General features: G+C 47.9%; 2 pseudogenes; both read right to left on the bottom strand.

Moving 5' to 3' along the window:
• Nucleotides 1-30,351: 30,351 nt before the first annotated feature.
• LOC149355907 (uncharacterized) lies at nucleotides 30,352-60,807 on the bottom strand (annotated as a pseudogene).
• Nucleotides 60,808-71,795: 10,988 nt separating this feature from the next.
• Nucleotides 71,796-72,089, bottom strand: part of LOC149355906 (uncharacterized) — a 4,841-nt pseudogene continuing 4,547 nt past the window's right edge.

The raw sequence follows: 72,089 nt of genomic DNA, 5'->3' as shown, positions 1-72,089 counted from the left end.
TGATGACGCCGAATTTTTGTGACGCAAGTGCACCTTTGGTCAAAGAGCGCTGTGACACAAAGTGTATTGGTCTACTTAAGGTACGGTGAAAAACATATTTTCGAATACTTTCAGTCCACAAAAGAGACCAGGCCAGGGAAAGGTACTACCCATTCCAAACTGCGGAATACGCGGCGGCACTCCGGATCGAACCCGGCACCTCCCACATGCGAGGCACACGTGGGAGGTGCCTTTCTGGGGCAGTCTTATCAATACTGCTCACCTAGACGGCTGGATGATGGTAGGTCGGGGCTGAACAGGTAACTGGAAGCGAGAACAATGTCTTAAGGGAAGCGCCCAAGGTGTAGTAGGCTTCAAGGTAATAATTACCCGTTCAGATACCGAGCACAGTCATACGGCCAAAAGTTAAGCTATTTTTTCTTTTGTAATCATACGTCTGCACTCAGATGGATGTACATGAGTAATTACTCGTTTTCTTGATGAGCATTCATAAGCAATATAGACAAATGTTTTCTTTTTACATGTAGTTGTCTGGACCTTTACTCAGTTGCCTTCCTCATTTTATTTAAGTAAGCAAACAAGGGAAGGGGAATGAGGGGCTCGTTATAAACATGAAAGAAGCCAACAGCCACAGACACCAAGGGGCACAGGGGATATTTAATTGATTTATTTATTTTGTGGTGTTGATCAATTTAGAATATTAGTGAATATGTTATCGCTTAAAGCTAATTGATTAGAAAAGCAGAAGAAAAAACAACCACTGCCGCCGGTGGGATCCGAACCCACGACCTCCGAATTACGCGTCCGGTGCTGATTCGGAGGTCGTGGGTTCGGATCCCACCGGCGGCAGTGGTTGTTTTTTCTTCTGCTTTTCTAATCAATTAGCTTTAAGCGATAACATATTCACTAATATTCTAAATTGATCAACACCACAAAATAAATAAATCAATTAAATATCCCCTGTGCCCCTTGGTGTCTGTGGCTGTTGGCTTCTTTCATTTTATTTAAGGGATATGGAACTTTCTTCTGTTCATTGCGGTGCAGTCTGCTGAAATAAACAGTCGGCATCCTTCTTTAGAATGTTTTTTGGGGCTCTGTTTTTTGCAAACCCCCCATGCAGAAAAATGACCTGATTCTTGTTTGGGGTATTTCTCGGCACGTGATGTCATACGAATCTTCATGACCCAGGTTATCGCCAATAAGCCATATCTTGTTCAAATTGCATTGGAGTTGTAGCGCAAAACTTCCTAGTCTAATATTCATCCCGACTATTTGCGACTCTCAAACACGGTTTGCTTTTCTTAACACCCACTCCTTTACTCGAGCAGTTTTTCTACACATTATTCCGAAGCCAGTTTCCAGTTTTTTCTTTAGCTCGATCATTAAATCGTCATTAAATAGTTTTCCCTTTGAAGTTCGCGCATTGTCCGTATTCTGAATTCCACGTTTTATTCGACCTCTGCCGCCCAAATTTTCACATTACTTTTTGTTTGCTTCTGGGTTAATTCTTTGCGTATAAAAGCTCCCGCACTTTAAGCAGTCATCTCCTTGTCGGCTGCATTCAAGGTGACGAAATGGCAGAAGATCAGTGGGCCTGCTAGCGATAATATTTTATGCCGACATTCGCCATTATATACGCATTCGCGGCGTACAGATTACAGAGTCTGGCAGCACCCGCAAAGCCCTTCGTACCGCCTGAGAAGGGCTCCAAGATGTGAGCAAACAAAAGTAAAACATCTGGGGAAAGTTAGGAGTGAGGAACAAGAAAAGAAGGAACGGCGTTCCCTTACCACGCGGCGACCACGTCGTGAATGCCAAAGTGGCGAAGGTGTGCGAAGGGTGGGCGGGTAACGTGAAGAAACGCGGAGCAAGTTTAGTAGAGAACAGGACGAAGCGAAGGCACCGTGTGCTTATCACGCGAAGACCCCTTGAGCAAACGCGAGAGGTGAGAACCGGTCGTAATTGCGCCAGTGCAGTATCTCGTGGTAAGGGCCAGGGTGACGAACTCCGAGCAATGTTCCTCTCATCGTTTCTGTGAGGTTGAGTGTGCATGCTTGTTCGCGTACAACCTGCAACCAGTCATCCAAGAATAGAGTATACAGCTTTAACAATACGTGAAGACCTATACAAAAGATAGCAGCGCATTCGTGGATGTGACACAAAACATGTCCTTGCTGTGCTGCGGAATAAGTAAGCAGCCGAGAAATTTCTGAGGCATAATTTAACCCCTCTAACAGAGATCGGAGCATTACAAACCCCTGACTTCCATCAACCGCTAAAGAGTTTACGCTTATACAGATAAGACCCCGCTGAATAGAAAAAATGCGGTCACATGCGTGTTTGCAATGCTGTCGCCACTTTGCCTTTGTATACACCAGTCTTCAAAAAAAATAACTTGACAGCTGCGTCATCTCTCTTTGTATTGAAGAAAGTTGTGCGCCCATGTGACGGCGGCAGAGGAGAGAACAGAAGCAGTGAGAAAGTCGGGCAACTTCAAACTTCAATCATTTATCTTTTATGAACTTTAAAAAGTAAAGGCGTGCTTTATTCATTATTAAAGAAAGTAATTTACGGACATTGAAGCATGCAAAGTTGGGTCTTTCGTGCCTTCAGAACTGGAGGAAAGAAAAGTTAACAGTACTTCCTTTGGTTGCCCCTCTCGCTAGCAGGCGTATTTGACTCGCACGCAATTTTTCATTACCGCCAATTCTTGCAAGCACAAATAAGCATGCAGCCTCTTAATTGTTTGTCCAGAGCAGTAAAATATTAGCGCTCCTTTGAACGTGGTATATCACGTCAAATGAGTCTCCCAAATGGCAGCAGAGGTAATGTTTTATTCGTTACATCTATTTGAGGTATTTAGCCTTTGTAATTTAGTAGCAGTATTGAATTTTGAAGATGTCAGGATAATCTGGACACCCTGCGCTCGATAATACACTTGTAGTTCCATTTTCTTGCACTTTCAACTTCTCTTAACACTGTCTGTGTTCAGTTCATCCATCAATTTTTGAAGGGGTCAGTTGGCCAGGTATCATGTTTGAACGCAGAACGTAGCATTGAGAATATATACAGCAATAACGCTCGTGCTGTCCCCTCCTTTTCTGAGTGCTGACTGAACGCTAAGTTCTTCGTCGTTCAAATGTTACTTAAATACATTATCCCGGTGACATTTTTCTCTTCATGCAATCTCTTCTGCTTGGGCTATAATGCGGGCTACAGTATGCTTTAATAAGTCTCGTCAAGCCAGGAGAGCCTAACTAGATATTGCTCTTTTTCGACTTTTTCGCTAGCGAGGCACTTAGTGCGCTTAGTGCTAGCGCACGAAAAGGCTACAGCATGTCACTGCCCCGCTTCCCGCAGCAGGTCAGTAGTTATGGCGTCCGACTGCACAACCCGAGCTCGCGAAATTAAAGCCCACCCGCGACTGCTGCATTTTACTGGAGGTGAAAAGCAAAAACGCCTGCGTTCTCTAAGATGTGCGCGCATGTTAAAGAACCGCAGGTTATCGAAATGAATTCTGCGCCAACTACTAAGACGTCTTAAAGGTACAGCGCACGTGCAGCCCTGTAACATTAAACATCACTTACCACGTTAGTGCCTTCTGTGGAAGATGAATATTATCTACGTCTTCCAACTTTTTGACGTAGCATTTCGTTCTCGAGTACGAAGCCAGTAGCCTCGAAAAATAAACCATATCCCCAGCATTTATTGTCGTCCTGTGCAGTGGTAACATCGGTTTACCTTCCATTTCTTATCGGCGGTGTGCATCGAGCCAGTTTTCGCTATCATGAATCCCCACATAAGCGTATCTTTTGAACACCTTTCTAGAATCTAGTGTGCCCCTGTTCGGAAGTCGCGGGGCCGCAGTGGAGCGTCAGGAGAAGTAGTCGAGCTTAGCAGGCTTCCACAGCAAACCTGTCTGTGAAGTGCTTGCGCGCACTGGCCGCGCCGCCCATCTATCTTTTACTCCTATCAACGTTTCACAGGCGGCACAAAGGCGACGACTGGGAGCGCCGATCCGAGCGCCTCTGGGGTAAGGCGTAGATGGGCGCTTCACCTCGGAGAAATAGCATCGTGCTCACGTAGCTTTGACTCCCGATTTCAAGGCGCATATACAGTAAGCGATTCGGAGCAACTCTCTGTACCCCCGAAACAGCAAAGTATTCAAGCACTCAGGATATGAATTCAAAGAGCGCCATGGCACAATATATTTGTCTACAACACGCGGGTTCCATCTTAGCCGCCGCCGGTCCCGTTTCGATGGAGGCCAAATGCTGGAGTCCCGTACTGTGTACTGTACGAGGTCACTGCGCGTTAAAAAACCTCAGGTAGTCGAAATTACCCGGAGCCTTCTAATACGGCGTCCCCCATAGCCTGAGTCGCTTTCGAAGGTTAAACCGCATAAAACTATAAAACCAAATTATTTTGTCTACAGAGGTCGGGGGAAAGAGCCAGCTCCCAATTACCCCAGATAAGCCAAGCACTAGGCCAGGCGGAAGCTTGTACCCGTCGTATCACTGGTGAGAAGCCCGCCGCACTGGCGACAGAACCCTGCACCCCCTCCTGCGAGCCGGTTGCTCAAAGCACTAGGCAAACGCCGCGGTAGTAAGAAAACTTGCTTCGGATGATAAGCCAATATTGTTGAACCGCAGCAAGAGTCGAGATGGAAATACAGGCTCAATGACTGGCTACTCATGCTGACGCGGCATCAAAGGAAAGAGGCGCTTACTAGAAAGAGAGCACAGAGTTGTGTTGGGAGCACGATAAGGAAACGCGGGACAGAAGCCGCCGTCATGTGCCCACCCAAATCACCGGTTGCAGATCAGTGTGCGGCCGCAGTTTTAACGCACGATTCAAATGATGGTGCGAAGTTCGAGCACATCACGAGCATTCTCGGTTGGTTAGACAAACGGCAGCGTGGCGTTGAGCGAAGCGCGATGGGCCTAATTTATTTGGTGTTTGTCCTTGAAGGAACAAGATATTGTAGAATGGCGCTGGCGAGGAAGTGTAGCGCTGGCGAGGAAGATTTAGTAATCAAGAGCCGAGTGCACTATCTCATGCCGTGGCTTTTCACAGAGTTCGTGACAGGGTTCTTCTCGTGCCTTTTGTGGACCACACCGCTTACGAATTGCGCGCATGATGAGTCCTGTTCAGCGGAAACTTTGAAAGCGGCTAAACATGCCTGGTCTCAGACGCGCGGGCAGGCCGAAGGGCTGTCGTGTGGAAGCAATTTTTCACCTGTTCCGTCGTCTGAACACATAATTGCAGTCACCGTTTGCGCTGTCTCGAGTTACGCGCAGGCGCTGCTCTCGCCAAGTGGGTCGCACATCATAGCCGCGGTCGGCGCAGCAGTTAGGCGGCAGATCCTGCACCTCGTTTATGCTTATCTCAGCGCGCGGCGGCATTGCGACAGCGCCCCCGGTATGTGTACCGCCGCGGTGCCATTCGCTCGCAACCTCCTTCACAGCCAGGCTGCAGCTGCCACGCAAGCAATTTCTTCCTTGTATAACCCCAGGAAACATGCAGCGTCTTATGTAACCGGTCGTGCATCGCCGAGCGCGGCTTGCGACGCGGAATTCCTTCCGTGTTCTTTCTGGATTCGCTCCGCCGCCTAACGTGTCGGTCGCAGGGCAACGCGGCCGAGTGCTTTCTCTGTCGCCGTTATCGAAAGCATTTACACGCGCTGCATTGAAAACTAGCGACCTTCGGAAGGGACCTAGTGACGTAGTGGCAGGTGTAGCAGCGAGTGAAACGTGGAAAACAGGAGCACGCCAACCAATAAATGTAATTCGAATTTGTGCCCGCATCAGTGTGCGGGGCAAGAACACTCCGATATCTCCGAAAAAAAAAATAGAAGGCAGTCCTGCTTCCCCAGAACCTCACCGATCATAATAAGGGAAGGAAGTATTTTTTTTTGGGCAATGATGTTCGTAAGTGTAGACGGTGCGGTTCACAAGGGCCTAAATAAGCCAAAAAAAAAAACCAAGACACTGCAAGAATAAATATAGCGCAGTGCTTACGTGCCTGCGAATGCTGTCGGCGAGATTCAAAACCACTTTTTTTCTTCGTATAGATCTTATTGGCTTACTCGCGCTTCTGCATTCAGTTCAGCAGTACCCATACGCGGAACTCAAACATGGCATCTGCGAAATTTTTACATCCGCTAGCAAGGGGCCAACGCCAGCAATAATCTGTACAATGGTTATGGACTGAGCTCAGCCCTCAACCACGAAAGGGAGCGCAGAAAAGAGAACTAAATTTTCGCCTCTCTCTGGCATTCCTCTCGGCGTGCCGCGATGGCTGGTCGAGACAGCCAATGATTTCTCAACAGTGGAAATCAAGGCGCCCCCTTGTGCACGCAGACAGAGGCTGTCGAGAGAAGGACTCGCAGGCATCCCCTCGTCGCGCCCGCAGTGTATGACAACCGCCGCAGAAAAGCAAGCGCCAAACAGCGGTTCCTCAAAACACGGACTCCTTTTGCTGAGGCCACCAGAGTCGCACAATGGCGTGCCCAATCGTTCCCTGCAGCGGGACAGCCGACGACGCGCGCGTGTCGCCCGCTAAGGAGTGACACAGCTACGCTCTTCTCGAGTTGCGCATTACCGGCTGCCCCCTGAACGGGCACAGCGCCGACGGCCAAGAGGTTTTGCTGTTCCTTACGCCGTGACCGCCTTGTGGAAAGCGCCGGGACAAGACACGATGCCGCCATCAGTTTTCGGGCGGCTGTTGAAAGGCGGAGCAGAGGCTTCCTCGTTTTTTTTGCAGTCCGCCATTAGGGAGCCTACTCACCTGCAATCGAAGTACAGTAAACCATTAGCATAAAATGCAACAAAGCTGGACTTTCTCTTCTTTTTTCAACGTCTTCCCAGCTTTTTTCTTGCTTCCTAGGATGCTTTACAATTGGTACGTGGAGTGTTTTTCCTACCCTCTTCTGTGAAACGCGCGCTGTCATGTCAGTAATGGCCACGATGACGGCGGAGCTGAAAAGAGCGGTGCAAGGAAGTCCATCGTCTTACAAAAATGCTTCTTGAGACAGTGTTGAAGTTCTCATGAGCAGACTCAACATGCCATGTTGAATTTGTGTTGGGATCAGGATGGCCTAGTATTGGCGAATCATTGAGGCCTAGTTGAAGCTCAACGGAAAAGTGGCCACCGTGCCAGAGTTGAGCATTCTCAATGCCAATTCGAAGTGTTTCTATGTTGAATTCATGTTGAAGTTACTGGGCAGATTCAACATGTCATGTTGAATTTATGTTGGGCACATGGAGGTTCCCTGTAGAAAAGTCACCATTGTGTCTGGGCTCACAGAGCTCAACACTGATGCTGTGTTACCTTGCTGAACTCCAGAAAACCGGCCGGTAAACAATGCCATTCTGCAATGAAACTTCCCCGCCACAGAATTGAATGCTTACAAAGCAATGCGAGAAAGCCAAGCACTTTTTATGCTGTCCTCGAGTAGTTTTTAAAGTGAGTGTTAAAGGCACAGTTCTCCAGAAAATCCAGCGTCGTCGTTAATTGCGAGTGATAACTTACGAGCATGCCTCTGGTAGGTAGCAGTTAACAAGCGACATGGCCATGTCGCTTGTTAACTGCCACCTGCCACGCATGACATGTTTGACGTCCCGAGACCACATGACATAGTCAAATAGCTACTTTGAGATGGGAGGGAGAGATGCGCATCCAACCGCCACTCTTGTATCCCGAGTCGAACACGCTACCCCTACCCCTAGCCCATGCAGGAACGTTCCTATGGCTTGGTTAAAAGCAGGGCTTACCTATATCGGGTGGTCTTACACATCATTCGGTGGGTTACGACTGTATGGTAATGAGCATGTATGACATAACAGAGGCACAAATCAAGGGAGTAATGATTAAGAGCGTTGCAATCTGCATGTATGCAAATGAGGATCCACAAGCGGAGCAGCAGACAGGAGCTATTAACGCCGTCGGTGCTTGTGAATTATGACCAGAAGATGCGCAGCGGAAAATTTAATGGTCTATATTTAATTTATTTCTCGGGCGAGCATAGATGGAAGGCTGTTCTTGACACAACTCAAGCCAACAGCCGGGAACTTGACGCTGACAACCTGTAGAAAAAAATGAAAACAGAAAACAAAGAAATCAGTGTTCGCAGTAATAAAATATTACATGTGCAACAAGTGCGTCATAAAATTTACCAAGAGTGGCTATAAAATGCAGTCTGCACTGAAACCTTACCATATGGTAAATAATTTTTTTTTTTCCTAAATACGTATGAGAAATATAAGGCTCTCCATTTTAGGCAGCTGACAAATGGGTGTGATGCACACGAAATAGATTATATCACTCAGCACAAATTTAACAATCTGGCAAAAAACCATTAATCAGAAATAAGAGACACCACAGAACGCATTAGATGCTGGAAGACGAATGGGTGTCCTCTTATTTCTTATTGAGTTTTGTTTAAACCAATTTATATTTTCTTCACACTGGTCTTTTATTTAAGACCCCCCCCCCCCTCGAAACTGAAGTACAGTGCAGCTCTTTACCATGAGTGTGACAAGACTCTATCAAAACAGTTTAATGGGGTTGTTGCGAAGCAACTGCAAATGAACTCGCCGCGGTGGCTGCCATTTCAACTTCAGAAATGGCTGCCATGCCATTTCAGCTTCAACCGCTAAACGACCGCCATGACGGCACAGACGAGTTGAGGTCATGCGAGTCTGAACTGCGATAGAATTGCTGCTTTTCATTTTTTGAGATCAACTCTTCAGCAGCCTTGCATAAAAGTTGGTGTGAATTAAAATATACAAAGCAGTGAGCACACTGCAGATTTTTTATGCCTCACACAAACTCAAAAATAGTCTGAAACGTCACAGCCGTCATTCGGCAGTTCAAACCGAAACGCACACTTTCTCTGATGAGCTGCGCATCATTCAATAGAAAGAGCACACAACTAAAATTTGGTGTCTCAACTCCTTTAACGTTACACCTATCATTTTTCCATGGCTTGCTGCACTGTCCTCAAATCAAGTGCAACCCAGTTAGCTAACCTCCATGTTTCTGCCCGATAGGCAAGTACTTGTTTGTTTGTTTAATGAAGCTGCCTAACAGCTGATTACACATGTCTGACAAGAGCTTATTGTTGACCCAAACGGTAAAGAACCTGTTAGGATGGCCACTGATATCTTGGCAAAATTGACTTTTTAGATCATGATGCTTCCTAAAACAAGCAGTGTCACTATAGCCACATGAATATCTGTATAACTCAACGGGTACAGTTCGGGCTACTCATTTTTTAAGCAGGCTTTAAGGTACCAGCAACATAGCAGCAGTATATGCTAGCTATGTGGATTGAGCAGCCATACCAAGTGAACTGGGCACCCTTTAAGGTGTTGCTTCACTGAAGTCATACTAAATTTTCTGGACATGTTGTTCGAGACTGGACACTGCACCAAATGCCCTTGCAAGCATCAAAAGTAATCCACACAGTAAAAATTCACAGCAAAAAAATATTTCTTTTTGATTACATGGAAAGCAAGCATTCAGTAATCATGCAGCGGAAATTTTGCAAGACTGCACACTGAACACAAGTACATCTGCAGTGAAAAAGTTTATGGAATGCAATATTAACAGACCTAATTTCCCTACTGCGTCTGTGCACAATCCTGGCGAGTGCAGCCCTAAACCTGAAGCATTGTGCCCTAGCAAAAAAAAAACTGAAGAAAAAAAAACAAAACATCTTTGTCAATGTCAAACTCCATAAACTTATGGATGCCATGTATACATGGAGGCAATTTTTCACCAGTGGTGTCGCGGACTGGCAGTATAAAAAGTATGCATCAATTTGACCCACAAACAAGAGACAATTCGCAAGCAATAAAATGCATTAGAGGAGCTTAATTAGAACGCCTGTTAGCTGTTGCCAACAAAACCAGAATGAATGAAACTGGGCAGTTTGTACAAACGCCAATGACCACGTGTACTGAGGTGACACCTATACGCACATTCAAAGCTTTTGTCCCAGCAGATGAACTGCTGCCAGGGTCGAGTCCAGCAGCAGAAACAATTCGTGCCCTTTTTTTTTCAAGCGAGCTTGGTTTGCGTGTCAAAAACAATGCAAGGCACTGCAATATTACATGACACACGGAAAGGTCATCATTAAAAAACCTACGTGTACTATAGAACTCAGCAGGCAAGCCTAGAGCGCTCGACCAGTGTTCTGCGGAACAAATAACGTGAAATATTATCGCAGCGCTTTGTTGTGGTCACTGTCATGCTGATTTTATCAGTGTTGCAATGCTACACGCGCACTATGCGAAAGCTGCTTGTTAGGGGGGTCGCCGTGCTGTAAACGACGCGGATTTATAATTAATTCTGATGAAAGGAGGAAAGCACATCGTCCAAACTTGGTATAAAAAAAAGCGAGGCTGTCGTATGCTGTCTCGGTGTCCAATTGGAGCGCGAATAAGCGAGTGGCTTAACCGAGGGAAGCATTTTACGATGCGCGTTCAGCGTTCCAACAGCCTATATGTGGCGGCGCTTGAGCACTATAAGCGTGAAAATCGCTACATGCATTAAATATTTTGATCTTTTGCTCCGCCTGCCACAGGTTGAGCGGTCGAGACAAGCCTGCTCACGCCTGAACGCACGCATACATGCTCTCAGTTGTCATGCACAATTACGCAAAGGAAATAATTACCCATGAGAATCCGTTCTGGCGGCTCTGGTTGTGCGCCTTCTTTCCAAAACGCGTTGACAACCATATTGTTCAACTCTCGGAATGCAGATTCATCAGTTAAAAGTCTTAGGCCAATGGCCGGTTCCGCTCTACAACGTATAAGATAAATATCCCAATTAGGCTGTGAACACCACTTCACCAGAACATGTGTCATTTTTACACGCGGTCGAACGAGGCTGCTGTCCTTGTGGCTGTCCGTACAAGGCAAGAGCCGCGCCACGAATGCTGCTCGCAAAATCGGGGGTCGCACTTAACTAGCAGACGGCACATGCAATATTCCAGACGACAATTATAAGAGAAGTATAGCACAATGCACACAACAGCGACACATTAACTGTAAGTGGATATCGATTTAGCTAGAAACCTTGGTTCGAAGCCGCACGTAGACGTGAAAAATACCGCTGTTTGAAGCGCTTCAGAGGCTTTGTTATTTGCGTTTTCACTTTCGACTTATGAAACTTTTATGAGTACCGAATACTAAACTAATGCTAAATTAAACATGAAGTAATTCATAAATTTATAACTTATGGCCAAGTTACAAGCAGAAGTGGCTTGCGACTGGCCGTATGACCGGCTTCCAGCGTGGCTGGGACTTTCTCGTCCTTTCTTGCCGGCCTGTCCTTTCTTGCCCTCCCTTATGTCTTCTCGCTTCTACCTATGGACGAAGGAACACTCTTCCCCTCCATGCCTTCTCCCGATACAAATCGTTTCCGCACAGCACTGTGATATTGTCGTGTTCTTCTTGGATAGACTCTGGACTGCTGAGAGAGCGCACGGAAGCGCTATTACAATGATTAAATACTATGAATACCACCAGCATATAATGTATACCGTATGTACTCATGTAGGGGCCGCCTTTTTCATGTCCCATTTCTCGCACCAGCGCAGAATGCGGACCAAATTCTGCTGCAGATTATTTGTGTGACATGAGGCTTTAATCGGACGATATAGGACGCAGTCATCTGCATAACGCCGCACTTCACACGTAACATTTTCCACGATGTCACTGACATAAATTAAAAACAGTAGAGGCCCCAGTACCAATCCCTGCGGAACACCAGAGGTGACAGAAGCAGTATTTGAAAGCCAGCCATTGCATTGAAGATATGAATGATACGACATGCGCCCGAAGATCGGAGCAAGTTAAACACCCGGAGTCCGCCATGGTGGCTAGTTATGGCGCTCGACTGCTGACCCGAAAGACGCGGGTTCGATCCCGGCCGTGGCGGTCGAATTTTCATGAAGGCGAAATTCTAGAGGCCCGTGTACTGTGCGATGTCAGTGCCCGTTAGAGAACCCCAAGTGGTCGAAATTTCCAGAGCCCTTCACTACGGCGTCCCTCATAGGCTGAATCGCTTTGGGACGTCAAACCCCATAAACCAACAAAACCGAACGCCGGGAGTAAAACATGTAGGTTGCTAACGAGTGCTCGATCAATACATTCCTTTATTGGCAAACGTTACGTGATCATAAGTTGTTAAGGTCCTCTTCAGATACGGCGTTTTTGACTGCTTGGCAGACGCTTTAGAGCGGCACTCCACGCGTGCAGTCCGCGGCCGTCGGTGTGAGGTGGCCTTCGCAGTGGACTGCTTTTCCGAGCGCATCGGTGCTTTGCAGCAATCAATTATATGTTCATCTGAATGTGAAGTAAGTCATAGCCTGATTGTGAAAAGGTTAGACATTTTATGGTTCTTTGTCTTGATCCGAAGCACGTGCCTTAGCTCAGGCTTCGATGCGGAGCACGGGACAGGGTAGGCAGATTGTTTTTACATATCGAAGTTCTTTTCCCCGATAAAAAATTTTCACTTTTCCTGAACAAGATTCAACTTCGTACTTGCTTGTCAACAATTTTCTGAAACGAAAACTGGAATTTTCAACCCTGGGTCGGGACCAACCATATGCTTCATTTTTCGAACTGCTGCTGGCTAAAACGTGAAGCTCACTTGTGTTGAACAGAAACTGCAAAGCAGGCACGCTTATTATCGCCAGGTTTAGATAGATTGTTGGTGTTGATTAAGCAACAAAGAAAAGCTTCCTAGCGTTTTTTTAGGGAGCTTTACCTCTAGACTTTATAGGGGCAATTTAATTGCCTGCAGCACGCAACTAGCTATAGCTCTACTTAAGCACGATTTCACTCGAAATATCTTCTTTTTTTTAGCCCCGGGTTTCGCGGCGTGACTGATTAACGCCGGACGAGTAGTCCTGGAAGTACTGAGTTTGTGATAATCAGCCTCAGCTGACCATACGCTGTTTAATCCTCGTAACGCCGTCCGACACAGGGCACCGGTAGGTATTGTCTTCTACGTGAGCTCTTACTAAGTCCCGTGGTAGGCAGCGCGCATAGACAAGCTAACGGTGACTTTCTGACCTTGGCCGCGCATTTACATTGGCTATACAAAAATGGATCCATGAGAAGACATAACAGGTGATTATATTGGGTGTGTGCTGCAAAGGATGTGCGTGCTGCTTTTTAAATGGTGAAAACACCAAGACACAGAAATGCTGAAAACATCCAGTTGTAAACACCCAGGCAGCGTCGCTAGAGTGGACATGTTTTCATGCCATTTTTTGTTCCAATAATGATTGCCTGAGGCACACCGACGATGGCTTACTTCACGCAAAGTGCTTCATAGCGGATCACAAAAGAGGCTCGAAAATCAAGGGAGCTGCTAAAGAAAGCAAATATAGATTGTAAAGATGAATACCCAGTTGGCGGCTATTGAAATAATGCACCAATGTGTTTTTGTTTAGTGCAATTTTATAGTTACTTTTTAGTTAAAACTTCTAAGCCAATTATCAGAAAACAGATTTTTGCAAGAAATGACTCGGTTTCTCAGGAACCACTAGTGATGAAAGGAAAATTTTTGCCCCATCCCTAAGAAACACAAGGAAGGGTTTACTGAATCAGAATTATGAAAACTGATGCACTGAATTTTGTTGCAGAGGATGTATATTGCCCATTTTCACCAAAAATGAGAAGCACCAAGGGAAATAATTACCAAAGAACACAGAACGTCTACTAAGCAATAATTCCACTTGAATAAAGAGAGCATGGAGGGATAATGACTGATACCAGACTGACGGCTATACATCTCCCAGATCCTGAGCAGAAGGGTCGCAGCCATAAGAAAACATTCTTTGAGACTGACGTCACTGGGAAATGTTCAGCTTTAAATGTTCTTATGTAGACCGCGTAGCGCCCAAGCGTCGTGGGCGGCGCGTCCCCACAAAGGAGCGCGTCGCCTTCGTGGGTCCACCCCAATTTAGCTTTTGGACAGCATAACGTTTTGTCCTTTCTGGTGCAAACGCCGAGCGCACAACACGCCTTAGCACCTCTGAGGCACTGCGTGTTCGTGCGCGGTTCCAGGCTGAGCCAAAGCGCGTGGTACGCGTTCATGGTGTCGCAGGCAGTTGTCAAGTGTCTCACGTACCTGAGCTAGCGAACCACGCAATCAAACTTGTGCACGCGTAGAGTTTTTTTTTTTTTTGCTGACTTTTTTTTCACCATTACCGGCCGCAAAGTTGGGGCTGAAGCCCTTACAAACGTGCGGCCCTGACACGAGTATATACGGTAGTTCAATCTCAATTGCCCGGGGCCACGCTCCGTGTATGTTCAATCTCTGAAGCCAGCGGGCGTTAGTCAGGAATGAGTGTCCTCTGGGAACGAAGTTTCGTTGGAAAATGAACCTCACGGAGAAGCTCGCAGAGATTTCCGAAATTTCCGAGATTTCCGAGATTTCCGGCTGTATTTCTCCTGTCCACCCTGAGCTGGAGTTCTAGGAAGTAGTCTAAAGAGAGGAAATGTACACAGGTCCACAAGCGGTAACAATTACGCCTTCCTGTCCTGTCACTCTGCACTTGGGGAGAGATCGAAATGGAGAAATAGTGGAGGGTGACATAATGTCATAGTTCCTGAACCATTAGGAAAGCGGGGGGAGGACGCATAGTAAATATATTTAAACCGCGACCCCCGCGACTCGCCAGTGTGAATACGCTTGTAGATTCCACATGTAGCCCACGCTGTCTTTGCATACCTGCAGTGCTGATTTACCGATTTATCTCACGCGTGCATGAAGTGACCTGTGTTCCGTCTGCATTACGTGTGCATTAAATGGCAGCATGCTTAAGGCCTACGTCACTTAATGATCGCACGATTGGTCAAAATGCCGCGTAACAGAAACTTCGTCCGGTGTCTATGGTGTACATCGAAGTACCCCGCCGTTTCAAACACCAGTTTAGGCAGCGAGGTTTACCTCCTGAGTCTTCGGGGTCCCCAACCGACACTGATTCGAGCGGGGATAGCTCATGTGAAAGCACCAGGGAGCGAGATGTGGAGAAGGAAATTCCGTCTACTCGTCGTGCCGATGCTGGATTCGAGGAGCACCATGAACTCCTTGGCGACGGACACAGCCCCCCGCATCCATGTGAGCAACAGCATAATGTGACTGGGGACTCATCAGACGAAAGTGTTGACTTCGAATTCTTTTCTGATTATGTTTCCGTCTGTTCTCAAGGCGACCAGCCCTCCGGTGACAACCAGACAAACGAACTGGTAAGATTTGTTTTCTGTTTATATTAAGTTAATGGCAGCTGCTTTCTTACTGGATAACAATGGCCTATAACAGTACAGACAGTGCATGATACTTGTGTCGTGTATGTGCTGCCTCTGCATATGCAACGTTCCGCAGCCCTCTAAACAAATCCGATCACGAACGTACAGGCGCGGCTAGAATAATACGGAGCACAGGAAGGGTCGCGCTGCAGAAGAGAACTGCTAATGCGCGCTGCCTGGCAGTGGCGATAGGATGCGGTGAGATAGCGCCTGCAGCAGGGACCCATCCTTTCTGCAGGCCTATCAGCATCACAGTTTGACTGGTACTGCGCTGACAATAGCATGCGTTTCGTTGCTCCGTTCCTCGCATCGGCGAGCGGCTCGCGCTGGAAACGGGCGCACGACGGCCGTTTTCGCAGCGCGTGTTATCTCGGCGCTTCCGGCCGTGTGGCCACCGATTTGCAGCTTAGTCGACGACGCACTGTCATTCCAAGACAAAACGTGACCAGTGACTCCTTTTGTAACTTTTTTAATAGAATTCGAAAGCATCGACTCACCGTCGCCGATAGGGGAATACTAAGGCCATGGCCAATTTTAGACCGCGTCCAAACTTCTGCAGGCATAGAAGGCGCGGAAATCGCGGTGCGACGGAGAAAGATACCGACCCGAGTGCCTTTACAAGTTCAGAGGCAAATAATTCACTTGTCGAAACAGGGAACTTCTCAACGAGAGATATGCCGAATAACAGGACGTTCGATGACAGCGCTGAACAGAATCTGGACCCCACACGGCACGTTACCACACACGGCACGTTCTGTCACTGCGCGCAACTACCTGGCGCGAAACGGACGGGTCGTCAAGCCCCTGTGTTCGTAGTATTCAGAGGCTCACCAGAAACTGCAGAGGGGTGTGTGCGCTGCTCTGCCTGATCCAGTGTTTCAGCTGCACCACACTCGCCACAAACGTCGCTTGTAGCTAGTCTGTGGTGCACCCGGAACACAAGCATCCTGCAGCCGCACAGATGATCATCGCGCACTGCAGCTGTGTCAGGGAGCGGCCACCGACACTGCTGATGCGCTCACCTCGTGCGATTCACAGATCGTAGTGCTTGTGTCGGAGGTAATCGTAGATAACTGCTCACACGTCCTCCAGTGCGAGAGGCAGGTCGCTGGGAAGCAGCTGATGTGCGGCGATCGTGAGTTAGCCAGCTTGCTCGCAATTACGCAGTGGCCAGCGCTCACTGTGCACGAGCAGCGGAGCCGTGCTGCGCTAGGCGCGCACGGATTTCACACAGTGATTGCCGATGCCATGCACCTGATAGGAACTAATGAAGTACCCAAATCAGTGTACTTATAGTGAAGGCATGAACTGTAAAGGAATCCGGAAATGCTATGTTGCGCCACCTCCAGTTTTTTAAACCAAAGTGGCTGATCTGCCTTTGTACAACCACCTTTCAGAGCAAGGATCTTCAACCAGATCCTTCTGAGGCAAGGCCTTCAACAGTTGAAGCCAGCAGTTGTCCGCACCAGGACAATGGTTCTGTCGAACACAGCAGTAGATCAGAAGCTGTCTGTAAGTCCTTATTGTATTTTGCCCATTATGTGTGGATAAATATTTGCTTTCCTATACTGGCACCAGCTGCGACTTCTGGCCGTGTCAAAGAGGAGCCCTTGCTGCTTCCACCCTTCGTCCGGGCCACATGCAGCAGTGAACCACTTGACTGCACATCTCCACAGGGTGACAGGCCAGACTCTGTCTCCAGCCACTCTCCAACCCACCATGACGATTTCGAAAGGTGGGCTCTTCACATGTCCATGGGTCTTGGACCTAACATTTGGTGCTATTCTGATTCCAGTGAGCTATCAGCATGGGGTACACCCCACCTCCCAAAAGAAGAACTGCACTTCTTGGTGTTCGAGAGCTGTCTGAGGGAGCTGTTCCAGAGATGCCCGGAGTGCTGGAGGCCCTGTGAAACCAGCATTACCGCCAAAAGTAGCCTCATCAGTGTCATCAGCATCTGCCCTCTGGAGCATGTCCGAACATGGAACAGCCAGCCTGTCATCAATGGAAGTGCAGCAGGAAATCTTCTGCTGTCCAGCCACCTGCTCTTTCCAGGAGCAACTGTGACTTCCACGCCGAGGATGCTGCGCCGCATGAATGTTCAGGCCCCAAGTGACCGGACCTTCTACAATTATCAGAATGCCCTCCTGTTTCCTGCGACAGAAAAGGTGATCAACAAACCAAACATACTGATATATTTACCCCAGATCGACCAGATGTTTTCAAAAATGTTCAATTCTCGGTAGCCAGAAGGCAGAAATGAAGTTCAGATTAAACACACACTTCTTCTGACGTCACTTTTGTTATTTTACACTGGACTAGTCATGAAATGGAATGAAAGAAATTAAAAACAACCAAGTCAAGAAATTAAAAACAACCAAGAGGTTGATGTCACCGGTGATGGACGATTTGACTCCCCTGCGTTTCCTGCCAAGTTCCTGACATACACCACGCATGTTCAGCAGGTCAACAAAATTCTTCACTCGGTCGAGGTCCAGCTGAGGGAGGTCAGTAGATACGTCTGTGAAAGCTGTTGCAGTAATTCAGTGATGTATATTTATGTAAGCCGTTGGTAAGCTGTGTGGAAATACAGGAATGTAATGTTTGAAACCCGTCTTCATGCAGTCGGAGCAGGCAATGGCCAGCGTGAACATGGAGAAGGAAGGCCTAATCAAGCAGCTGGAATTCTTCAAGGAGAAATCTATGGCATGCCACAAAGGTTAACATGATAGATAATTTATCATTATCCCCCTGATAATGCATAACACAGGTATCAGATCCGGTCTCTCACGACTGACTGCCACCCTGCCACACGAAAGCACATGCAGACCCATGAACCCAAGATCAAGCACTACTACGACATTTGGCACATCTCTAAAGGTAAGAAAGTTTAGAGCCTGATTGAAAGGATGCTTGCTTGCACAGAATGTGCTGCAGGCTTCCCTGATATACCTTTTTAAAATTGAGATGTCAAGAAAAAGCTGACTGCGGCAAGCAAACGGGCTGGAAGCCAGGAGCTGGAGATCTGGATTCAGTCACCTACCAACCCCATGTACTGGGCAGCCCGCGCTGGAGGGGGCAATGCAGGGCTGGTCGTCGACATCTGGCGGAGTTTGCAAAATCACGTCACCAACCAGCACTCTGCACATGGCGGGCTGTATCCAAAGTCACATGCGGTCACAGCGACATGCCAGAGGGGACAAGAGTTTGGATGGACTCCAGTAAGTTTTGTATTTGCCCTTGCCTAAAGAACTTGTTTTAAAACATAACTTTTCCTCAAGAGTCGCACGCATACGAGCACTTCAAGCAGATCACTAAAGACAAGCGTCTCCTCAAGGATATTACACAGATGTCCCCCCATGGCCAAACGTTTGCTCTGGAGGCATTCCACAGCGTCTTGATTGACTTCGCACCAAATACTACGGCATTTTCCCCAGCAGGGATGTTGCAAGGTAATATTATATTGTAGGTCTATCCTGTGCCTAGAGGCAGTTGGTTTATTCCAGGAGTCAGCACGTAACCACATCCACGTGCTCCAGATCATTAGGCAGCATTGCCATCCTATGCAATATCCTCAACTTACAGGACGCGACTTGCCGCCCTCCACTGCAATGAAAATGCAGCCCGGTCACAGGCTAAGAAAAAAGGAAGGCAATTCACGCTGGATGATAACTACCAAGGCGCGAAAGGGCCATCACACAGTGTGTCCCATCAAAACAGCTACCACTTGCAGGAAGTATTATGCTTCATCCCAAACGAATAACTTGAGGGGAGCCTTTTGGAATGAAGTCATGTGAAGATTTCATTTCCAGAGTATGTCGGAAAGCTTGTGAAAGAAGTTATCAGCAGCAGCGACCTCTGGCAATCTCTCTCTGACGCATCAGAAGCCAGCACAAGAGCTTTCCCAGCACCAATGACTTCGGCCTTCACAAGGCGTTCTCTTCAGGAGCTTCTGGAAGCAAAGAGGTCCCGCTTCAGCCAGGGTCCCCAGTGGGGCTAGATCAAACTAAAGTGAGGGTGACTACCGCCAGCGTGTTTGAAAGCCTCAACTGTCTCATGATCAACAAGATACGTTGCCCCCCTTCTGCTGCACCAGAGGCCGACATAGCATGTTCGTCGCATGGCTCAGCATCCTATTTTGCAACTGTAATGCGGACCAATGGCTGGCAATGACACCACTCACACTGTATCTCATGCAAACACCTCCAACTTTCAGTAAGTAATATGTGTAACTTTCGCATGAATGCAATTCGGGGAATATTTTGGAACAATATCATAAGCAGATTTCCTTTCCAGAACACACCTGAAAGCTTGTGAAAGAAGTTATGAGCAGCGGCAAGCTCCGGCGATCCTTCTCTGATGCATCGGAAGCCAGCACCAACGATCAGCTTTCGCCAAGGTGAGGGCGACAACATCCAGCGAGTTTGGAAGTCTGAACTGTCTGACGAGCAGCAAGATGTGTGTTTCCCCTTCTACTGTAACGGAGGCTGACATAAACATCTTCTCGGCACATACTTTTACAAGTTTCTTGCAGGTCCAACCGGCTAGATTCCCAGCTTCCTGTCTACCCGGCCGCAGATTGTATGGACATGCCCAGACACGTGTCCTTTGTTCAATGGTCACCTTGGCAACCAACATCTTTGCAGAACCCCCCGCAGGGAGGCGTCTCCAGCATGCAGACGTTGGTGAGTGGCGACACCACGGGGTTAACCCGAGCATCCGCAGGGACATCCCCGCAGGGGGATGATGGTGAACAATGCGTCACCACGGACCCGAGCTTCCGCGCTTAGCCGTGCGTGGCATCGCCGTGTCCGGTGAAAAGGGGATCCTGGTGGTTGAGCCGATGCCGAGCGTTTAGACCCTTAAGGCCCCTCGGCGGAGGCAACACACCACTATGGCCCCAGCTTCCTGTAGACGGCACCTCCGGCCTGACCCGACCGGAGGAAATCGGCAGTCGCCTTTTCCTGTCCTCCCCTCTATCTTTCACTTTCCTATTTCCTTTCTTACAACTTTCCTGTATCCTCTTCCCTTCTTGGTTTTTTCCTCTTTTTACTGGCGGCGAGGGTTAACCGTGTGTGACCAACTACCCTGAGTTGAGTCATATTAGGTTATAGTTAAGGTGTACAGCTGGCGTGGGCAGGACTTGCTTTCAAGTTCCTGTCGCGTCCCCTTGTTGGACTCCATGGTGGGTGGCTGGCACCATGACCGAAAAACATCAATTTTTTATGGCTGCCCCCCTTTCCAAACCTGATCGCTCTCTTAAAAGAGTGCGGAACGAGGCAGCAGACTTTTTTTCGAAAAAGAAACCTACATTCACAAAATTTCATGTAATCCACAGCAACTGTGACGAAAAGCAAGCCCGAATCATATCCCCATTCCTTGTTACCAAATGCTTAACAGATACCTTGGGGCCTGGCTACAAGGTATCAAAAATGGCCAGTGGCGACCTACTCCTCGAACTGCGTGAGAGCATCCAATGCTCAAAACTCTCAAACATCGATTTTATAGGGGACATCTCTGTCTCCGTGACTCCCCACCGATCCCTCAACACAGTCAAAGGCGTGATCTCAGAGGCTGATTTTATCCACCTAACAGAAACTGAAATGCTTGGACTATCCGAACAAAATGTAATTGATGTCCACAGGATCAAAATCCGCAAAGATAACAAGGAAATAGACACCAAACACATGGTGCTCACATTTAACACCAGCAGCTTGCCCGAAACAATAGATGTCGGATACTTGAAAGTCAACGTAAGGCATTACATACCCAATCCCCGTCGCTGTTTCAATTGCCAGAAGTTTGGCCATGGCTCACAGAGCTGCCGCGGCCGCAAAACCTGCGCGAAATGCGCATCAAAGGACCACCAGTCTGAGGAATGCGACGCAGCACTACGCTGCGCAAACTGCGAAGGCGACCACGCTGCGTACTCCAGGGCGTGTCCGTCCTGGAAAAAGGAAAAAGAAATCATCACCGTCAAGACAAAAGAAAACATTTCATTTAAAGAAGCCAGAAGGCGTTTTGCAATGACAAATACATTCTCTTTCACAGCGAAACCAAACTTCGCTGATGTGGTGCGCAGGGGCGTAGCACCACACAGCACTCCGGCACCCGCCGCGGCCACTTCCACCGCGCCTGTGGCAGTGCCATCCACGCCCCAGGCCGAGACAGCGAAAGCTGCTCTGCCAACTACAAGCCAGGGAGTGCCGGCCCACAGGTCAGCATCCCGCAGGACTTCCCCCCGTCGGGGGAGGCCTGACACCCACACACCCGCGGCTTCTTCGCGGTCGTCCAGCACCTCTTCCGAGGTGATGGACCAAACTCCCAGCCCGCCTGCTTTACAGCGGCGGAACAGCTCTCTTGAGCGGAAAAAAGGCAGGGCTACCATAACGGCCCCAGAACATAAGTAAACCTCTCGTTGCTCCTACCCCAAAACATAAACATGGCTTTTCTAGTTCAGTGGAACTGTAGAGGAATATTGAGAAATTACGATGACATAAAAAACATTTTAGGGTCAATGTCACCCTTAGCCTTATGTCTCCAGGAAACCAATCTAGGTCCACAACATATGAACATCCTGAAGCATTATAAAACTTTTAGACGCGATCGTGAGCAGGCAAATAGACTCTCTGGAGGCGTCGCGATTATCGTACAAAGCGGCGTTCCTGCTCGAGAAATAAAACTCAAAACAAAACTTGAAGCCGTTGCGGTCAGTGTCGTCAGCCATAAAACAATTTCTCTCTGTTCTGTATATATTCCTCCACATTCTACATTAACAGTCCACGATTTACAAGAACTTATCAATGAACTTCCAGAACCGTATCTAGTAGTTCGGGACTTTAACGCTCACTCCCCTTTTTGGGGAAGCGAGCACTGTGACTCTAGGGGTCAAATAATGGAAGATTTTATCCTCACAAACAATGTATGTCTTTTAAATACAGGGAAAGCCACCTACTGCTCCCCTGCCTCGGGGAAAATGACCTTTTTAGATTTGTCTTTTAGCTCCCCTTCTGTTTTTAATGATTTTAAATGGGATGTCATTGACAACCCATATGGCAGTGACCACCTCCCTATACTAATCACTTTATCATCCCCACCCGAAATAATCCCCACAAGGCCACGGCGCTGGAAGCTTCACCTCGCCGACTGGTCACTTTTTAGAGCAAAGGCAAATTTAGAAAATATACTTTTAGATAATCTCTCCATCGACCTGATAAATGAAAAGTTCACTAATTGTATCATAACTGCCGCACTCACAGCTATTCCACAGTCGTCAGGAGTGGCGCAACAAAATCATAAAATATGGTGGACAAAAGACTGCAAGGAAGCAAAAAAACTACAAAACAGAGCTTGGGGTAAATTTCGCCGGTATCCGACACATGAAAATCTCGTTAATTTTAAGAAGGCAAGAGCCAAAGCTCGGTACGTCCGTCGGGGTGCCGAGAAAGCATCATGGCAGAGTTATGTTTCATCCATTAACAGTCAGATGACATCTAAAAAAATGTGGGAGCAGGTTCGCAAATTAAATGGAAACTTTTCACCCTTCATAATTCCTTTTTTAACACCCGGCACACAAACAAGCATAGAGGAACAGGCAGACATACTAGGGGAACATTTCGCTGCAGTTTCAAGTTCATCTCACTATACACAGTCTTTTTTAAAATACAAAAACACAGCCGAAAAGCAGAGGTTCCCAACAAGTGGAGGCACAAATGAAAAATACAATTGTCTAATTACCCTCCAAGAAATCAATAAAGTACTATCTGCCGGCAAAAAAACTGCTCCAGGACCCGACGAAATACATTATGAAATGCTTGCACATCTTTCCGAGCCAGCCGTGGACGCACTTTTAAGATTCTTCAACACAATTTTCATGTCTGGGAAAATACCGGAAGCCTGGAAGAAAGCTATTATTGTACCGCTTCTTAAGCCTAGTAAACCCCCAACTTCTCCTAGCAGTTATAGACCCATAGCCCTGACTAGTTGCCTTGCCAAATCCTTCGAAAGTGTCCTAAATATAAGACTAACCTTTGTTCTTCAACCTGGTGAACTTCTTGATATCCATCAGTGTGGATTTAAAAAGGGATGCTGCACTACAGACCACCTAGTCCGCCTTGAAAATACTGTCAGAGAAGCTTTTATACACAAGCAACACTGTCTTAGCGTCTTTTTTGATTTAGAAAAAGCATATGATACTACCTGGAGGTTCGGGATCCTCCAGGACTTAGCTGAGCTTGGCATCCTTGGCAGAATACTGAACTCCATTAAAGACTTTTTGACTAACCGTTCATTTAATGTCCGTCTAGGCTCAACCCTTTCGAGGGATTTTATTCAGGAAAATGGAGTGCCTCAAGGGTGTATTTTAAGCACAACCCTTTTTATTGTAAAAATGAATTCTCTTAACAAAATTATACCAAGGTCCATAACATATTCAGTCTATGTCGACGATCTTCAGATAGCGTGCACATCTTCCAATATATCTACATGTGAAAGACAAGTACAACTTACAATCAACAAACTGGCAACATGGGCAGAAAAGAATGGTTTCCAGTTCTCACCACAGAAAACAGTAGCCTTACTTTTTTCACTCAAACGAGGCTTGCACACAGATCCCACATTACACCTAAACCAAACCACACTGCCTTTAAAAAAGGAACACAAATTTCTAGGCATCACCTTCGATAAAAAGCTTACTTTCCTGCCTCACATAAACGCACTAAAGAAGAAAGCGTCGCTATCACTGAACATACTTAAAGTCCTTTCACGCAAACACTGGGGCTCTGATCGGGTATGCCTTCTACAGATTTATCGCTCTGTAGTACGTTCCGTTTTAGATTATGGCTGCATAGTGTATGGATCAGCAAGGCCATCGTACTTGAAGTGACTGGACCCTGTGCACAATATGGGTTTGCGTCTTTCAATTGGTGCTTACAGGACATCACCCATAAAAAGCCTTTACGTAGAAACCAATGAACCACCACTTGCAGACAGAAGAACAATGCTCACATGCACATACATTTTAACGATCCGTTCCCAGCCTAGACACATCTGTTACCCGCTCGTTACAAAGTGCCCATCTCGAACACTGTTTACCAACAAACCTCTAGCAATCAGACCACTTCTTCTCCGCTTTGAAGAGAAATGCCAAGAACTAGACATAATGAACATATTACCTAATATTGCCCGCAAACCTGATCCACTCCCGCCTTGGTACTGCCTACCATCTGTGTGCGACTTCACATTAACACAATTTCGGAAAAAATATACACCGCACGAGCAGATATTACAAGAATATTTAGCACTAAATGAAAAGTACGGCAAATATGAAGCATTTTATACTGATGGATCAAAATCAGCACACTACGTCGGAAGTGCTGTCGTTCAGAAAAATTGGGAAAAAATAGTACGGCTACCTGAGTGTGCATCCATTTTCACTGCCGAGTGTTACGCAGTCTTGGTAGCTGTAGAAAAAATAATAAATGAGAACATTCAGAACAGCATCATTTACACTGATTCTCTGAGCATACTAACCTCACTTCACCATAGCAATGCAGTGACACCACTAATTGGTAATATCATACACAACATAACGAGCGCCACAATACAGGGACAAGAGATAAAATTTTGCTGGGTTCCCAGCCACATTGGAATCACTGGCAATGAGAAAGCAGATGAATGTGCTGGAAAAGCTCGGAACAAAGAAATAAAGAAAGTGAACATCCCCTACAATGATTGTATGAAGTTGGTACAGTGCAAGCTAAGAAATAAATGGCAGTCGCAATGGAATATCGAAAGAAATAATAAGCTACATTTAGTAAAACCCATTCTAGACGAATGGAAATCATGCTCACACCAAAAACGATTCATCGAAGTTATTTTATGCCGTCTCCGTATAGGACACACACATCTCACACACAACTTCCTGCTAACAAAGAAAGACAAACCTGTTTGCGAGCAATGCGGACATGAACTTACCGTAAACCACATACTACTATCATGCACAAAACTTGAATCATTAAGAAAAAAAATATTTTGCTACATTTTACAAAGAACATATCCCATTTCATCCAGCGTTGATTTTAGCTGAATATGCACTCGTTAGTATACTTGATGTTTTTAGCTTTTTAAGGGAATCCGGTGTTCTTCAAAACCTGTAATGTTCCGACCCTGTGCTTCTCTACTTAAAACGATACACCTCAGCCACTTTCTCAGTCCTGAGAAGGAGGCTGAGGTCTTTATCTGAGTAGTTGGGGACCTCGAGATCCTTGGCAAGCCAAGGATGTCCACGGAGGTTAACCAACTTTTAAAAGCTTCTGCAAACAGCCATTTCTAAAAAGTTTGTATATAATCAGCCAGGTAATAAAAATAACTTTTAGGCCCTTTACACCACCGTTTTTATCAACTTTGTTGTCACACTCTGCTCAAGCCAATCTTTTCCATACCTTGTTCTTGGCGCATGATAGCCTTAGCTGCTTATGCGCCAATAAACCCAACACAACGCAAACTCTTTGCAGAACAGAGACTGGCTTGGCCAGATCAGATTTTTCTCAGCGGAAGCTGCCTGCTAGAGAGCGCTTATCCCAGTGGGCGGATAGGGATGCTCCTATCACAGTCTAGCCCTGCTCCTCTGCAATTTGTGTAGTCACTTGCAAGACACTGTTAGCAGTAATAAAGTTTGATTCAGTGCGCCTGCAGTTACATTCCCCTTGACTGGCAGAGGAGCAGTTGAGGCAAGTGTGACAAGAGTGGTGCTTGCACCCGCGGACCAACAGGCATTCAGATTTGAGCAGGATCCCGACCACCTACCAAGCATGTGCCGGAAGGATTCTGCAGATACATCTGAGGAAGTCAATAAACTGTTTTACAACTGCTATTCTAAGTGGCTTTGTTCATCTTTTCGTACTTTACCTCATGGCTGAAATACAGAGCTATATGTTATGCTGCGAAATAGCAATGAAGCCACCTAACTTACTGATTTTGAAACGTTGCTAAGCAAATATATTTCCTGTGATTCAGTTGTGTATGGAAGTTTGATGAGCTGCAGAACAAAATTCCAAAGACTTCGAATTTTCACACCTTGTTGGTTGATGTATCAGCAGGGTAGTTGAATTCTGAAAGTTTTGGTCCACCACCACAGTTCTGTAAGCCTTTTAAACAACTCTTATAGAGCAGTTGAATTACAAATAAGTCTTTGCTACACAGAGACTGAATAAGCTAAGTACATTCCAAAAAAAGTGGTCTGGATGAATTACAATCTGTAAAAGCTCTGATGCACTGCAAGCAAAAATGTGGTATGAGGTGCTTCAGTGCTTTATCCTGCCAGTGACAAGCTGAAATCTCATGTTCGGGTGCGTAGGATGCCTGCCTTTGGACGATTCACAAGGACCATAGGTCGGCACACTCATAAGTGCTCTCGTATCACCTCACAGGTCAGTGAGCGCGGGTGGACATGAGTGGGAGTGAATGGATGTGAGTGTGAGAGACAAGTGGTGATGGACATGAGTGATGATTCGACATGATTGGGTGTGAGTGGCGGCGAACGCCACGTGACAGTGAAGTTTGTTGCATGTGCTTAGTTCTTTTTCTGATGATAGTTGAGGGAAGTAAATGTGCACTGCCGAGGGCGCTCGAGGTAGCATAAGGCATCATACCGGTTTATATCTACAACTGACGCAGAGGATTACGCTGGCGCGGGAATGGAAATCTTCGTTATTGTTCGTCTTACTAGTTCACCGTTGGCATGGGCGCAGGTTCGCGGGTTCAGTGAACCGATACGAGTTGTGCCCGATCATTTGATTGAATTTCGCATTGCCACAGCGAGAAAGGCAGATGTCTGTTGACACGCCTCCCACAGAGCTCGAGCTCATACACAGAGTTCCAATGCTTGCTGCCGAAACCACGACTGTCAGCTTCTCGGCAATAAGTAGCGTAAGGTGGGATCTCGAGTACTGCAGTGGACGCTTCGTTTTTTTCTATGGCCGGCCGTGTGCACTGTAGAGCTCCGCTCTGGCCATAATTTTCTTTATTAGGCCGGACCCACGCAGTGAGCCTGATTTACTTGGCCTGGCTCTTCAACCACACAAGCTAGGCTTGTGGGGTTGAGTGAGTGGTCATCAGTTTGGGTGACTGGTTGTGAATGTGAGTGGACATGAGTGCGAGTGTGTGAGAAGACGTGAATGAGCGCTTGTGAATGCGAGTGGACATGAGTGTGAGTAAGTGCAAGTGGCCATGAGTGTGAGTGTAGTTGAGCCACCTGTCATGGTGCTGAGGTATGACAAGGACAAACTTGTCCTTGTCCGATAGGCAGAGACTTTGCTCTCCACAAGTAGTATAAAAGGGTCACAATTTAAATAAGTCTATACTACAACACAGACAAGGAGTAATCTAAGCACATTCCCAGAAATAGTCTGCATGCAATCTGTAAATGTTGTGATGCATTGCAAGCAAAAATGAGGTGCGAAATAGTCCACTACTTTATTATTTTTTGGAAATTGCAAGCTGAAAGCCTACATGGCTTTCAGCAGGATAATTTAGTGTTATGGCTTTCTCCATGCAGGCGGGCTGTGGCCTTCTGTTGTGGCGCCCAAGCCGCCCGCAAAGCCACAGCACACACTGCCGGTAGGCAGCAAACCGGTCGCGCCTGAAACAATGACAATGATTAGATGTAGCAAGCAGTACACAGGATGAAGTTGATCAAATGCACATCCAAGTGGGGAGGGGACAATTTTCTGACCCCTAACCGCTTCCTAATTTTTTCTATGCAGCCAGAAGAGTGCCTGTTCTGCGTGTTTACTCAATGCAAACAAAAACCATCATTCCTGTAGCTACACTAAGCAATGGTGACCTGAGTAAGCATGCACACCAAGGTTGAGGCCCAATGTTCACTCTTTTCTAGATGTCTCAAGCTGACCCCCTTGTTGTTGCTAGTGGCTCTTTATTCATAATAAAAAATATAACAATGGACGCTAAAGATGTTGCTAGCTGCGGCATCTGCCATCCAAACCTGAGCTGTGGCTAGCGAGAATAAAAGGAAAAGGAGAGAGAAAGGGGGGAGCGATAGTAAGAAAGGATAGGGGTTGGGCGGTAATATACACTATGTACAATTTCCTATATGGGAACTGAGTTATACAACTCTGCTAAATGCTCCAAACGCACACTTTTCATTACACTTACTAGTATTTGTGTTGTCACTGCAACTGTGGAAATTTATATAAATAGGTGCCTGAAGCACACTTCTGATAGGACGATCTTCTTTGCAATTTTGGATGTGCTCAGCAGTTGCTGCCAACTGCAATAAAAATTAATTTAAACCATCCAGAATCCCGACGTACCTGAACCCGGGCATGTATTAGGCTACCAATCAATAAGGTCTGCGTTATTTTCAGCCACCCCTGAAATTCCTGAAACTGTATAAAAGGCTCCTTCTTCTGAAAATGACAGCATGTAGGGGTGAGGAAAGGTTCCATGCTTCCTGTGTTATATAGGTCGTAATCTAATTCCTCAAAGAAGAATGAGTCTGTCTCCTGCACACAATTGGGTTTTGCCAGTTCAAATTGTCCTGATCCTTTTTGTCTGCGCAGTGGACGGCTGCAGTCTCTTAGAGAAGGTGTGCGTGCTTAGGCTAGTGAGCAATGGCTCAGTAATGAACCGAATGTCTTGTCAACAACGGATGCCCAGTCCTGGTGTGGCATGTATTGCTTTTGTTCCCCACGTCATGAAACTACATGCCGTATGGATTACTTTTCTGTTCTGTAGTATACCTGCTCTATTTAATGACTTGGTTTGCCATTTAGACGACTGTGTTGGGAAATACGCATTGATCATGCTAGATTACCCAGCTGAAGGGATGCCACAGCTGCACAATGATCTCTCAACAACCACTTCAGTCTTGCTTCAGTCACGTGGCGCATCATATAATGCAAATGCAGGGCGGATGACGAAATTTATTAGTTCAGCTGACAGCTCCGGTCCCCTCCTCTCCACAGGCAGTTTCTTTGTCCAAAGAGCATACATGCAATAAGCAATGGAGTAAACGACGTGAGTGTTTCTAGCAACAAGGTAGCAGGGGTGACCCACATTCCCAGCAACTGAAGCAAATTGATGTGTCAGTCATTGCCTACATGGATTACAATGATGAACTATGGTAGCCTCACAGCAGTAAAAGAGCCAACGCTGGGCAACCACAATGTAGTTGTTTCCAACTGCCAGAAATAAGTCTAGAAACAGTTCAACCAAAGCAGCAACATCACATGGGGTTCAGAGCTTTAGAAACTGAAAATATGAGACTACCTTGCGGTTGAGCTCAGCCAGTGTGACCATTCATGATGCCACTGTTTATCTTTTTCTTCGCCTTTCGCGGACTAGTTCCGGCACAACGGCACTCACGTTTTCTGCTTTTCGTCATTTTACTTGGTTTCATGGCGACGGATAGTCGCTCAGAAACGCGCAGCACAGGAATCAAGAAAAAATATAGAGACGATTACGATTGGCGATAATGCCAAATTTGAGCCCAGCTCTTCACCTGCCACCGCTGGCAGGTGACGTGTTATCTGCTTGACACCTTCCGGGATCTTCTCGGACAATCGTGTACGCCGACGAGGCCGACAACAACGACGCGCAACGCAGGAACGGGCGCCTAAGAGCTGAGCTCTCAAAAGTGGTTATCTGCTGACCCGCCTTTTGGTACAAAAGCAATAATCTGTAGTCTCAGCTCAGAGCCTAGCAAACTCGTCGCCTTCTTGTCCGGTCGGGAGCTCGAGCCTGGCGCCTAGTCTGGCCAAACGCGAGCGCTCTGTCCCGCGGCACTGCTCGCTCTTCTAAGTGGCACAAATCAGGTGGTTGTGGCCATAGTACACCGTGATTTCGCACTATATACGAAGTTTTAGGCATTCTGTCATTTTTTTTAATAGAACAGCACCGCATGTATATCCGCTTTAGATCGCACTGTGGACAATAAACGTAGTTGCAACAGCTAGCACCGGTAGCGTTATTGCGCAATCGGTGAAGCTTATAGTTGTACTTACTCGTTGGCGGTGTCGCCCATGCCTGGCTGCCGGTAATGCCGCATGTTCAGGTAGGCAAGCTGCAGCACACCGTCGTTCAGACAAAGGTACCCGAACTCTAGGTGCGCTTTGATGCAGCGCTGACCCGGCTGCTTTTTTACGGTGGCTGGGTATTCCCGGCAGCAGATGTTCTCCATGGCTGTCGGCATGACGGCGCAGCCGTCGCACTGGCACCTTCGCAGAAAACGGATGTGAGCGATGCATGCACCAGCATAATAGGGTTCATATCACTCACCAGTCCACGTTGCTCACTCGTTGCCAGCCGTCCTCAGAGCCATCGGAGCCGGACTCTGATGTGAGCGATGCATGCACTAGCATAATAGGGTTCATATCACTCACCAGTTCACGTTGCTCACTCGTTGCCAGCCGTCCTCGGAGCCATCGGAGTCGGACTCTGATATGAGTGATGCATGCACCAGCATAATAGGGTTCATATCACTCACCAGCCCACGTTGCTCACTCGTTGCCAGCCGTCCTCGGAGCCATCGGAGTCGGACTCTGATGTGAGCGATGCATGCACCAGCATAATAGGGTTCATATCACTCACCAGTCCACGTTGCTCACTCGTTGCCAGCCGTCTTCGGAGCCATTGGAGTCGGACTCTGATGTGAGCGATGCATGCACCAGCATAATAGGGTTCATATCACTCACCAGTCCACGTTGCTCACTCGTTGCCAGCCGTCCTCGGAGCCATCGGAGTCGGACTCTTCGTCCGTGCCACGGCCGGGCGGACGGCCACTGCAGCTGCCTTCGGCCGCATCGCGCAAAGGCGGGCTGTCATATGAGATAGAGCCTAAGTCTGCGGTCCGCCGCAGGATCTCTCTTTACCCCTCAGTGAGATTCTTCATGTCCATTTCATCGGTACACAAAAACACAAATGGCTGAACGTAGTTCGGCCAACAACCTGCGCATTTTAAAAAGTCACTCCGCGTATTACTACGTATTACTCCACCAATGGCAGAGCGGCAATCCTCCACGGGACTGGCTAAAAGGCACTCCACGCGTTGGTCGACTCCGTCCACCGTACGGGGAGAATTAAAAAATAAAAGGCGGCAGCCGGACGGTAATATCATTTAATTAAGGAAATCGGCCACACAGGGCAATAAGTCGAAGATTCTAAGAATGCTCGGAACGTGTAGATCGAGTTCCCGCGGCAAAAAGACGAGTTCAGGTTCCTCTTCACTGCACCTTTAAGACAGAAACTGTGTAAGGCTCACATTACGTGCACCTTTGCTGGCTAAGAAAAGATTGAAAGCTGTGGCACTTCCACCCACTGACAAGTTCAGTCCGTTTGCGGCTGTTTTCTCTTTCAATTCAGCATCCTTCGCCAATAGGGCCCACTGTCAATATATTATATCATCAGCCTGACTACGTCTACTGCCGGACTAAAGCCTCTACCATATCTTTCCAATTAACCCGGTTCTGTGCCAGCGGCGGCGTCTTTATCCCCGCAAACTTTATCTCATCCGCCTACCTGACTTCCTGCCGCACCCTGCTACGCTTGCCTTCTCTTGGTATGCAGTCCGTTTCCATTAACGACCATCGGTACTCTCGCCACCAAACTGCATGCCCTGCCCAAGCCTATCTATTTTTCTTCATTTCTACTAGGACTTCATTAACCCGTGTTTGTTCTCTGACCCACTCTGCCGTCTCCCTGTCCTTTATCTTTACACGTACCATTTTCCTTCCCATAGCACGCTGCGTCGTCCTCAATTTTAGTTGAACCCTTTTCATTAGCCTCCACGTTCTGCCCCATAGGTCAGTGCCGGTAATAGACGTACAGCTGCTGCATACTTTCCCCTTGAGGGATGTTAGTAAGCTGCCATTCATGATCTCAGAGAACCAGCCAAATGCCCTCTAGCTCATTCTTCTTCTTCCAGTTCTTTCACTCTCGTGATCCGGATCTGCGGTCACTATCTGCTCTAAGTATATATATTCGCTTACCACTTCCAGCGTCTGGGTGCCAAGTGTAAACTGCTGTTCCCTTGACATTAATATCTTGGCGCAGGCTAGTCGGTAATTCATCTTAGAAAGTGGCAGCGTAAAAGAAATGGGGAAGAAGATGTACAAATATGGACGACTAAGCGCTGAACTACCGTCTGAAATTTATGAAAACACAGGCCGCATCTTATACATTTCAGAGCATCACATGTCCGCTTATCGACACAACCATGAATGCGCATCGAGCACCAACACAACATTCGTTCTCATTATCACCGGAGGCCAGATACTGGCAACCACGCGAGCGCGTAGCTCCAAGACATTAAAAAAATGCTATTAATCTATAGCACCAAGATATTAATCGACAATATTTCCCCTATACTGGGCTCCTTCCTTTCACAACAGGTCACAAAAGATGTGTGACCTCTTTCGTCCCGTTCCTTGTGCTAGCGGTTTTAATGGATAACCAAGGGGCCCAAACTCACGTCTTAACCTTGGAACAATGGCTCGCCCTAAAAATTGCATTCTGCCCCAGAAGCAGAATTTTGGTCGCATATCTTGCATTTCTTACGGTGGTCTGCAAGATGGCCGCACCCACATTATTTCTAAGACAATCTGTGCTCCCTTGCACTCCCGTTTACACATCGGCCAGTCTGCATGATATAGGAACTGGCACATAGCAAAGGAATCTTATACGCCACACCAGTCTCACACCTTGTGGTGTGTCCAACTTGTTTTCTTGTGCATTCTTCACGATTTTTCTTTGATAAGGTACAGCACACGTTTGACAACTTGCACGGCGCTGAAAACAGCAAATTGACCTTGTAGCGCTTAGGAAGTTTCTTTAAATTGTGCGACATCTTGTGGTGGTGTGCGTTCGTTGCCGTTCTTCTTATCAGTCGCGCAGTTTTTTCTCTTTCAGTTTTTGTAGAATGCTACAAAAGAACATAGACAACATTTCCTCAATATCCTGCTTCCTTCATTTGCCTTACCTGGGCCTCAAAGCTGTCATTGATGCAATGCTCCCAACTTTTTGTGAAGGCCGCTTGAAGCCTATATGACGATTCCTGCTTTCAGGCTAAGGACCTGCATGTGACAAGGAATAGGAGATCTCTACGTCGATGTAAAAGGCTTAGGGTCGCGACTAAAGTCTTCAGGTCTCGAATAAATTTCATTAATCTTTTTACCATGAAGTGGGCGTCATTTTGCAAGCTTAGATGACGCTGGAGGAAGCTGCCCACTTGCGCTTGCCGAGTTCCCTTCTCGGCGACAATTACTCTTAACGGGCACTGAGGTTTGTCGTTTTTACCTGTGAACACTTCCAGAACGTCAAGGCTTGAAGTCAACTTTTTTCTCGAGCGCATCCAAGTGCAGACTCCTAAGCAACTTCAAGGCGGTGGCTGCTATATATTGTCACGACCAGAGGAGCCGTGAAGGTAGACGTCGGGGAGAACCCAAGACCGGGAGCCTTCTTTTTAATTCTCGAGCCAGCTTCCACGACACAGAACAGAACAGCGCGCCACGAGAGCCCACCGCCGCTTCGTCGTCGTCTTCGACTCAGCGCGGAGGCCGCGCGGCGCGTTAGGCGCGTGGCATTATTCCCCCCCGCGAAAACAAACATCGTCTCGATGTGGAATGGGATATGTACAGTGAGGGGAGGACTGGGGGTGAGGTGAACTATACAGTGCGCGCTAGATGACATGCAGGGGAGTCAAGTTCACACGTGGGGTAAGGGGAAAAGGTACGAAACAGCGTGAACACAGCGCTCAGTCACGCGAAAAGTACGGCTTTAAGCGCACTACATGCACGATTTCAGGCCGTTGACGCTGAGGGCCGACGACCACAGTTCCATGGGGGACAACTTCGTAGTTGACGCTGTTCAGGCGGCGCAGGACCTTGTACGGGCCAAAATACCTGTTTAAAAGCTTTTCGCACAATCCCTTGCGGCGCACTGGTGTCCACACCCACACGTGGTCGCCCGGCTCGTAGTGCACGTCCCTGTGCCGAAGGTTATAGTGTCGGGCATCGGCGCATTGCTGGTCCTTGATGTGCAAGCGGGCCAGCTGACGGGCCTGCTCTGCTTGCTCCACGAAGTGGCCAGCTTCAGGGGGAAGCTCTGCGTCGCCGTACGGCAGCATGGCGTCTAGCATCATGCGGACCTCTCTGCCATACACGAGACGGAACGGGGTGAACTGGGTGGTTTCCTGCGTCGCGGTATTATATGCGAAGGTGACGTACGGCAAGACCTCATCCCAGGTTTTGTGTTCAACGTCGACGTACATCGAGATCATGTCCGCCAATGTTTTGTTGAGCCGTTCCGTTAGACCATTTGTTTGGGGATGATACGCTGTTGTTGGTCGATGAGCAGTATGGCTAAGCGCTAAGATGTCACGTAGGACTCGGGCTGTAAACGCCTTGCCTCGGTCAGTAATGATGGCCGATGGGGCGCCGTGTCTAAGCACGATGTCGTGCATAAAGAAGTGGGCAACTTCGGCGGCAGTACCTCGCGCAAGGGCCTTCGTTTCAGCGTAGCGGGTCAAGTAGTCTGTGGCGACTACGATCCACTTGTGGCCGGAAGACGAGAGAGGAAATGGCCCCAGAAGGTCCATGCCGACTTTGTCGAATGGTATTTGTGGCGGCTCGATGCACTGAAGCAGCCCAGGAGGCTTGAGCGCGGGTTTGTTTCGCCGCTGGCATTGCCGGCATGTCCGGGCATAATGCTTGACACTGGAAGTTAGGTTGGGCCAGTAATAGTTCTGCCGGATTCGGGATAAGGTGCGGGTAACTCCAAGGTGGCCGGAAGTCGGTTCATCATGGCAGGCAAGGAGGACTTCATCCCGCAGATCAGACGGTATGACGAGCAGGTAAGTTGTCGGACTTGAAGTAGAGTTCTTTTTATAAAGCACCCCTCTCCGCAGGCAGAACGACGATAGTCCACGAGCTAGGTTTCGTGGTATTTCAGGGCACCCACCTTCGAGATGTTCGATGAGCAGACGGAGCTCGGCGTCGGCACGCTGTCTGGAAACGAGCTCAGATTGCTGACCGCTCCAAGGAAGCTATCATTGTCGGTGGTGTCTTGCGGAGGAGGTTCGACGGGAGCACGTGACAAGGTATCAGCGTCGGTGTGTTTCCGGCCTGACTTGTAGGTGACGGTGAAATCGAATTCCTGCAGGCGTAATGCCCAACGTGCTAGGCGGCCGCAAGGGTCCTTTAAATTTTTCAGCCAGCACAGCGAGTGGTGGTCGGTGACGATACGAAACGGTCTGCCATAGAGGTATGGGCGGAACTTGGCGGCGGCCCAGACTACCGCTAAACATTCTTTTTCCGTGGTAGAGTAGTTCAACTCAGCACGCGACAGTGCGCGGCTGGCGTAGGCAATTACTTTGTCGACACCGTTTTGCCGCTGAACTAGAACGGCGCCAAGACCGACGTTGCTCGCATCCGTGTGCACCTCCGTGTCGGCATCTTCGTCGAAATGTGCCAGGATGGGCGGTGATTGGAGTAGGCGTCGTAACTCGTCGAAGGCAGTCTGTTGTTCGTTGCCCCAAGAAAATGACGTGTCATCACGGGTTAGGAGCGTCAGAGGGCTGGCGAGCTGGGCGAAGTTTCTAATGAAGCGGCGATAATAGGAGCACAGGCCCAGAAAACGTCGGACAGCTTTTTTGTGGGAGGGGACCGGAAAGGCAACAACGGCAGCAAGCTTCTCTGGGTCAGCGCGGATTCCGTCAGCACTAATGACGTGCCCGAGGAACTTCAATTCGGTGAACCCAAAGTGGCATTTTTCTGGTTTGAGGGAGAGGTTGGCGGATCGAACGGCTTTGAGGACAGTCCTGAGGCGGTGCAGATGTTCCGTGAACGTTGCGGAAAAAATGATGACATCGTCAAGATAAACAAGACAGGTCTGCCACTTCAAACCGGTGAGAACGGTGTCCATCATTCTTTGGAACGTGGCAGGAGCACAGCAGAGCCCGAATGGGAGGACGCGAAATTCATACAGCCCGTCCGGTGTAATGAAGGCGGTTTTCTCACGGTCCCTCTCATCAACTTCTATCTGCCAATAACCACTTCTGAGGTCGACCGAAGAGAAGTACTTGGCTTGACGAAGTCGGTCGAGTGAGTCGTCGATACGCGGGAGCGGGTACACGTCTTTCTTGGTCACACTGTTCAGCTTCCTGTAGTCGACGCAGAACAGTAGTGTCCCGTCTTTCTTTTTCACGAGGACGACAGCAGACGACCACGGACTGCTTGACGGTTGGATGACGCAGTCTGTGAGCATCTCTTCGACCTGTGTTTGAATAGCATCTCGCTCACGAGGGGACACACGATAGGGCTGCTGATGGATGGGTCGGGCTCCTTCATGCGTGATAATGCGGTGTTTAACTATCGACGTTTGGCGCACTTTGGACGACGACGTGAAACACGCACCAAACTCCCGCAAGAGGTCCTGGAGTTGCCTCTTTTCAGTGGGTGGAAGGCCAGGATTTATGTCTACGCTGGTGACCGCTTCGGCGTCAGCTCCAGGTGTGTCCTCCGCACAAGCAAAGCATTCGGCCACTTCCTGAACATGGTCGACGTAAGCGATGGCTGTGCCACGGAACAGATGTCGATGTTCATTGCAGAAGTTGGTGACAAGGACCTCTGTACAACCGTCATGAAAGGATCCAAGGCCCCGTACCACCGCAACCCCCTTAGTGAGTACGAGGGAGACATTAGGCTCGACAACCCGGAGTCCCCTATGTGGCTCGTCGCAGGTAACTCTCGCGAGAATGCTGGCACGTGGTGGCACCGTAACGTTATCGTCGGCGACTCGCAGGGCGGACCGAGAACCCTGGTGCGCAGGTTCTTCTGTGGCCATTGCGGTAGAAAACGTCACCAAGCGGTTCGGGAGGTCTATGATCGCACCGTGCTCGCGAAGAAAGTCGATGCCAAGGATGACATCACGAGAACATTCGCGGAGAACGAGAAAAGTGGCAACGAATGTGCAGCCTCGAACCGTAACCCGGGCCGCACACATGCCGAGTGGTGCGACAAGATGTCCGCCTGCCGTGCGTATGTCGGGACCGTCCCAGGGTGTCGTCAGTTTTTTCAGGGCCGTCGCAAGCCGTCCGCTAAGGATAGAGTAATCTGCGCCCGTATCAACCAACGCGCTGACCTCCTTTGTGTCGACGAGAACAGGGATATCCAAGGAGACCCTGCCTTCAGTACGGCCCGTCGATGGCTGTTGTGGAGGATTCAGTCGGTGCGGCGGCGGAACCTGGTCGGCGACTGGGGTTGCGCTGTCGGAGCGATTCAAGCGGCGCGTTGGGGGAAACTCTTCGGCGATGCGGCGTTCGGCGTCGGGGCGAGTGGGTCGGTGCGGCGGCGGAAGCGGGTCGGCGACTGGGGTTGCGGCATCGCGGCGATACGAAAGGCGCGTCGGGGAAAACTGTGCAGCGATGCGGCGTGCGACGTCGGGGCGATTCAGTTGCTGCGGCGGTGGAAGCTTTGCGTCGGAACGGCGTTCGGCGGCCTCGCCTCCAAAGGCCGCCGGAGCTAGTTTTCCCGACGAGGGCTCGAGGAACCACGTTGTCCTGAGGCGAAACGGGACCCAGAGGGCGAAGACCGGCGTGGAGAGGGCGATCGCGACTCGCGGCGCGGAGGAGATGGTGAACTACGCTGGCGGGTGACATACTCGGCGATGTCTTGAGGGCGCTCTCCAGGGCGTGGACGGGGGCTGTCGACAGAAAAACCGCGTAGTCCCATTTCGCGATAGGGGCACCGCCGGTAGAGATGGCCGGCCTCACCACAGTGGTAGCAGAGCGGGCGTTGATCCGGAGTGCGCCAGAGGTCAGTCTTCCGCGGTGCCTGGCGCCGATCCGCCCAGTAAGGAGTCGGCTGGGCAGAATGCACCGCGACCAATGGTGCGGTGTAAGGCGAAGGCCCAGGAGATGGGGCCGCGCGGCGCACGACGTCCGCGTACGTGACTGGCTGGACAGGAGTCGGGTACGACGCGGGATCGTATGGGGTCGGTTGCGGCGCCGGCACAGCTGCAGCGTCTTGTGCCCTGAGTGCCTGTCGGACTTCCTCGCGGATGACGCTGGTGACGGAATCGACGCGAGGGGCAAAGGTGGCTTGAAGGTGCTGCAGCTCCTCGCGGACCACGGAACGGATCAGTTCGCGAAGAGAGTCCGGATTCGTCCTGGGATCATGGTCCAACCGGTCCAACGTTGATAGAGTCGACGTCTTGCGCAGTGGCCGGTCGTATTGATGGGATCTTTGCTGCAGCAATTTCTCCATGTGCACGGCGTCGGCCAGGAACTCCGCGACGGTGTTGGGCGGGTTCCGCACGAGGCCGGAAAAGAGCTGGTCTTTTACGCCGCGCATCAGGTGCCGCAACTTTTTTTCTTCAGGCATGGCCGGATCGGCGCGATGGCAAAGACGCTTCACATCCTCGACGTACATGGCAACACCCTCATTGGGGAGCTGAATTCGAGAGGACAGTGCACGCTCTGCGCTCTCCCGGCGGTCGCTGTTGGCGTACGTGGAGTCTGAAGGGTGAGATAGGTGGGGCTGGCTGCAGGGACAGTCGTAGGCAGGGCGGGCAGTGGCGTCGCCATGAGTGGAGTGGACACTGGTGGAGGTGCGGCCGATGCTCCCTACTCCTGAGGACGACTCGACGCGTCCGCCTCTTGTGACCACCCCTGTCCATCGTGCCAGCCGGAGGATCCGCGGCCTGTCCCCCGAGGCCCTTCCTATTGTCAGCGCGCCTTCAACTACCCAGCACCTCCACCAGTGTCACGACCAGAGGAGCCGTGAAGGTAGACGTCGGGGAGAACCCAAGACCGGGAGCCTTCTTTTTAATTCTCGAGCCAGCTTCCACGACACAGAACAGAACAGCGCGCCACGAGAGCTCACCGCCGCTTCGTCGTCGTCTTCGACTCAGCGCGGAGGCCGCGCGGCGCGTTAGGCGCGTGGCAATATATTTGACATTAACTTGATGGTTAAATTCCTGTCCACAGCAGCGGTTCCCTTTTGGTTAAACAGTCCATTCGACATGAAAGCAAAGCCTTCCTCTTTTTCACTCAAGAGGCATAAGGCCAGGTTCTTGAAGACGTCTTACGATCGTACTAGATAGCGATTTCCTGCTTTCTGCTGCCGGTCCACTACATCGCAATCCTTTCAAGGCCCATCGCATGATTATTCGATGTCTCCCTCACTGTTATTTTTTTTTGCCTTAGCTCTGAGCACTTCACTTCAGTATATCTCGTCATATAGGAACTCGAGCTCGAAGAACAAAAATCTATAAGAATTTATTACGCGGCACAAAATTGGCGTGGTGGAAGAAAAAAATGTGTGCGTCTCAGTCAGCAATTACGGTGTGTGTACTATCCCGATGGAAAGAAATGCGAACAACGCGACGTGTACGCTCTCCGCGGTTTGAATTTCTTTTCATGCCCCTTTTACCTGGGTGTTAAGAAAAAGACCTTAGAGGTGTCCTAGAATGCATCACGGAAGAATCTAGCGTGTTTCTGCTACCATCGAAGTGAAAGCGCGATGAAAAGAATTACGAATAATGAAGCGCCTATGCTCTGCTTTGTTCATATCCATCGCCCCTCTACAATACAAGAGCCTTACATGAGACGCTCGAAAAGCTGCCCTTCCATGGTAATGCACAGCAAAAAACGATCTTTCATTGCGCGCACAGACAGCAAACTCATGTCCTGCGGAATGCTTGTCAAGGCAGCAGTAATTCTATGCTTCAGGTCATCAATGCTGAAGGGCTGCGTCGTATAAACCTCATTCTTCGCGTATCCCCAGAGAAAAAAGTCCAGGGGAGATCAGTCTGCTGACCTCAGAGGCCAAGCAGTAGGTCCACCGCGCCCAATCCGCTGCCTGGGAAACGTCGTGTCCAAAACGTCCACAGCACGAGAGGATGAGTGTGGTGGAGCCCCGTCATGCTGAAACCACATCAACTTAGCAGGTTAAGCGGGAGTTCTGAGGCGAAGTTCATGACCACATAATTTAGGATGCGCTCGGTGTAGTTCCTGCCGGTGAGGTTCCCGTCAATTATTTGGGGGCTTACAATGCGTCCTTGAAATATCCCGCACCATACATTTCTAGAACACCGCACCTGATGTCTTTGTCGTCCTTCCCAATATGGGTTGGCGGCCTACCAATAATGGGCGTTGTGCAGATTTATCTTGGAATCTCACAAGAAGTGCGCTTCATCGGTCCACATCACGTTGCCTAAAAATTCAGGGCTCTCCTCGCATTTGATTAGGCACCAGTTGCAAAAGTCGAGCCAGCGCTGAAAAACAAACCCTCCCAGTGCTTGGTGCAGGCATACCTTGTACGGGTACATGTTGTGCTTTTTGAGAACTCGCCAAACAGAAAAGGGACTGCATCCCAATTTATCGCCGATTTTTCTCACGCTGGATTGTGGGTTGACGTTCACATAGGCCAAGAAGCCAGTTCCAAACACTTCGCTCAAAACTGAGCCATGTCATTGATGTTGAGGGTGCACCCGCCCTGTTCTCGCAAAGCGACTGAAGACACTTGTGAAAGCGCAGCGAGAGGGCACACGGCGATCAGGATGGCACCTTCGTACAACCGTGTCGCGGAAGTGGCATTCTTCTGCTCGCGCACGTACGCGGTAACAATGTCAACCATTTCCGTGGTCGAAAAGTGGTCTCCGACAGTTGCGGCCCTGTCAGCTCTCAAGTGACGCGAATACAGTCTGCTTACAAGGTGATCATTCCAAGATATTTCCTAAGCTGTCTCCGCTGCTTTCACTCTTCTTTTATTTCCGAATACTTTGCGCCGCTTTATGCTGGGTTGCATGTGCCGTCTGCGTTACTAGGTTATCGCTCTTGTCACGCATCAGCAAAGCATATGCTCGCCGCGGGTGCGGTTGGAGCACCTTACACTTTTCATCGGCACAGCGCCAGCAGACGCGCGCATTGCCACGGTGTTCCAGCCTGGGCAGGACAGTGCATACCACGTGACAAAGTGACGGGATTTGATTGGCGTCGCCTTTAGCCCTGCCGCCGGCGCGCGGCTTTCGAACGGTCCCAGAAATGGCCTAAAACAGTTGAGCCACAGCGGCGAGGGTAATCGCGTTTTCGAAATTCTAAAAGCTGATGTTTATTACTGAGGCCGGCTATAAATGACTATAATTGCAAGCGAACGTCAGCAATACTGAAAATTTTAACTATCAGGATTTAATTACAAACTTTACTACTTACAATGGTTCGCCTGTTTTTTTATGTACGCCAACACTCATATTACTAGGCCGGAAAAAGCTTCTTTGCCTCAAAAACACTACTTTTAAAAATTACTTATTACTTCCCCTGAAACACCTGGTATATATACTTGGACTACCGTTTGCAACACTTTATTGGCGTTTCGACCGTGGAATAGCCTTCGTCACTATGTGTGAATCAAAAGTTAAGGCACAGTATACCGGGTGTCCCAGCTAAATGTAACCAAGCTTGTAAAGAAAGGGATGGTCCCAAGCCCACTGAGACCAAATGAGGATTGCTGACAGTTGCGTGTTCTAGTCTGCGGTAGTTTTTCATTATACAAAAGTAATGAATTGGCAGAGACTAATTAACTTTTTAATTATTGCCTTTAGGAAGAAACTGTCAATGCAGGAGTCGTAGATCCGATAGAAAAATAACCCTTTGCCGTGTTTGCAACGAAGTACCACCTATACAGCTTATTTTATCCGCCTTAAAAGAAAGCCCGCTAGATACAAAAAGAACCACCTGATAGGGAAGCAGTTTCAGCGCTCCCAAACGACCGGTCAAGCAACGACATCCGCCTATGTTTGCAACGCTCTCCCGAACAGGGTTCGGCGTTTTGAGGTGGTGGCGAGATATGCGCCAGGAACCAAGGTTACTACTTTACTGGTCAGTTTGCAAACTCCGCTGCAGTTCGTCGGCCAAACGTGGCCCCAATCGCCTCCCTCTCGTAAGGTTCCCTGAGGTTCGTGAGGTTCCCTCTCGTGGCCCGTTCCGGCCGGTCTCTCGTCACACGAACTATCGTTATGGGACGAGCGCGCCGTGTTTAATGCCACTTTATGTCGGTAATTCCTGTTTAACGAAGATGTTTTCAAGATAGTGTACAAACATTATTCTGAATGTGCAACTACAGTGGCTGCGCGAACGGTCCTGAGCGGCAGAGGTACGATCGGGATGTCTGAATCATTAGCTATTTCGATGAGACATCTGGTTCTTGGTCGGGTATAGTTTTTTTGTTTCATTTACTTCCCTACAAAATAAATGACTCTGCTTACGGCGAGCCACGACACGGTAAATGAGTCACATGTTGCCGAAAATATCGAAACTTAAGGCAAAGTACAGTCTTTGTCAAAAGTAACCAGGCTGCATGGTTTGCTTCTAGCTTGTATAGTGGAGCCCTTGTGACTTTCCTAAAGATCAAAAGCTGTTGGAAGGCAAGAAGACCCCCAGTTCTTACCTTTAACCACCATTTCAGCTTCAGAGAAGCTGTAAGGGCTCCACTGTATGAGCTAGACATGCAGCCTGGTTACTTTTGACAAAGACTGTACTATCGGTTTGAAGCCAGACAGTCATTGATGCATACGGGCTTTTTAAAAGGTAGATGCAGGACTACCACCGTGAAACTTCGACGTTATTAAGGTCATAAAACGCGAAAAATGACGGTAATAGCACAGGTCAGATTGAGAAGCAGTTTATTCAATTCATATAGGAAAAAAACCTATACATCTTAATAGAAGCCACTTTTAATGAGCCAAATAGATACAAGAGACGTGTTAGAAAAAAAGTGCATTCTTGTAGCAGTAAGAAAGTTCAGTATATGACAAGTGAATGCCGACACGTGCTCAGCATAACCCAAGCGAGCAAGGCTGCACTTTTCTAGCTCTTCCAGCACTTTCCAGAAAATGTTCGCAGCCTTGGCGATGGTCAGTTTGAATGGCGGCCGAACATTACGTAGAATGCTTATCTTGCCTTGGTTTGGGAGCAGACAGGTTTACAGCTCGGCCGCACCGACTCACGGACGCATAGCTCGGGTGCACCGACGCTTTTGCGCTTCTGTTTTGCGTTGCAGCCGGAGCCAACGCCGCACGAGCTGCGTCGCTCGAAACGCACTTATATAAATCTGGCGAGTACGCAGAGGAGCAGCGATCAATTTGCAGCGCAGTTTAACCTAAAAAAGGAACGCCTGGCACAAAAACGCTTCGCTGTAGTCTTCGCTGACGTGGTCAGCGCGGCTACTCTGCCCAGAAAGCCGGTCAAACAGCGACGAGAGCGCCCCCGCTCGGCGGTACAGGCAAGGGTGACATCCGCGGCGTCGTAGTTTGCAAACTGAAGAAGTAATCTAGTAACGTTGCCAGGAACTGCTTATGCCTCATGGAAAGTAAGCGGGCGCTGCTTTTTGAGGAAGTGAACCGCGCCTCGCATGGAGCGCTTTTTCACGTGAAACCTCGTCTCGAGTGATAGACATGTAGTCGTGCCGCCGTACTTGCACTGTCACGCGCTGAAGAAGTGGTCGCCCTAGCGCCCATGCGATAGTTGCTGTCGTAAATCCCGCAACCATCGCAAAATGCCGAACCCCGTTCGGGACAGCTCTGCAAAGATGAACGAATGTCATTGCTTGACCGGTCGTCTGGGAGCGCTCTAGAGATGCAAAATTTCGGGAAATTTTGAACAAGCGGGAAAAACCCGTTTTCCTTCGTCTTTTTCCGAAATTTCCGAAAAAAAGGAAAAAAAAACTAAATTTCTTTTCCGCATAAAAACGGTTTATTGTCAATGTCAACAGCCATAACTCTCAATGTAAATAACAGAAGAGAAATTCTTTCTGCCTTTTCACAACAAGTGCAAGGGTTTCACTGATTGAAGTAATTATAGAAGCATCCAGCGAAAGCGGTCTGTTCTCTGTAAATAGGCACGACATTGTGGAACTGTTACGGCAGTTATAACAAGAAACACTCTAATGCCTCTTCTGCGGCTGCTATTTCGTCATTGCTTCGACTTTGGCTACATTGACAAAGGAGGTGAAAAGGTGAACTTCTACAACTTATTCAGAGTCAGTATCACTGGCTTCATCTCTAGCCTTCTTCAGCATGTTGAGATGTGCGTGCACAAAAACAAGCTTTTGCACCTTGTTATTACTTAGCCTGTTCCTACGCAGAGTATGAATGTTGGCGAAGTCGGACCAGTTTCACTCACAAGCAGCTGATGATGGTGGAATCTGTAAAACGTTTCGAGCCAGAGCCATCACCGTTTTAGTCGTGCAGGTTCCCTCCAACCACGTTGAAGGCCGCATGTGGTTAGCAGAGGCCCATATTCCGGACCTTGAAAATATGGCTTCATTAGTCCTCTATTCTGCAACGTCGGAGTACACTTTTCCGACTTCGAGGTTCATGTGCTTACTGTGTTCAGAGATCCAGTCAAACGCTGACAAGACTTCCTCGTCAGTCAAGTTTTTCCCCTTGTATCTTGGGTCAAGAAGGTATGCTGCACAGTGTATGGGTCGAACTGTAAACGCCTTCCGTGTATTTAAGGCTTTTTCGGCGAGATCCCGTTCATTCTGCAGAAGAACAGAGCACTGCAGATTCGTTTGAATCTCCTCTGCTAGACTGTGAAACAAATTTCTGACGTTCGATAACAGGGCTTGGTCACTTTCTACGGCTTTGATAGCCTTTGGGATGGGTTCTAGCAAAGTATGGCATGATTTCAATGTAACCCAGAACTCTTCTGCGCCCACAACGGCAACCCTAAGAGCCTTGTCGAACTTCACGTTCTCCATTATAGCAATTTCCTGCAAAACCTTTTTGCTTCTCAAAAGGCTTTCAATGGAGAGAAAGACACCACTCCATCTCGTCTTACTCGGAAGCTTCACGCTGCAGTTCACATCTTTGCCGTACATTGCTGCCTGCCTTTCCTTGAATGTGGCCAACACCAAGTGAGTTTTCCTAACGTATTTGATGATATCTTTCGCCTGCTTATGCACATCGTGGATTGTGCAAAGTGTAAGTAGATCATTCATCAGCAGGTTCAAAGAGTGTGCGGTGCAACCAATCGCTGTAACATGAGGAAATCGCTCGACAACGAGAGCCCATGCTGCTTTCATATTACTGGCATTGTCGATTAACAGCGCCTTTACCTTTGAGCTACCGACCGATTCCATAACTGCATAGATTTCTTCTTTCAGGTAGGCCGCGGTATTCCTGTTTGTGCCGGTGTTGATTGACTTGAAAAACAGTGGCGATGGTGTGCAGAGCACAAAGTTTATAACTGATTCTCCTTCGCCGTTTGTCCAGCCATCAGTGACAAGGGTGATGCATGAAGCCTTTTCAACAGAATTTTTCACTGATGCGGTAGCGGCCTCGTATTCTGCGTCGCGCAATGATCCAGACAAGCTGTGCCGGTTTGGGGGCTTGTAAGTAGGTGTGAGTACTTTAAATGCAGCCAGCCAATGGTAATTTGTAACCAAGGCGAAGGGAGAGTTGGAAGCATATATCGCCTTTGCCAGCGCTTTATCGGCGTTCTTCTGCGCTTGACGTGTCATCGTGTCGACGAACTGAGTCAGCCTTCAACTCGCTGACGCTGCGCTGCTCGCTGTGCTGTTTACTAGGCCATGAGCTTCGCTTGAACTACGACTGCTACATGAAGGTCTGCGAGAGCGGCTTCATTGTGTCGCTTCCTCTCCGGGGATTTTCACGCACTGAGCAATGTGCCCAGAAAGGCGAGTGGCATTGGGAAAAGCATAGCTGCTGTTGCAGTGCTTACAGACTGCGGGTCCCCGTTTTCCGCCAACGGTCTCCCCGATCGTGACGTGTACCCACACGTTGGAAAGTGGCCGTACCATTGCAGAATTCGCTCCAACACGGCTCTAAATGAGCTTTTCCGCAACAGGTTTCACAAGTGTGCGAAGGAAAGCCAAAAGAAGACATTAACAAGCACCAAAAGACGAGAAACTGTAGCCAACCGACGAAGCTTCGCCCAACGTTACTAGATTACTTTTTCAGTTTGCAAGCTCCGACGCCGCGGATGTCGCCCTTGCCTGTAGCGCCGAGCGGGGGCACTCTCGTCGCTGTTTGACCGGCTTCTCGATACAGTAGCCGCGCTGACCACGTCAGCGAAAACTACAGCGAAGCATTTTTGTGCCAGGCGTTCCTTTGTTAGGTTAAACTACGCTGCAAGTTGACCGCTGCTCCTCTGTGTCCTTGCCAGATTTATGTAAGTGCGTTTCGAGTGACGCAGCTCGTGCGGCGTTGGCTCCGGCTGCAACTCAACACAAAAGCGCAACAGCGTCGGTGCACCCGAGCTATGCGTCCGTGAGTCGGTGAGGCAGAGCTGTCGACCTGTCTGCTCCCAAACCAAGGCAAGATAAGCGTTCCACGTAATGTGTGACCGCAATTCACACTGAACATCGCCAAGGCTGCAAACATTTTCTGGAAAGTGCTGGAAGAGCTAGAGAAGTGCAGCCTTGCTCGCTTGGGTTATGCTGAGCACGTGTCGGCATTCACTTGTCAGATACTGAATTTTGTTATTGCTGCAAGAATGCACTTTTTCTCTAGCACGTCTCTTGTAAAAGCGCGTCTCTTGTAACTGTTCAGCGCATTAAAAGTGGCTCCCATTAAGAGGTATGTTTTTTTTTTCTATATGAATTGAATAAACTGCTTTCAATCTGACCTGTGCTATTACCGTAATTTTTCGCGTTTTATGACCTTAATAACGTCGAAGTTTTACGGTGGTAGTCCTGCATCTCACTTTAAAAAGCACTTATGCATCGTTGACTGTCTTGCTTCAAACCGGTGGTACTTGGCCTTAGGTTTCGATATTTTCGGCAACATGCGACTCATTTACCGTGTCGTGGCTCGCCGTAAGCAAAGAATCATTTAGTTTGTAGGGAAGGAAATGCAAAAAAAAACTATACCGGACCAAGAACCAGATGTCTCATCGAAATAGCTAATGATTCAGACATCCCGATCGTACTTCTGCCGCCCAGGACCGTTCGCGCACCCTTAATCTCACTGTAGTTGCACATTCAGAAAAATATCTGTTCACTCTCTTGGAAATATCTTCGTTAAACAGGAATTACCGGCGTAAAGCGGCGTGAAACACAGCGCGCTCGTCTCATAGAGATAGCCCGTGTGACGGGAGACCGGCCGGAGCGGGCCAACAGCGTCGAAAGCACCACCTCACGAAAGGGAGACGAATGGGGCCACGTTTGGCCGCAGAACTGCAGCGGGGTTTGCTAACTGAACAGGTAATCTAATAATGTTGGCTTCGCCGACGGCGGAGCTGACATTACGTGGTCACGATGGCGATTGCTCAGCCGTCGTTCGGCATTTTGGTTTCACGTTCGCTGTTTCGGTTTCGCATTCGGCACTGTGTGTTGCCCAAACTTTATTTCTGTACTTTTTTTTCCCCTCGGAAATTTTGACTAATTTTTCCACCTGCTCCAAAAAAAAACAGAAAAAAAAGTTTTTTTCCAGAATTTTCCAGTTCTTTTCAGCACTTCGCATCTCTAGCTGAAACTACTTCCCTATAACATGATTCTTTTTGTATTTCGCGGGCTTTCTTTTAAGGCAAATAAAAGAAGCTGTATCAGTGGTATTTGAGACAAATGGTAATAGCGCTGCAATAAGACGTACAGAAGAAAGACTGACACAGCACATGCGCTAACTTTGTCTGATTTTATTTACTGCAAAGCCAGCAAATATATGGAAAATTCAAGGCATGCGCAGAAAAACACCTATACAACAGGCATCAACAAAACCGTTCAAGATATGATATCTCATTCTTGAAAAGGCGAACCGAGGTATCACTCACGCAATCTAATCCCCTCTTCCTAATGTGGAATGCTTCCAAAAGCTCCCTCGCCTTCGTATCTAAACTCCTGCCCAGAATCTTTATCTCCCGAAGCCGTGGCTCACACTTCTTGCATTGCTGGCATCTTTTTTGCCCCGGCCCATGTTCTGCCGCACGATTACACGCAAAGCACTCAGCGCAATGCTGCGAAAGATGTGCACCTTCTAGATTTGTTAGCGATCGTGCGTGCTCAGCCGCGCGGTCATTAACGCACCGCCCCGTTTGGCCCACATAGGCTTTTCCGCAGGTCAGTGGTATTTCATACACCACACCTGTGCAGCACTTCACGTACTGCTTGCCATGCTTTTTGTTGCAGGAGCTCTTTTTATCGCTCCCAATGCGCGCGCATAGCTGGCCAAGCTTTCGTGGCGCAGAAAACACGACCGGCACGCCATGTCGCTTTGCAACTTTCTTCACATTGTGCGCGACCCTGTGCACATAAGGCACCACTTCTGGTCTCACGGACTGTTTGTTCGGCTCAGTCGACTTGTGAAACATCGCACACTTGACTTTTCTTAGGAGGGCTTCAGCAACTGCTGTGGGGCACGCCGCCGCCAATCAACCGGTCATGCAGAAGCATTTTCTTCTCCTACAGGCTATCTTATCCTGGACCACCGCATCTGAACAGCTCGACATTGACTGCTCGTTCCCTTTCGCGGTGAACGACACCGACCATTTCACTTGGCTGCCGGCCGAGACCGGAAACAGCAGTGATGACTACAAGCTTCACCTTCAACCGCGATTCCTGGCGATGAACGGGACCGTCATCTGGCAACCCATTGCCAGTACCACCACCGGAACTGCACGACTACATAAGCCGCTGCCCTGCTGGAGCCACTTGGGGCACGCCGCCGCAAATCAACCGGTCATGCAGAAGCATTTTCTTCTCCTACAGGTTAGTTACTTACCTGGTGCCAAATTTATCCGCTCTAGTGATCGTTTCTTGCTGGCGGTGTCGTGCCCCAAAGACACCTGTGATTTTTGTCGAAGGATTTTATCTATTGCTGGTTTTTATTGCCTTAATGCTCATCTTACTTGCCTTTTGCTCGCTTTGTCCGGGGATGTTGAGCTGAACCCAGGTCCTGCCGAGAACGACATCCCTCCGTCTTTAGAATCAATCTCCCAAGCAGTACTGCGCATCGAATTGAGCCAGAACACCATTCTGTCAGAGCTTGCCGTGATCAGATCCGCACAAACTAGCATTGAGGACTCCGTACGTCGACTTCCATCACGCGTTGAAATCCTTGAAAAAATCGTAGCAGTCAACCCTGAGAGTTGCGCTGCTCCTAAAACCACCTCTGACTTCACGAAGCTTTCATCTGACTTCAAACTTTTGAAGGATAAGTACGACGATGCCGAGAATCGCTTACGCCGCTCGAACCTGTTATTCTTCGGCATCACAGACGAATTCGATGAAACTTGGGAACAGTCCGAAGCTCATGTTGTTTCCTTTTGCTCCGAAAAGCTCGAAATTTCAATTGATAGCAATAAGATTGAACGTGCGCACCGTTTGGGTCGCTTCGAGACAGGCAAAAACCGTCCAATCATTGTCAAGCTGGCACACTTCAAAGACAAATCGAGAATATTGCTTGCCGGGCCGAAGCTTAAGGAAACAGCATTTTCTGTTCGCGAAGATTTTTCAGCTAAGGTTCGATTAGCTAGAAGGAAACTTTTCGCTTACGGTCAGCAAAGCAAAGCATCGTTCAAGATTCGTTTCGACAAGCTACTCATCGGCAAAAAGCATTTCGTCTATCAAGCAGATACGGATTCCGTAGTTGAGCTGAAACCATAGCGATTACCCCAAGCGCCGCACGACCCGCAATATCATCTTTCAAGTCCTTCTCAGTGCCCACGCCCTATTGCAGCCTATCAGAAAACCTCGGTTTTGCTAACAAATATTCGAAGCTACTTGCCTAAAAAAGAAACAGTTGAAGCCCTTCTTGATGACCTCAGCACAGACATCGCATTATTCACTGAATCATGGCTGACACCCGACATTCAAGATTTCGAACTACTTCATGACAATCAGTCATTTAACGTGTACCGCCGAGATAGAGTAGACCGCAGGGGAGGCGGCATCCTTGCCCTAGTGAAATCAAGCTTTTCTTCCACTCTAGTTAGTATTACCAGCCATAGCGAAATATTATGCATTAAATTCTCCTTTCCCTTTAGTACCAACATACTAGTCGCATGCTACAGAGCCCCCGACAGCGATCCCTCGTTTATTAATGACCTTCACTCTGTTCTTGAAGACTTACAGTATCGTTTCCCTCACGCCAATCTTAGTCTGTGGGGACTTCAATTTCCCTGACATCAACTGGGAAAACCTGACTGCATCATCTCGGCAATCCAAAGACTTTCCCCGCAGGGAGGCGTCTGCAGCATGCAGACGTTGGTGAGTGGCGACACCACGGGGTTAACCCGAGCATCCGCAGGGACATCCCCTCAGGGGGATGATGGTGAACAATGCGTCACCACGGACCCGAGCATCCGCGCTTAGCCGTGCGTGGCATCGCCGTGTCCGGGGAAAAGGGAATCCTGGTGGTTGAGCCGATGCCGAGCGTTTGGACCCTTAAGGCCCCTCGGCGGAGGCAACACACCACTTTGGCCCCAGCTTCCTGTAGACGGCACCTCCGGCCTGACCCGACCGGGGGAAATCGGCAGTCGCCTTTTCCTATCCTCCCCTCTATCTTTCACTTTACTATCTCCTTTCTTACAACTCTCCTGTATCCTCCTCTTTTCTTCGTTTTTTCCTCTTTTTCCTGGCGGCGAGGGTTAACCGTGTGTGACCAACTACCCTGAGTTGAGTCATATTAGGTTATAGTTAAGGTGTACAGCTGGCGTGAGCAGGACTTGCTTTCAAGTTCCTGTCGCGTCCCCCTGTTGGACTCCATGGTGGGTGGCTGGCACCATGACCGAAAAACCTCAATTTTTTATGGCTCCCCCCCTTTAAAAACCTGATCGCTCTCTTAAAAGAGTGCGGAACGAGGCAGCAGACTTTTTTTCGAAAAAGAAACCTACATTCACAAAGTTTCATGTGATACATAGCAACAGTGACGAAAAGCAAGCTCGAATAATATCCCCATTCCTTGTAACCAAATGTTTAACAGATACCTTAGGGCCTGGCTACAAGGTATCCAAAATGTCCAGTGGCGACCTACTCCTCGAACTCCGTGAGAGCATCCAATGCTCAAAACTCTCAAACATCGATTCCATAGGGGACATCTCTGTCTCCGTAACTCCCCACCGATCCCTCAACACAGTCAAAGGCGTAATCTCAGAGGCTGACTTCATCCATCTAACAGAAACCGAAATGCTTGAAGGACTTTCCGATCAAAATGTAATTGAAGTGCACAGAATCAAAATCCGTAAAGACAACAAAGAAATAGACACCAAACACATGGTCCTCACGTTCAACACCAGCAGTTTGCCCGAAACGATCGATGTTGGATACCTGAAAATCACCGTAAGGCATTACATACCCAATCCCCGTCGCTGTTTCAATTGCCAAAAGTTTGGCCATGGCTCACAGAGCTGCCGTGGCCGCAAAACCTGCGCGAAATGCGCATCGAAGGACCACCAGTCTCAGGAATGCGACGCAGCACTACGCTGCGCAAACTGCGAAGGCGACCACGCTGCGTACTCCAGGGCGTGTCCGTCCTGGAAAAAGGAAAAAGAAATCATCACCATTAAGACCAAAGAAAACATTTCATTCAAAGAAGCGAGGAGGCGTTTTGCGCTTACCAACACATTCTCCTTCACAGCGAAACCTAACTTCGCTGATGTGGTGCGCGGGGGCGTAGCACCACACAGCACTCCGGCACCTGCCGAGGCCAGTTCTACTGCGCCTGTGGCAGGGCCACCCACGCCCCAGGCAGGGACAGCGAAGGCTGCTCTGCCAACTCCAAGCCAGGGAGTGCCGGCCCATGGGTCGACATCCCGCAGGACTTCCCCCCGTCGGGGGAGGCCTGACACTCACCCACCCGCGGCTTCCCCGCGGTCGTCCAGCACCTCTTGCGAGGTAATGGACCAAACTCCCAGCCCGCCTGCTTTACAGCGGCGGAACAGCTCCCTTGAGCGGAAAAAAGACAGGACCGTCATAACGGCCCCAGAAAATAAGTAAACTCTCAATCACTCCTATCCCAAACATAAATATGGCTTTTCTGGTTCAGTGGAACTGTAGAGGAATGTTGAGGAACTACAGTGACATAAAAGATATTCTAGGGTCAATCTCGCCCGTAGCTTTATGTCTTCAGGAGACCAATCTTAGTCCACAACATGCAAATATCCTGAAACACTATAAAACTTTTAGACGCGATCGTGAGCAGGAAAATAGACTCTCTGGAGGCGTCGCGATTGTTGTGCAAAGCGGCGTCCCTGCTCGAGAAATCACACTCAAAACAAAGCTTGAAGCTGTTGCGGTCAGTGTTGTCAGCCATAAAACAATTTCTATCTGTTCTCTATATATTCCTCCACATTTTACATTAACAGTCCACGATTTACAAGAACTTGTCAATGAACTTCCAGAACCGTATCTAGTAGTTGGGGACTTTAACGCTCACTCCCCTTTTTGGGGAAGCGAGCACCGTGACTCTAGGGGTCAAATAATTGAAGATTTTATCCTCACAAATAATGTATGTCTTTTAAATACAGAAAAAGCCACATACTGCTCCCCTGCCTCGGGGAAAAAGACCTTTTTAGATTTGTCTTTTAGCTCACCTTCTGTTTTTAATGATTTTAACTGGGACGTCATTGACAATCCATATGGCAGCGATCACCTCCCTGTACTAATCACTTTAACATCCCCACCGGAAATAATCCCCACAAGGCCACGTCGCTGGAAGCTCCACCTCGCCGACTGGTCACTTTTTAGAGCAAAGGCAACTTTAGAAAATATAGTTTTAGAAAATCTTACTATCGACCAGATAAACGAAAAGTTTACTAATTGTATCATAACTGCCGCACTCACAGCTATTCCTCAGTCGTCAGGAGTGACACGACAAAACCATAAAGTATGGTGGACAAAAAAATGTAAAGAAGCTAAAAAACAACAAAACAGGGCTTGGGGTAAATTCCGTAGGTATCCGACACATGCTAATCTCTTAATTTTTAAAAAGGCAAAAGCTAAAGCTCGGTACGTCCGTCGCAGTGCCGAGAAAGCTTCATGGCAGAATTATGTTTCATCTATCAACAGTCAGATCCCATCTAAAAAAATGTGGGAGCAGGTTCGAAAACTAAACGGTAGCTTTTCACCATTCACAATTCCGCTTTTAACAACACCTGGCACACAAACAAGCATAGAGGAACAGGCAGACATATTGGGTGAACATTTCACTGCAGTTTCAAGTTCATCACACTACACACAGTCCTTTTTAAAATACAAAAATACAGCTGAAAAACAGCGGCTGCCAACAACTGGAGGTGCAAATGAAAAATACAATAGTCTAATTACCCGCCAAGAAATCAACAGAGTACTGTCTGCCGGAAAAAAAACTGCTCCAGGACCCGACCATATACGTTATGAAATGCTTGCACATCTTTCTGAGCCTGCCATAGAAGCACTTTTGAGATTCTTCAACACAGTTTGGATGTCAGGGAAAATACCTGTAGCCTGGAAGAAAGCTATTATTGTACCGTTTCTTAAACCTAGTAAACCCCCAACCTCTCCTAGCAGTTATAGACCCATAGCCTTAACCAGTTGCCTCGCCAAATCCTTCGAAAGTGTCCTAAATATAAGACTAACCTTTGTTCTTCAATCCTGTGAACTGCTTGATATCCATCAGTGTGGATTTAAAAAAGGATGCTCCACTACAGATCACTTAGTCCGCCTTGAAAATACTGTCAGAGAAGCTTTTATACACAAACAACACTGTCTTAGCGTCTTTTTTGATTTAGAAAAAGCATATGATACAACCTGGAGGTTCGGGATTCTCCAGGACTTTGCTGAGCTCGGCATCCGTGGCAGAATGCTCAACTCCATTAAAGACTTTTTGTCTAACCGCTCATTTAATGTCCGCCTAGGCTCGACCCTTTCGAGGGACTTCATTCAGGAAAATGGAGTTCCTCAAGGGTGCATTTTAAGCACAACTCTCTTCGTTGTAAAAATGAATTCTATTAGAAAAATAATCCCAAGGTCCATTATGTATTCAATGTATGCTGATGATCTGCAGATAGCATGTACATCTTCCAATATATCCACATGCGAACGACAAGTACAGCTTACAATCAACAAAATGGCAACATGGGCAGACAAGAATGGTTTCCAGTTCTCAACACAGAAAACAGTGGCCTTACTTTTTTCACTCAAACGAGGCTTGCACACAAATCCAACATTACACCTCAACCAAACCGAGCTGCCTTTCAAAAACGAACACAAATTTCTAGGCATCACCGTCGATAAAAAACTTACTTTCCTGCCTCACATAAATGCACTGAAAAAGAAGGCGTCGCGAGCACTGAACATATTGAAAGTCCTATCACGCAAACGCTGGGGTTCTGATCGGGTATGTCTTCTACACATTTATCGCTCTGTAGTACGTTCCGTTTTAGATTATGGTTGCATAGTGTATGGATCAGCAAGGCCATCGTACTTGAAGCGACTGGATCCTGTGCACAATTTTGGATTGCGCCTTTCAACTGGTGCGTACAGGACGTCACCCATAAATAGCCTGTATGTCGAAACCAATGAACCACCACTTGCAGACAGACGAACAATGCTCACATGCTCATACATTTTAAAGATCCGTTCCCAGCCTAAACACATCTGTTACCCACTCGTTACAAAGTGCCCATCCCGAACACTATTTACCAACAAACCTCTAGCAATCAGACCACTTCTTCTCCGCTTTGAAGAGAAATGCCAAGAACTAGACATAATAAACGTATTACCTAATATTGCCTGCAAACCTGATCCACTCCCGCCTTGGTACTGCCTACCATCTGTGTGCGACTTCACATTAACACAATTTCAGAAAAAACATACTCCACATGAACAGATATTACAAGAATATTTAGCACTCAACGAAAAATACAGAGAATACGAAGCATTTTATACCGATGGATCAAAATCGGCGCAATACGTGGGAAGTGCTGTAGTTCAGAATAATTGGGAAAAAATAGTACGGCTACCTGAGTGTACATCCATTTTCACCGCCGAGTGTTACGCAGTCTTGGTGGCTGTAGAAAAAATAATAAATGAGAACATTCAGAACAGTATCATTTACACTGATTCTCTGAGCATACTAACCTCACTTCACCATAGCAATGCAGTGACACCACTAATCGGGGATATCATACATAACATAACAAGCGCCACAATACAGGGACAAGACATAAAATTTTGCTGGGTTCCCAGCCACATTGGAATCGCTGGCAATGAGAAAGCAGATGAATGTGCAGGAAAAGCTCGAAACAAAGAAATAAAGAAAGTGTACATTCCCTACAAAGATGGTATGAAGTTGGTACAGTGGAAATTAAGAAATAAATGGCAGTCGCAATGGAATACCGAAAGAAATAATACGCTACATTTAGTAAAACCCATTCTAGACGAATGGAAATCATGCTCACACCAAAAACGATTCATCGAAGTTATTTTATGCCGTCTCCGTATAGGACACACACATCTCACACACAACTTCCTGCTAACAAAGAAAGACAAACCTGTTTGCGAGCAATGCGGACATGAACTTACCGTAAACCACATACTACTATCATGCACAAAACTTGAATAATTAAGAAAAAAATATTTTGCTACATTTTACAAAGAACATATCCCATTTCATCCAGCGTTGATTTTAGCTGAATATGCACTCGTTAGTATACTTGATGTTTTTAGCTTTTTAAGGGAAGCCGGTCTTCTTCAAAACCTGTAATTTTCTGACCCTGTGCTTCTCTACTTAGAACTATACACCTCAGCCACTTTCTCAGTCCTGAGAGGGAGGCTGAGGTTTTTTATCTGAGTAGTTGGGGGCCTCGAGATCCTTGGCAAGCCAAGGATGTCCACGGAGGTCAACCAACTTTTAAAAGCTTCTACAAGCAGCCATTTCTAAAAAGTTTGTATTTAATCAGCCAGGTAATAAAAATAACTTTTAGGCCCTTTACACCACCGTTTTTATCAACTTTGTTTTCACACTCTGCTCAAGCATATTTTTTTCCATACCTTGTTCTTGGCGCATGATAGCCTTAGCTGCTTATGCGCCAATAAACCCAACACAACACAACACAATCCAAAGACTTTTTAGAGCTAGTCCTTACCTCAACCTTTCTCAAGCTGTGTGCCTTCCAACGCGAGGTTCAAACATTCTGGACCTAGTCCTCGTTTCTAACCCTCAATTGATCGAATCGCTTTCGTGTACTAGTGGACTAAGCGATCACTGCCTAATATCTTTCAACCTTTCCATTCAAATTCCCATCCGCCAACCGTCTATTAAATATATCCGAGATTATTCCAAGGCTGACTTCGCGAGCATTAACGCCCATCTCGAAGATTTCCTTTGCGCTTTTGGAATCTACAGACACACGAAATCGGTGAATGAAAACTGGTGTTTTTTTAAGGAAAAACTTTTATCTCTTATAGATACTTATGTCCCGCTAATCTGCATCCGAGGTGACACCGGTAAACCCTGGTACTCCAATGCGCTTAGAAAATTATCTCGAAAGAAGAAACGCTTCTTCCGCAGTGCCAAGAAATCAGGATGCACTGTGAGGTGGCAGAAATACGTCGATTGCCTACACGACCTTCGAATAGAAAATTTTACTGCCACGACCTCATGAACATATTACGAGTGAACCCGAAAACATTTTGGAGCCTACTCATGCCCAATAAAAACCATTCCTACAATATTTCTTTGAAGGCGCGAGACGGCTCCGATGTTACAGATCTTGAGCGCTCCGATGTAATGAACACATATTTCACCTCTGTTTTCACTCATGAGCCCACAGAAAGCAGCAGCTTTGACCTGCCTAACCTTAATTATGCACCTATGCCACCTATTGTCATCACGTCAGAGGGAATCTTAAATCTCATTGACAGCCTGCAACCACACACTTCTCCTGGACCAGACAACATCCCCGCCAAGATCCTCAAAGGAACAAAATACATTACAAGCCAAATCCTACAACTGATTTTCGCCCAATCTCTCGAAACTAGCCAACTTCCGGAAGACTGGAAGATAAGCAAAGTTGTACCAATTTTCAAAGCTGGAGATCGCACCGACCCCTCGAATTACCGACCGATTTCATTGACATGTATCTCGTGTAAACTCTTCGAGCACATATTACACTCACAAATTGCATCTCACCTCGATCAGAATTCTTTTTTCTTTCTCAATCAGCATGGTTTCAGGGCAGGCTTTTCGTGCGAAACACAACTCTTCGAGCTCACTACTGATCTTCACTTAAATTTAGACTCCTCATTTCAAACCGATATCATCTACTTAGATTTTGCCAAAGCCTTCGATCGCGTCCCCCACCAACGCCTGCTGTCCAAGCTCTCCCGTCTGTCACTCGACCCTCTTACTTTATCATGGATTCATTGCTTCTTAACCAACCGCCAACAGTTCACAGTCATCGCCGGTCGTACTTCCGAAACTACTCGAGTAATCTCCGGGGTCCCCCAGGGATCGGTTCTTGCTCCGTTACTGTTTTTAATATTTATCAATGATCTACCTTCTGGCATCTCATCAACCGTCCGTCTTTTCGCGGACGATTGCGTCATCTATCGCCGCATCAGCAACAGCAGTGACCAGACAATATTACAGGAAGACCTCAGCAGAATCCAGAAGTGGTGCTCCGACTGGTTAATGCAGCTCAATGTTTCAAAATGTAAATTCATGCAGATTTCACGCAAACGCTCCAATCTTTATTTCCCATACACCCTGAACTCCATAGCCTTGTCTCAAACTAATTCATACAGGTACCTCAGCATTGAGATAACGACCAGTCTAACATGGGCAGATCACATAACAAAATTATGCGCTAGTGCTTCCAGGTCACTTGGATTCATCCGGAGATCACTTGCCATGTCCCCCCCAGCCATCAGAGAACTAGCATATGAAACATATATTCGCAGCAAACTAGAATACGCCTCAACAATATGGAACCCGCACCAAGCCTACCTCATTGACTCACTCGAGGCCATCCAGAACCGGGCAGCACGTTTCATCACCTCGCTGTACATATCTCGGCTCAGTGTTACTCTCATGAAATCATCTCTCGGTTTCAAATCATTAGCGCTTCGCCGAAAAATTTCAATCCTCTGCCTATTCCACAAACTGTACTTTAATTTTCCAGCACTTCGTGACAACCTTCTGCGCACTCCGGTACGATCATCTCGCCGTTTATATAATTCATTTAGCATTCAGCGCTTGCACGGCTCCACCAATGCATTCAACAAATCGTTTCTTCCTTGCGCGATCGAATTTTGGAATAACTTACCCGAAAACATTGTCGTTGAAACTAATCCTTCCAACTTTAGACAGCTACTCATCGACCATTTCCAAGAAAAATAAAACTTTCCATGTATCAGCTGCGATGTGCTACAAAATGATCGCTTTATTGGACGCGTTGTTTTACTGTGGTGTGTATTTCTGTATGTTTTATTTTTCACATTGTTTTTGATTGACTATATTAATGTATTTACTATTTTGCTTGTTTCTCACATTGTCTTTGATTGACTTCATAATTTGTTTACTGTTTTGCTTTGTCTAGCTTTCTTTCTAGTTTTTATTCTTTTTTTTTCTCTCTTGTTTTTTTGCCTTTTCTTGTGTATGACCGTCGGACACTTGTATCCCCCCCCTTATGTAATGTCCCCACGGGACCCTTAAGGGTTAATAAATGATGATAAATGATGATGATGATAACCGTGCATGGGAACCCCGCCGAAACCAACCGATCAACTTGCGTATCAAAACTCGTCTGCATAGCATGGTGACACGACTTCACGAGAGCCGACTCAAGGCAGAGGCAGCCGCCGCGGTGGCTCAGTGGCTATGGTGCTCGGCTGCTGTCCCGAAAGACGCGGGTTCGATCCCGGCCGTGGCGGTTGAATTTCTTTGCAGGAGAAATTCGAGGCCCGTGTACTGTGCGATGTGAGTGCACGTTAAAGAACCCCAGGTGGTCGAAATTTCCGGAGCCCTCCACTACGGCGTCTCTCATAGCCTTAGTCGCTTTGGGACGTTAAACCCCATAAACCAAACCAAACCATCAAGGCAGAGGCGAGCAATGGCGCGTTTTACAGTTTTTGAATGTGCTGATGTGTAAGGCAAAAGTTCCTTCGGGGCTCGAGGGGAGTAACGCCAACAAACATGATCCTCGCCCAGGGTAATATTAAGATCTAAAAACTGTAAGCACCCCCCTCTGGGTAGCTAATGAGTGAAAACCAACCCCCTCCCCTCTTTTTGGAGGTTGGCTAAAACTGTGCTTACAGCATCCGTGTCGGTCAAGTTTTTTGTTCTTAAAAACAACTAGAAAATCGTCAACATACCTAAATACTTTTAGTACTCCCTTCCCTGTTAAACTTAGTTCTAGGGCGTGGTCAATAAATGCTAGAAAAATGTTAGTAAGAACTGGAGCTACACAGGTTCCGATGCAAATCCCTTGTCTTTGGCGGTAAAATTTGTTGTCAAAAGAGACAAACGTCACACTAAGATAAAATTCAAGCAACTAGATAAAATCACAAATTGACACGCCTGAGGAGTTCTCGAATCCAACAGCACCGCTACTTTCTATGGCATTCCTCACGCAAGTGAACAAGGCATCGTGGGGAACCGAATAAAACAAGTCTTCTACATCCACTGAAAAAACATTACCAATAGAGGCATTTCCCTCCAGAAGCCTAACAACATCTTTTCAACTTTTTGTAGCAAAAGGATCATGAAGACTAAGTGAGCGCTGATGCTTCTGTAAGAATTTGCTAAGAACCACCTGCCACGACCATTCTCACTGACCACAGTTCTAAAAGGTATCGACGGTTTGTGCGTTTTTTCTGCAAAAAATACAGAAAGAGCATTGCATTTACTGTTACTGATGTCCTTTGCCATCCTACCTAATTCCAAGTCCTTACACAACAAGATCGCCTTCATTTTTATCCTCGTTGCGCTAGCTTTCAAAGGAACAAAGTTATTGGCAATCGCTACAGTTGCTCTTGTTCGGAACTCTCCTTCGGGAAGCGCCACGAAGCCACCATCCGTGTTGGCTTGGAGAAGCCGGAGCCAGTGCTGTCTGAAGTAGGACACAACTTTTGCCATGGGATCCTTGCCTGGTCCAGTAGAGGATCGACTTGTAGATCTGGTCAGTGCATCCACACCATTAAAGAGGCACCTTTCCTTGTTTTCTTCTGCAGCCTTTCCTGCGATGCGTCTGTTTAGAGCGAGGAACTCATGTGCTTGAACCCGTGGTTCATGGCTGAACTTCGGGCCATGGTTCAACGTGTTTCTTACGTCGTTGGGAAGCTCTACTTTCCCGATGACAGTCACACCTTTTCCCGTTGGCTTCTCAGTCTTCTGTAAGGCAGTAGACAGCAACACTTCGTTCAGAGCGTGAGCCCACCAAAACTCTGTCAATCTTCCTGTAAGGCGACGAATCGCACGAAGATTCTTCTCCGCCAGCCACCCAGGATCCAGCTTGTAACATAGAGCCCGCACATGGTCTTCACATCTTCTAATTTGTCTCCACAGCTCTGTTTTAAGAAACTTGCAAATGCGCTTGAGTAGCCCTACGGGTGGTCGCAAATACCCAAACAGTGCAGCCACATCCACTGGAACGAGACCCTTTCGAAGGCAAAACGATATATATCTTGCACGGCATGTTGATGCTACGATGAGAAACACAAATGTATCGAGTTGAGCAGACGACGGATGGTCACACACAAAAGGGCCCTGGGTTTTCGACAGATTGTTTAGAAGAACGTCAATTTGGGCTAGATGATGCATTATTTGAGACAAATGGTAACAGCGCTGCAATAAAAAACAACAACAAACAATAAAAAACATTAAAAAAAGCAAAAAAACTTGACCTACACGGATGCTGTAAGCACAGTTTTAGCCAACTTCCAAAAAGAGGGGAGGTGGTTGGTGTTCACTCATGAGCTACCCAAAGGGGGGTGCTTACAGTTTTTAGATCTTAATATCACCCTGGGCGAGGATCATGTTTGTTGGCGTTACTCCCCTCGAGCCCAGAAGGAGCCTTGCACATCAGCACATTCAAAAACTGTAAAACGCGCCATTGCTCGCCTCTGCCTTGAGTCGGCTCTCGGGAAGTCGTGTCACCATGCTATGCAGAGGAGTTTTGATACGAAAGTTGATCGGTTGGTTTCGGCGGGGTCCCCATGCACGGTTATCACAGCAGTTGCTGAAGCCCTCCTACGAAAAGTCAAGTGTGCGATGTTTCACAAGTCGACTGAGCCGAACAAACAGTCCGTGAGACCAGAAGTGGTGCCTTATGTGCACAGGGTCGCGCACAATGTGAAGAAAGTGGCAAAGCGAAATGGCGTGCTGGTCGTGTTTTCAGCCCCACGAAAGCTTGGCCAGCTATGCGCGCGCAATTGGAGCGATAGAAAGAGCTCCTGCAACAAAAAGCATGGCAAGCAGTACGTGAAGCAGTACGCACAGGTGTGGTGTATGAAATACCACTGACCTGCGGAAAAGCCTATATGGGCCAAACGGGGCGGTGCGTTAATGACCGCGCGGCTGAGCACGCACGATCGCTAACAAATCTAGGAGGTGCACATCTTTCCCAGCATTGCGCTGAGTGCTTCGTGTGTAATCGTGCGGCAGAACATGGGCCGGGGCAAAAAAGATGCCAGCAATGCAAGAAGTGCATACCTTGGTTCGCCTTTTCAAGAATGAGATATCATATCTTGAACGGTTTTGTTGATGCCTTTTGTATCGGTGTTTTTCTGCCCATGCCTTGATTTTTTCATACGAGGTCTGTTAGAAAAGTATCCGAGCTTTGGTCGAAGAAAAAAAACTGGCATAAATGGAGCGTTAGAAACCTAATAACCTTCAAAGTAGTCTCCTTGGGGCTCCATATACATCTCCCAGCGGTGCTGCCATTGTTGGACGTATTCTGAAAAGGCCCTTTTCGGAATGGAATTTAGCTCTGCTGTCGTTGCAGCCATAATGTCCTTTCTTTTCTGAAATCGCGCTCCTTTCAATGACCTCTTCATTTTAGGAAACAGCCAGAAGTCGTAGGGGGACATATCAGGAGAGTAAGGAGCCTGTTGAACTACAGGAGTCTCGTTTTTCGCCAGAAAAGTCTGAATCAAATGCGAGGAATGTGGAGGAGCAATGCCGCGAGGGATGCGCCAATTTCTTGTTGACCTCAATTCCGGTCTCTTGCGCCGCACAGCACCACTCAGGCGATGGAGGACATCGCTGTAGTACTGTTTAGCCATTCTTTGACCCTGTGGGGTGCGTACTCGTGGTGTGCCGCACAGAGGGAGTGAAAAAAGCAGTCAGCATCACTTTGACATTGCTGCGCACTTGGCGGGCCTTCTTTGGTCTTTGTGACGTGGAATGCGTCCTCTGTGACGACTTGGATTTGGTTTCCGGGTCGTATCCGTACACCCAAGACTCGTCACTAGTGATTACGGCGTCGGTGAAGTCAGGGTAACTGTTTGTGGAATCCAGCATCATCTGTGAGACTTCAACACGAAGCTGCTTTTTCTCCACCGTCAGCAGCTTTGGCACGAATTTCGCCGCAACTTTCTCCATGGCCAAATCTTCAGTGATAATGGAATGTGCAGAAAAATTGCTGATGTCCACCTCTTCCGCAATTTCTCGGATAGTCACACAACAGTCCCGCATCACAACAGCGTTCACTTCGGCAATTACCTGGTCATTTCGGCATGTTGATGGCCGACCGGAGCGTGGATCTCTCTCCACGGATGTGCGGCCGTCTTTAAACCAGTTCCACCACTGCTTAATCTGTGTGGTGCTCATAGCATCATCACCGAAAGCCGTCTGAACATTTCGAATGATTTCCACTTGGCTATCGCCAAGTTTCTGGCAAAATTTGAGGCAGTAGCGCTGCTCCTCTCGCTCAGCCATTTTCCTTGCAACAAAAAACCGACGAGAGCACTGCGCACTGCCTCACTCAAACGCTGCTTCCCAGCGACTGACGCTATCGGCAGGCGCGGACAAATTCGTGCATGCGCACGAGGGTTCAAGGTCGGCTGCTGTAAGCGCGCTTGTTTCATATCCACCAGGTGTTCGCGAAAAAAAATAAAGTCGGATACTTTTTTAACAGACCTCGTATATTTGCTGGCTTTGCAGTAAATAAAATTAGACAAAGTTAGCGCATGTGCTGTGTCAGTCTTTCTTGTGTATGTCTTATTGCAGCGCTATTACCATTTCTGTCTCAAATAATGCACCATCTAGCCCAAATTGACGTTCTTCTGAACCATGTATCAGTGGTACTTGATTGCAAACATGGCAAACGGTTATTTTTCTATGGGATCTACAATTCTTGCATTGACACTTTCTTCCTGAAGCCAATAATTAAAAAGTTGGCTAATTAGTCTCTGCTAATTAATCACGTTTGCATAATTAAAACATGCGAGGACAAGCGACTGGCAACAGCCCCCAGTTGGTCTCACTGGGCTAGGGCACTTCATCTGTTTTAAAAGCTTGATTACATTTAGCTGGGAAACCCTGTATATAGATCAGAAGAAAACAGTGTACAGGACAATCAACGGAAAAATTCTATTAAAAAACCATTAGGCACATGGCTAAAAGGCGATAAAAAAATCACAGTAGTACACAACACCAACATTGCGAAGTTTAGTCTACAGACATAAAGTTAGACGTAACGTTGCGTCACCAGGTAAACAAGCATGCGCATGATTATTCACTTTGCTTACAATCAGTCCTAAGATGAGAAGTCGCAAATCATGAAGAACAGCATGAAGAAGCGACCAGTTACACGTGATCTAGGAAACACACAGACGCAGTGAACAGCATATTCAGTAGCAAGAATATATGTTAGAAGAGAAACTTATGGCTACCAGCGGAAAAACTGGGCATTAAGAGAGTATGGAACTCAATTTTTTTGTGCTTTGACTTAAACCTGACGACACTGTATTAAACTTATACATAAGGTAAGACTCTCTAATTTCCTGGTCACGACTAGTTCTAAAGCCTGATTGCGGAATGGTAGCTGAAGTCTAATCAAATGAGTGCAGCGGGTGAGTTGGACACATCTTGATAGCGGTAAGTCCGGTAGGGATTGAACGTGGTCTCTGTGGTTGTCAAACCGTAATCTAAAGAGGTTTTCACTCTGACGTGCATATTGCAAATTACGTACGGTACGCTGCAGAAGATAGATGACATTTGGAGTATCGCAGGTGAAACTGCCGTGAATATTTAAACGAAAGAGTGAACCGGTACTATTCACACCCTGACATTTGGTTATGTGCGGACATATTTTACGGCGACGGTTGTTACATAAGTGGAAGCCTACGGATTTGAGGGAATCGGTATTTGATGATGCTAACATCACGTATGTTTTTCGATCTGCTGTAAACTGATTTGGGTGATTCTGAAAATATGTTCTTCCAGCGATCACACTGCATAAGAATGTAGTAATGTTTATTTAGGTCTGTTGAAAATTGCGGATCAGGTGCAGAATGGGTCAAGACAAGGTTGGTATAAAAATGCTCAGTTTTTGGTTTATCTATGGCAAGTAGATTCATTTGGAGTAGCGTATCGGTGCGCTTTATGGCGTCATCTATCGGTTTCGGTCGCTAACTTCGTTTGTTCAGCGAGCTACGAAGTCTCCGGTCTTTAGTCGTTAAGTCTAAGCCGGTATTTAGTACCATTTTGCCTATAAAAAAATGGTACTAAAGACCGACTTCCAAAAATTGTTTTCAAGCGTCCCCGTAAGTATGTTTCCATAATTGGGGCCTATTCGCGTACCCACTGAAGTACCATTAATCTGGACATAATGTTGTCATCTAATTGAAAATTATTGAACTCCAATACGACATGCAGTTAGTCGGCCAAAGTACAGCAGTCTACTGTCTTTTCTATGCAAGTTTCATTACAGGCAGCCAGCCACAACGGCCCGGATACCATCTCCATACGGAATGTATACGTGTAGAGCGAAGTGACGTGGAGCGTGACAAGCAGTGATTTTTGAGTAATAGCAAGATCAGTGACGTCGGAAAAGAAGTGCGTTCTGACTTTTACGTAATACGGAAATGTTGGCGGTATGTGGTTAATGAGCGTGTCAACGTAACGAAACAGATTTTCCGCAACAGTGACGAGGCCGGAAACCATGGGCCTACGTGGAATGTGTACTTTATGATTTTCAGATAACAAGCAGAACCTACCGGCTACGCGCTAAGGGGGACGCTTGAGCGAAAAGCGCTTTTTTAATTTAATTGCCCTTATAAAGGTCTAGCAAATTATTCTTAATACCTTTGAACTGATCTATGGGCTCACATTTCTCAGGCTGATAGAAAGACTCGTCTTTTAGCTCCCTGTGTGCCTCTGTGACCTAATCACTTTTGTTCATTATTACCGCTGCACCACACTCCTCAGCCGGCTTAATGATGATATCGCTTCGAGATGCTAACTGCTTCATCGCATTTGTCTCGCGAACTGAAAGGTTTCGGTGAAAAGGGACCTGTTTGTCTAGAGTTGTACATCAGTGCTGTACAAAAAGATGTCCTAAAACTAAAACTTTTCACGCTGTGTTGGTGGAACCCGGTGTTTGTGCTTGTAAGATGGCAACGTATTGCACGATGCGTTTGAATTCGGCTTATTAAGAAAACATTCGCTAAGTCGAGGCTTGTTCTTCCGCACAGTTGGTGAGGAGAAGGCACATTCCTTGACGACGAGGCTGAAGTAGGTGTTGTTTTTTCGCACAGTTGGTGAGGAAAAGGCACATTCCTTGGCAACGGTGTGTTGGACGTGGGTTTCGTTGAAGATCAGTGGTTTTGCGCTAAAGTATCTGTTCCGATTCAGGCGGGTGGCTGAGGTGGTTGCTGATTTCTTCACGGTTGAATGCTGGTGTGGCTCGCTGCGTGGCTATTGCTGTCAGAAACAGCCACTAAAGCGTTCGTAGTGGCAGATGGACCGACATTTTCACGAGGCTGCTGAGTACGGGAGACAGTCGCGGAAGTACTGGACGCTAATGAAAGCTTTCAATTTAGCTGGATGGGGGAGTAAGAGGCTGAAGCTGTGTATTAGCACTGGAAATCCCAGTGGAAAGCTGTGGCTCACTGGAAAGTGTGCGGTTATTCTAGGAAGGTGTTGGGCTGTTGTAGGGTGACCTAAAGCAAATATTTCTAAAATTACCAGCGACTAACGAGACGCCGTCAAAACTGGGATGCACGCCATCAGCTGCGAGGAATCTGGCTGTTGGTAGCCTAACGAAACCATCTTGTAGGAATGGGACTTCCTTTTAACGCCGGCAACAGTGCTCCACAAGACGGTTGAAGTGGCTAGCTTTTTGGTTACAGCGATGTACGAACGCTTCATTGCTGTCCCTTCGACGGCGCTTTGGCATCATTGGCACGATGAGACTGGCATAAATTCAGGTGATATCTGGGCGTTCTTCTCAAATGTGACCAAGTAGGGAACTTTATTTTGCAAAAGCTGCTTTTCCAGAGCTTGTAGCGATGTCGTTTGTGCCGATATGAAGAATCAATGTCGTTGACGTCCGGGATACAAAATCTAGGACTGCTGTTGTGTCTCGAGGTAGCGTGGCTGGGATGAGGAACGTCTGAAGCTTCGCAGTTGGAGATGACAAAAACAAGCAGATTTAATGGCAAGAAACTAAGACACTTATTTACATAAATTTACAAAAAGAAGAGCAAGGAATCAAAAGTTAAAAGTTCATAGCGTCGAGCGTCTGGATGAACCTGTTATCCAAGGCTCAGAGCCACTGGATGAACCTATTACCCTAGGTTCAGAGCCACACTGGATGAACCTATTACCGAAGGTCCAGAGCCTTCGTGCCCACTTTGGTCGCAGTTTATATAGCCCAAGGCTCCGCCCTTTCACCAGGCGACATTCCATCGTGACACAAAAGTTCGGCACCAGCACCGCCATCGAAGACCTGTTGAGCCCCCTCACTAGGCGGTAACTCATCGTGACACAAAAGATCGCCACCACACGTCACAGACGCAGCTGGCCAAGACACCTGTTGAGAGCCCGCACGTGGAAACTGGCAAGGAAGAGGCTAAGTCCGCATTCCTAAGTCCGCATTCCGCATTCCTATAGCATTGTGTCGTGTTGACGTCACAGCCGCAGCTGCGCAGGCTTCCTCTGATTCGTTCCGGGTTTTTTTTTCAAGACGAGGGACACCCTTTCTTCTCCTGTCGTCGGTTGCTTCTCGAAGGGGAGGTCGTTTTCGCCGAGCCGAGTGTGGGAAGAGCCTCGTCGGCCACTTCCCAGAAAGTCACCCTTTTTCGTGAGGTCATCGTGGGGTCAAGTTGAAGTCAAACGACCCGTCAAAATTGCCGCTACGTTGAATCTCCCTCCGTTTCATCTCGGGTCTCAAGATGGGTCGTAACAGCTACCTCCCCCGCCAGACGAGTCTCGGCGAGTAGCAGTCATCGCTGCTGCACGAAGAGACGACTTGCAGAAGCATGCCCGAAGTATGCCAGAAGCCCTCTGCCGCTCGCAACGTGGTCTTCTATTACGCCGGCCAAATTCTTTGAGGCGTCTCTGAAACTTCAACCACATGCGCAAGCAAGCACTCAACTTCCCTCCGAGCAAACCAGTTCCAAAAGAGGGTGCTATAATCCGGTCAGTATAGCCATTGTGAATAGCTCACACTGAAAACTCCCAGGACCTACGCAAGCTGAGAAAACCCGAACCTGCTACTGTGCCCTTCACTTTCAAAAACGCTCGAAAAAACTTATAGTAGCAATTTTGGTTCATAAAGAGCATTCCAGACTGCTTAAAAAGAACAGCTAAGAAGTCCGCGTCCCTTCCTGCATGTACAAAAAAAAGTAAACAGCTCCAAAAGCTGCATAACTGAGTGAAAATCCTGTAGTCCACTAACACCACTCAGCTTTACCACTAAAAATGGGAACTCGTTTGCCTTCACCCCTGTCTCGTTTTTTTTTTTTTTTACAGTGAGTCAATGCACAAAAAAAAAGGCAAACACTTATTCCCCGAATTGGACATTCTTTAGCCGCGCCCTGCGCGGTCGCCGTCGGATGGCCAGTCCACAAGCAGGTGCTTCAAAAAAACTGCGGGGTTGATTACTTCCGCCTCCGCGCGGCCTACTATGGAAAGGGCGCCTTCTCCAGTCTTTTGTCCCGGCTTGTCGCGTTCCCCTCCGACTCACGCGCTCTCTGCGGCGCCCCTTTGTGTGGCTGTCGAGCCCTATTCTTCATAACGCTAGTAACGCGTAGCATGCGTCACGTGTCCAACGACTACGCCGTCTGTCCCTCTTTTGGCTCGCAAGGGCAGTCAACTGGGCTTTCATCGGGCCTATCCGCCTTCGGGAAAATTTCACTGATTTTCCTTTTCGGTTACTAGCTTTCGTGGTGCCGTCCCTTGTTGATCTGCCGGCCTTTGCATCAGCATCAACACCTGCACTGGCACTTCTCAATTGCTTGTCGCGTTCGCGATGTTTCTTCAATGGACAATGGTGCTTTCGGCCTGCAAGGGCAGTGACCTTGGCTTTCCTCGGGCCCAGCCGCCTTCGGGAAAATGACACTGTTGGTTTACCCTTTCCCTCAACAGTTCTCGCGGTGCTATCCAGAGTTAATTTGCCGGCCCTCGCATCAGCATTAACACCTGCCCTAGCAATCCTCATTTGCTTGTCGCGTTCGCGGTTTTTCCTGCGCCGCGACGCTACTTGCGGTTTACTACTCACAGTGCCAGGCGGCGGCTCAACTGTTGAATCGTCCACTCCTGTGTTCCCATCTGAGCACCAAAGCTCATTTTCCTGCTGCCTTTCTTTCGGAGCAGCATCAAACCCATTTCGGGTTACAGAATCAATCGCGTTTCTGTGGCACCTTCCGGCGAGCGTTGGGCTCTTGCCTGGCGCTTCACCGTTGCCGTCAGGCAATTCCCGTTCACTCTTCGTGCCCCTTACTACCGCCTCAACTTCCTGACTGCTAGCGCTCGCCAGCTGCACCAGCGGTGTCCCTTCTCTGGCTTTGTCATTGCGTTCACACCGAACCTCGCTGCATTCTTTCTGGCGCGGGACCTCTGTCTTATCTGCCAACGCGCTATCTGCCTCAGGGCTAACAGTACGCGCGTCACACCTTTCTTTTTCCTCGCAAAGGTTTCGCTCTTCCTGTTCTTTCTCCACGCGGAGGCTTTTCTGCGGAATAGTTTTACACTTCTCGCCTGCCTCCTTGTTGAGAAGAGGTACTACTTGCTGGGGACAACTGCCCGACCTCTCGCTCAACTCTTTTAAGTTACGGAGCTCAATCGCCCGCTGCAGAATCGTTTCAGCCCTCTCATCTGCCATCTTGTTGAGAAGAGGTTCCACTTGCTGGGGACAACAGCCCAACCTCTCGCTCAACTCTTCTTCTAATTTACTGAGCTCAGCCCTTTTCTTCAGTAATTTTGCTTCCCTCTCACGTTCGCGCTGACGCCACTTTTGCTCTCTTTCTCGCTCTTCCTGCTGTCTCAGCTGCTCTTCTTCTCGCTCTTTCTGCTGTCTGAGCTGCTCTTTTTCCTGCTCTTTTTGCTGTCTGAGCTGCTCTTCCTTTTTTTGTTCGATGAGACTCCACTCTTCAATGAGCTCCTCATCATCTGCCCCCAAATCAGTAATGGCCTGAATTATCATGGGTTTTCGTGCCAAACTCCTTGTCTCAATCCCCAATTCCTCACACAACAGCAACAGGTCCGACTTCTGCATTTTCTGTAGGTCCATGATAGTTCTGAGTCTGAGCTATTTCCAAAACAACTATGCGAAAATACCAAACCTCTAGGATTTAAGCACAGGTGTCTACCAGTTCTAAATTTTAACCCTCTTTTAGACCCTGGTCCACATCAAAGGAAAAGCCAAGCACTCACCCACACACGTGATCATGACCAAGACAGCTGCACTCTCGCTGGCCGACCGTTGTTGTCGCTTGTGGCTTCAGATTCCCATCGCTGATCCACAGTTGTTGGGTCTTCGTATCTCACCAGTCTCTTCGGGGGCGTGGGTTCGAATCCCACCGCTGTTCACCAGTTGTTGTCTCTCGAGGTAGCGTGGCTGGGATGAGGAACGTCTGAAGCTTCGCAGTTGGAGATTACAAAAACAAGCAGATTTAATGGCAAGAAACTAAGACACTTATTTACATAAATTTACAAAAAGAAGAGCAAGGAATCAAAAGTTAAAAGTTCATAGCGTCGAGCGTCTGGATGAGCCTGTTATCCAAGGCTCAGAGCCACTGGATGAACCTATTACCCTAGGTTCAGAGCCACACTGGATGAACCTACTACCGAAGGTCCAGAGCCTTCGTGCCCACTTTGGTCGCAGTTTATATAGCCCAAGGCTCCGCCCTTTCACCAGGCGACATTCCATCGTGACACAAAAGTTCGGCACCAGCACCGCCATCGAAGACCTGTTGAGCCCCCTCACTAGGCGGTAACTCATCGTGGCACAAAAGATCGCCACCACACGTCACAGACGCAGCTGGCCAAGACACCTGTTGAGAGCCCGCACGTGGAAACTGGCAAGGAAGAGGCTAAGTCCGCATTCCTAAGTCCGCATTCCGCATTCCTATAGCATTGTGTCGTGTTGACGTCACAGCCGCAGCTGCGCAGGCTTCCTCTGATTCGTTCCGGGTTTTTTTTTTTCAAGACGAGGGACACCCTTTCTTCTCCTGTCGTCGGTTGCTTCTCGAAGGGGAGGTCGTTTTCGCCGAGCCGAGTGTGGGAAGAGCCTCGTCGGCCACTTCCCAGAAAGTCACCCTTTTTCGTTAGGTCATCGTGGGGTCAAGTTGAAGTCAAACGACCCGTCAAAATTGCCGCTACGTTGAATCTCCCTCCGTTTCATCTCGGGTCTCAAGATGGGTCGTAACACTGCACTTATATCGTCGATGAAGACCCGCATTGCCTAACGAAGGTGGGGTTTATTGACGCTAAATTCATCTCGCTTTTTGGTTGTGTACTGACGTGCGGGTCAAAGTGGTGGAAAAGATGTTTCGTCTATGAATCACCTGCGATGCTTGTTGAGGCTTCGTTCCATGAACGGCCTTGAAGCGAGTATTAATACTGCATCAAAACGCTAACGTATGTCAGGTTTAACGTCTGGCATATGCAGACCCATTGGACCACAAAACTCCGTCGGACATCTGTTTCAGATCCGAACTTCTGCTACTGTCCGGAACCCAATTTGGATGTCCATCGGTCGTACACCGAAAGTCCATAATCGGAAATTAGTAAAGTCCACTGGTAGTAAACCATCTGAGGCCCTGCGGATTTTCGCTTTTGGACGTCCATCACTCGCGAACCGGCGAAAGTCTTGCGGATTCACTCTTTTGGACTTATGAGTCGGTCCGGCGCGGTATGATCCTCTGGTCGTCCGCTGTACATTCTGTACCTTTGACATTTTTCAAGTGCATATGTACGAGTTTTTGTTGTCAAACGAACAGTTACATGCGTGAGATATAAACCTAGCTCTGCAACCATACAGTTTCTACACATTCAAATAATTCAAAGCGGGCTGTTGCAAACGGGCCGGCGGCTGGCGGACGCCTGCCAACGGGTCGGCGGCGGAGCCCGCTAGAACGAAACGAGACAGGTTGCTGGAGCAAAAAGAACCAGGTTTATTTCGTGGCTTTGGTTTTCATAGTCAGTCAAAGAAAACGAGAACGAAAGGAAAGCTTTGCTTGGCCGTGACGCTGTGTGATAAGATGAGCTGGGCGGAAGAGGGCACACGTGGCGCTGACAAAGCAGTTAGCCGTTCGCAGCACGCGCATTACTTTTGCGGCTATCAACAGTCACTGC

This window comes from Amblyomma mixtum, chromosome 3 (assembly GCF_055824585.1).
Source record: "Amblyomma mixtum isolate Tamu chromosome 3, ASM5582458v1, whole genome shotgun sequence".
In the NCBI taxonomy this organism is placed as follows: Eukaryota; Metazoa; Arthropoda; class Arachnida; order Ixodida; family Ixodidae; genus Amblyomma; species Amblyomma mixtum.
This window is presented reverse-complemented; position numbering and strand designations above follow the sequence as displayed.